Source organism: Chiroxiphia lanceolata, chromosome 5, assembly GCF_009829145.1.
Source record: "Chiroxiphia lanceolata isolate bChiLan1 chromosome 5, bChiLan1.pri, whole genome shotgun sequence".
Lineage (NCBI taxonomy): Eukaryota > Metazoa > Chordata > Aves > Passeriformes > Pipridae > Chiroxiphia > Chiroxiphia lanceolata.
Genome location: NC_045641.1, coordinates 55,162,750 through 55,234,838, shown reverse-complemented (window position 1 = coordinate 55,234,838; position 72,089 = coordinate 55,162,750). Strand labels below are relative to the sequence as shown.

At 41.4% G+C, this 72,089-nt stretch overlaps 1 long non-coding RNA gene across 1 annotated transcript; it reads right to left on the bottom strand.

Moving 5' to 3' along the window:
* Positions 1-37,964: 37,964 nt before the first annotated feature.
* LOC116787411 lies at positions 37,965-42,255 on the bottom strand. Its single transcript, XR_004357282.1, has 3 exons — positions 42,244-42,255; positions 40,408-40,411; positions 37,965-38,126 (listed from the first exon to the last, which is right to left on the bottom strand). It is a non-coding gene; the product is annotated as an uncharacterized LOC116787411 (long non-coding RNA).
* Between the last annotated feature and the right edge of the window lie 29,834 nt (positions 42,256-72,089).

Below are 72,089 nucleotides of genomic sequence, written 5' to 3'. Positions count from 1 at the left end.
TTCAAGCCTCTCCCCCAGGTAGGTCTCAGCCTGAACTGGCCTGGTTAGCTGTATTTTATTAGAAAATACTATGTTTCTGAGGCTGACATCCTGAGGCTTTATATACTGGGCTTCATACAGCCCTTCTCCAGGGGCATAAAGGAGGCTTAAAATGTAAAATTGAGACTTGGCATTTCTGTTTTGTTGATTTCGGTGAAGAATTTGTCTTAAAAATGGGGTTTGTAAGAAACTTCTAAGGCCTTGTTTGTTTGTAGGTATAATGGTAGTTCAGGGACAGATGATGGGCTACACAAGCCAGCAGGTGTGGACCACACACATGAAGTACCATCGCTGCCTGCATCAGCTTCTCCTGGTACAGGGATGCACAAAAAGGATGAAGCAGCATCCACGGGCTGGCCGGGTTTCCTATATCTGGAGGCAGAAGAGGGATGTAGAGGAGAGAAATAACTGTCTTCTGTCTCTGTGTTAAACAAACCGCTGTAAGAGAGTCAGAGCACACTGTCAGAGGTGGCATTTGGACTGTCAGGCATAGGTTTGATACTGTGATTTTTTCTCTCCAAGTGAAGAGCAAAAGCAGGTAGCAGGGTGCTGTGGCTCCAAGCCACTGCTTGCTGCTCAGTGTCTCCTTGAACACTGCAATGCTGAGGGCTTCAGGCAAAGCTGTGCCAGCTTGTTTGCTCTTTAGTTTCATGAGATCTTCACAAGAATCACATCAGATGATGTTCTCTGCAGATCTGTTGCTGCTTTGTCTTTTTGCATGGTAACCTGTAATGTTTGAACAAAAAGTCTTAAAGAAAATGGGTAGTTTTCTTTTATAAAACCTCAAATAATAGGTTCCGCATATTTCTGAATGATTAAGAAAGTTTCTGCTGTATTGTAAGGACAGGAATAGTGTGAAGCATTTTACAGTACAAAGCAAAACCAAGGTCCCAGCCTTGTAGCTGGGGTTACAACACTCATGTGGCCCTGTGGGCTCACAAAGAGGCTGACTGGCTCCAGACCAGACTCTGGGCGGGCGGTGGATATCTGTCCCTTGGGCACTCCATAGCTGGGGCCCAAGTACACCCAGCCCTAGGCATGGCCTCTGCCTGGCTGCCTGGCCATCCATGCTAGCACAGATGGGGATAAATACTCAAAGAAAACAGGGTGACAGGGCAGGCAGCTTCCTACCTTAACAGCCTGCTGCTCTGGTGATAAGGAAGAATTTAAGGTAAAAAGGGGCAACACACATTGTTCCCATGACAGATGCAATTTACCAGTGCTGCCACAAAGCTTGTGATCGGCCCTGAGCCTACAAATCCAAGTTTAGATCCTACTCATCCAGCTGCAGCCAAACTGTAGGCACAGCAGCTGTATTTCTTGTACCAGGGCAAAATTTGGCTTAATTTCTCTGCCTTAAGAAGGCTAGAAGGAAAGCCAGGTTGAAGCTAATGTAAAGCAAGGTGAAGCCACAAGCTATGTTGATTAAGGCCCTGGGATTGAGAGCAAAGGAAGTGTCTGATGGGAGTGGGAAGATGAGCAATGGGAAGAATAAATAACCTAATCACACCAAGGCTGGGATCTGCAATCTACACCCAGCTGCCAAAGCCATATTAGCCATTCATTCAATCTTTTGTGTAAAAGGGTAATTTCCATCTGTGTTTTCTGAACCCAAATCTCACCAAGGCTGGTCATCAGCAGAATCTTGAGGGGGCACATGTGTCACAGGCAGGGGCGTCGGAAGGGCTTGGTTCCCACACAAGGCCAGCAGCACCAAGGGAGTCTGACCCCACTCCTCAGCCTTACCTGTTTTAAAATTCCACTTAATTTCTCAGACTGCATCTTGAAAAGAAACCCATCAAAAGGTTTAGTGCTGTTGTCATCCAGCTTTCCAGCTGTTTACTTTTCTGAAATTATTGCGTGAGGAAGGGGGAGATTAGGTACTGGCAGTCAACCCTCCCCTCACCCTGACACAAAAATGTTGTTATCTGTGCTTTTAAGCAGGCTAATTGATCACTTGTTAACAGTGGCCCTGACCATCAAGGTCTGGGAGGGGTAAACTTGTTAAAATGACGGCTGCTATTTGATATTTTAAATTTTGGGTAGATAAAGCCAATTTGACCATGACACAGGGTTTAACATCATATTGTTTTGAGAAGCGCTGGGGGATTATTGGTGACCCCTAGGGGTCACACCATAGTCATTTTTCCATGTCATCTGACAGGGACAGACCTCATTAACACACAGTACAGGCAGCTTCTACCAGGATGTTAAATTAATGATGATATGGAGGCAAGAGTGCTATCTACAAAAGGCATGCTGTCATTTCCTCTGACTTGTAGAGTTTCCTTTGCCATCTCCTTCTCAATTTTCTTTAGCCTGCACACATATATCAGTATCTGCAGAGGATTTTTTTAAAGTTGGGTTTGCACCCTTGTGCTGTCTGTTCGTGAAGTTGAAGGAGGATTGACAGTTGGGGGATTGCAATGACTGGTGTTTTTTCTTTCTCCTCTTCCCTCACCACTTCTAATTATCTGAATTGTCAAGTTTGGGATCCTTCAGTCTGACAGAAGTGATACTCAGAGGGGAGAAGCTTAACAACTTGCTTACATTCAACTCTCCAGGCATAATCAAATGTTGGGTTTGCTGTATCTTTTACATGTTATTGTTTGACCCAAAACAGCAGTCATTCAAGTTGCAAGCAGTGGCTTGAAAACAAATAGAAAATAAGAGCTGTAAACTGACCTAAATTCCTCCTCTTGACTCCTGGGTCATCCCACCAGCCTCCAGGTGCCGTGGGCTGTTTACATTAGACTTAAAAAATGAAGGAGAGAACTTGCAGGTCCCTATCTTTGCATCTACAGGAGTATTTGACCCAGTCTGTAGCCTCTGTTCCCTGGGTCAGAGAAAGGAGGGTGCTTAATAATGCTAGTAGCTAGCTTATGCTGTTGTGCCTGTGTGAAGAAGTGTCTGAAAGACACTAAAAGCTTGACAGTATCAAACTTAGATGAATCTTCTGATAGAAGAGGCCAAGTCATCCTTCTCCTGCAGTCACTACTGTGAGTTGTATACAGAGTTTGACTTTTATACTAGAAGCAGGAAGGTGAGAGGCATGGGGCAGGGATGAATATGCAAAGGTCTATCCAGTGGTTTCAGGAGCTGGTGAGAAGTGCACAGTGGCCCTCCTTCTCAGCTGCTGCTGTGATATAATAAAAATCACCCCTCTGATTTAGCCTCATGGCGTCTAAATCAAAAAGGAAAGTAAATCACACAATTACAGAAATGGTAAAAGACTCAACTGTGGAGCAGGAAGAGAAGGGAAATGCAAACCAGTTGTCATACAGGTGAGGGGAGAGGAGGAGGGTGTGGCTGGTGTTGGGGGCCAGGATACAGCAAGGAGGAAGGTGGAGGTAAGACAGGGACAGGAGGTGAGATGGAGAAGGAGCAGAGTAAAGAAGAAATCAGGCTTAGGTGGACCAGAAGCAGAAAAGTCAGCATCTGTGGGCCTCGTTCTCTCTTGCAGCTTATCCACCAAAGGAAAAGAGCCTCTGTAGCTCTCTGCAGCTCCCTGCTGCTTCATGGCAAAGGGCAGCATAATGAATCTGGCTGCTCTCCTGTTGATGACTCACTTAAAGGTCACAGTGATTCCACCTCAAAATGTAATAGGCCTGAGAGGTTATCTGTACCATCCCTCTTGTGCTCTGGCTGGAATTCATTGGTATGCCTGTTTTTTCAGATAGTGGTTTAAAAGCTAAGTTAAATGCACACCAAAAATCCATTAGAGGAATGTCGTGTTTGCCAAGCCCTGCTCTTGCAAATTAGCCAGTTATTACCAATCTGCAGCCTGAGTGCAGATCATGGGGAGGCATTCTGATGCCAGTCTACACCTAAAAGATTATAGGGGTGCGGGGGTGTTTTGGTTTTTTTTTGTGTTGTTAAACAATTCTTGATTGCAAATGCAGGGCCATAGCCAGAAAGTCAAGCCATTTCCCAAAACACAAATACTTTAAAGCTAGTTCCATTTACATGGTACAAAAAGGTACACAAAAAATATTAATAAACAGAATAAATAAATGCACTTCCCTCTGCCAGGCTGATCATGTGTATCATGTCTCTCAGATCAGTACATAAACAGTCCTGCATGGAAACATGGGCTCCTTTTTCAATAGGGGATTTCCCACCAGAGCTCTGCAAGAATGTGTGTCCTTGTAATGCTCTTTCTGAACAAGGACTGGCAACAACAGTTGCTAGCAAGCTTGGATAGCTTTGTTAAGAGCAGATATTTATGTTGCTCCCCTTAAAAAGAAAAACGTTACAGCAATGAAGGGAGAAAAAAGTCGCAATTATCTGTCAAACTTGTGCACACGCAATGGACCATAGCAGTGAACTAAGAACCAGGCTATATTCCTGCACCATGTCCCAGCTTGATCTCTTCTATGTGCCTGGTCCCAATAAAAAATGGTGCCTCTGTCAGATGTAATAACAGCCTATGCCTTCCAAGCTTGCTGGGTAATTATTGCAGCAGCAAGACTGAGCCTCTTGGAAACCCACAATAAAGCTTTGCAGTATCCCCTTTTTCCTGCTTCTCTGAAAGGTTAACTCTGGATTGCCAAACTGTGGAGAAAGCAGAGGGGAAGTGCTGTCACCCTTCTGAGATCTTGAAATGGTTTGCCATGGACTAAAGCACAATTTTAGGGTACCTCATCTCAGGAGAGGTGCCAGTGACAACCCACTCAAAAGTGAAGGCTGACTTATAAGCAAGTCTGTCACTAAGTGTCAAATATCTGGGACATGAAATGTCAGGCCTTAAAAAACCCAACCAAGCCGGGAGTGTTTAATAAGATATGCTTGCTGCTAAGATAGGTGGGATAGATGAAACCCACATTGAAACTTTCATCCAAGGCCAGTGTTTTGAGCAACTTGGTCCAGTGAAAGGTGTCTCTGCCCATGGCAGTGGGGGTGTAACTAGATTATCTCAAAGGTGACTTTCAACACAAACCATCCTATGATTCTGTGATTGAAACTGCAGTGTGTTTTAAGATGTAATAACTGTCTGTTTCCTTGCTTCTGGAAGACTGGTTGTAAAATTCTTTTTAGTTCATCATGTTAAACACAGATATTATATAGACCAAACATAGAGAAATGAAAACAAACTCTAGTGACCAGGAAACATCCCACTCACTAACCTACCGGTAAGAAATACAGATGGTAACTACAATATCTTTGCTGAATACATGTTCATTATAGTCCACTAAGTGATTTCTCTGTCTCACTGGGCTTCATGAAAAGTGCTGGATATTTGAAATCTTTTGGAAGCTCACAAATCAGTTAGTGTTGTATTGTACTTTCTCTGATTCAACTTTTATCATTTCCCCCCCCCAGCCCATCATCTTGCTTTCAGAAATACAGGTTCTTCCTTCCAAAGTCATGTACATAAACTTTTGTTTAGCATTTCCAAACACTTCAGCCTCATGGTGTTTTTACATTTTGGGAAGGGTTATTTATAGCTCTCCAAACTGGGCAAATCTTTCCCTGTCTGACAGCTAATATTTGTATTTATTTTCTTTAAGGAAACATGCTCACAACTATCTGAATGATATATGAACAGCAAAGACCTTCCCTACATGTGCATAAAAGACAAGCTCAGATCTGCTAGTGCAGCTTTCTTCTCTGGACAGACAGTTCAGTCTAACCACACATATTGTTAAAATAGCCCAGACATCAGAATTAGTAACAATAGATGGAAAATAAAAAGATCTGTATATGTTAAAGGTGAGGGTTGGGGTTCCAGTGAGGAGACTCTGTTCTGCATCCTAGAACAAACTTCTTATGGGGTAATAACAAGTCCCTTCACCTCAGAACAGCCCTTCTCAATCCACCTCCCTCTTGCTTGAGCTTTTCTGAGCTCTGTCTCCTGCTTAAAGCAAATGGCCTTTGTACCACTTGAGGGAATAAAGCTGCTGCCTCTCATCCTTCTGAAAACAGATGATGAGTTTGTAGATAAAGAGGAGGATGTGGCTGGAGGCAGAGGGAGGTGGTAATGCTGAACCTCCTACCTCCTTATTTGACTACTGCAGTCACTCATAGAGTCGTAGAATCACTGAGGTTGGAGAAGACCTTTAAGATCACTGAATCCAATCCTAAACTTAAGATGACAAAGTCCATGACTAAACCATGTCCCTAAACACCACATCTACATGTCTTTTAAATACTTCCAGGGACAGTGACTCAACCACACATGGTCTCAGTGTGACAGAAGAAGGCATACATTCTATTCTCTTTTGTATGTCCTTAATTTTATGAAGATGAGATTATGATTCCTACCCTACCCGAAGGTATCACGAGGGGGATATTTGCAGCTAACTTCACATAGGCCTCCTTCAAACTAACCTCTAATCTCTTGCAGAGGGCAGTATTCTGTTGCAACGAGGACAATTATGCAGCCAGTGAAGCCACTTGGAGAGGTGGGTGGAAAGCTCTGCTATCCTTGCTACAATCTGCTACTCAGGAATGACCTAAATAGGGATGTTGCAGGGATTAAAACATGAAAGGATAGCTGTAATTGAGACACTAATAGAAGCAGACAACACATATGAAGGGGTGACAGAGAGACAGAAGGTTAGGCAATGGAGCAGAGGTTTAGGAGAATTCTTATTAAGGTTAGGAGGACGTTGCAATTTAAAGTGAGGAATATTGTAGTGATGCAGCTGGCAGCTGAAACTAAGTCTGGTGTGGTGATCAGGATGGCTCTATCTGTAAATCTGTCATGGCTCAGGGTAAGGAACTCTGCTGTAAGAGTGAGAAAGTAATGTAGTGTCTTGAGAAAAAATGGAGATAGAAGAAATCATCTGTGTGAAGATATTTCTTCTCATCCAGGAAGTCCCTTCTGAGTCTGAGAGACTTTTCTGGTCAAAGTCATTGGCCTACTAGTGAAAACCTGATGAAAAGGTTAAAAAACAGTAATGGATCAATGAGAATTAGAGTGGATCAAGAATAGCATCCCAAAGAAGATTGAGGGCAGGATGTATTTAAAGGGAATTCCAGCAAAATGTCTCATATGAGCCTAGAGGTTAACTGTATGCTTCATCCTTAAGGGAGATTCAGGTGGATCTTTCATGACTGAAGAGTCCAGTTTCGTTCCACTGTCTGGTGTTTCTTAAGACATCTTTAAACTCTGAATTTATGGAATTCATGGCAATGGAAGTGAGCCTTTCAATTAGAGTGTGGAACATTTCTAACACCCTCTCAGACAGGGCTTCATCCCCAGCTGCTGCAGCTCTGCTGGCTGGGGAATTGCTCTATAGGTGGGATAGCTGGAGAAGTGACCTGTGGAGTTTCTTACGATTTACGGTGGAGGTCATATGACAGGTTTTCAGTACATCGCCCAAACCCTCCATATGACTGAAAGGTCTTTGTTTTCAGAATAGCTAAACAGAGAAATAGGGAGTGAAAACTATAGTTTTGAGTTGCCTCTGGTGAAGTGTCACGCGCAAAACATCAATGAGGGTTTTTGGAGGGGCACACACCCCCTTGTTTCAGCTTCAGATGAGGCTATGACAGCAGTTGCTCAGATGAAAAACAGGCAGTAGAGCAAAATTTTCACTGAATTATATATGAAATCTCAGTAAAGATTATTCTGTCTTTCCAATTTTTGGCATTTTAGGCAGATTTGCAGTGCTCTTATCCGTCTGAGCATGGCTATATACCTTCTCCAGCAGACCAGCTTACACACAGCAGCCTGTCCTCTAACCCTGCAAGGTTCTCAAAGGCCTGCTAAGAGAGAAGAGGACTTGTTACTACTTTTGCTCACACCTTCCAGTGCACAGTTAGAGTTACAAAGCTGCAAAAACAACCCTCTTCCTGGGATGGTCCTGAACTCAGTGACATTTGTGGACGGCAATTTGACAGAGATCAGCTGAGTTACTGCAGACTTCTTGTGACTGTCAACAAGATCAGCATCTCCCACTTAACTGATAATCTGTTGTGCTTTGCCTTACTTGTAATTTTCTGTTATCTGTACCCACAAGTGATGAGAGCGCACAAAGAGCTTGTTTTGCAAACTGATAGTGTATCTCAGAGGAAGCATTTGCAAAATGTTGGTATCCCAGTAGAGATCCTGGGATTACAGTTCCAGTAAAAGAAATATATTCCCCTCCTTGACATCAAGCAATATTTGGCAGGCCTGGGCTTTGCCCGTTACTTTCATTAGGTGCCATGCAAGACTTCAGGTTAAATTCCGGGTTTTGTTCTTGTGGTGATTCAGCCAGTGGATTGCAATTTGAGGGTCTTGCAGAGGTGGAAAAGTCTGCCACTAACACAAAGCAGTCAGACAGACAGTGGCTCTGTGCATTTCCCAGGTAAGACTGAAGGGGCCAGTCTATGCCTCATTCAAGGCTGGCAGAGTTAACATACTCACAGGGAAGAAACAGTCCTAAATTGAGTATCTTTATATAAAAAACCGCCCCATCTCATTTAGCTGTCAAAAGTTTTTACAATCATCCTCGAGTGCGAACCACAAGAGCCAGTTCTTGTCTATCAGTTGGCTAGTCAAAGGAAGCGGCGTGTATTTTAGAGATTCCATTGTCCCTTCATTCCCATGTTTATCTGTCTTCCTCTGCAGAGCTCTGAAAGTGATGGATAGCTTGTTGACTTCTGAACTTGAAGATAACTTTTTGAGTTGCATCTCATGTTGGAGGGAAAGAAGGTGAAGGAGAGCAGAAAAGATTTCAATGATTTTGTGCAGCTGAGGTTAGCACCAAGCCATTAATTATGTGCAAAAGAATAATAACAGATAGATAGGCTTTTTATTGTATTTTTTTGGCAAGTCGAACTGTTCATATGAAATGAATAGCTGCTGCAGAATGATTGAAACCCACGTAACCAACTAGGATTTTACAGTCTTTGTGTAAAGATACTTAAAAATATTAACATAGCTTTGGTAGAATACATTAGTATGCTGGGATAAGAAGGCTTTTTGGAAAGCTTTGGAAAATTCTTCCCAACCCACCATCAAATTACCTCCAAATTCTTATTTATTATTACTTAGAGAGCACATTAAGTGCACACTGTGCACTGTAACAAAGCCATGGTCCCTGCCCTGAAGATTTTACAGTCTGAGACTTTGATCTAATACCTACTTAAATCTGTGGGAGTCTTTGCCTTGATTTCAGTGTGGGTTGGATCAGATCCTCCTAGGGCATTTAAAGAGACTTAGCAACAGTTTTTCTTACACTTTAGTCAGCTCACAGCAAATTCATGGCTGAGCAGTTCCTTGCAATGGTCCCATTAAATGCAATGAGGACCTTCACTCTGAGAGTGAGTAAGCACTTACTAACCTGGGCAAATGGAGCCCTGATGGGAGAGAGGAGAGAGAATGGAAGGATGGAGGTAACTGTGCTGGTTTGCTACTGGCTTCTTTGCACCAGGAGCAGCACGATTGCCTGAAAAATACACCGGGCTAAAATTCCTTACCCATTCCCACTGCCTGAGCATGAGTTGTGCAAGCACTGCCTGTGTGGAAATTTCTGGAGATTCCCTCCACATTCTGCCACAGCCACCTTCTGAGTGAAAGCTGTGCATACACAGCCTTTGCCCCAAGTTATTTAACTGCTTTGACTCACTCCAGCTTGCCAGGGTGAAGGGAATTTACAACCCCTCCTCAGCTACCACAGCACCATCTCTGCCCACGTTCATCCTGTGTGGGTGCTTGTGTGGAAAGGCTGTTTGTGTGTAATTTCGCTTCAATACAAACACTTTAGGCCTCAGTGCAACGAAGTAATTAAGTATATGCTTGACTTTAAGTCCATGAATGATCTCTGAATCTGCGTCTTTGTACTCAGAACAAAACCCCTTAAATAAAGGAATAGCTCGAATGCCAGCAGCCCAGCTGTTTTTGAGCAACCCTCCAATAACAAACCCGAGAGTATTTGCATTGGTAGAAACAAAAGTTGGATAAGGAGGCTGATTCACTGTCTGGCTTCTGGAGACATTTTATAAATAGCTGCAAGAAAAACACAGGAGGTTTTTTTATTATTATTATTAGTTGATAAAACATGTTGACAGAATCCTTTTCAGGATTGTAACTTGGGGGCAGCATGTCTTTTTGGACAGCAGACACATGGCAAACAGTTTATTTGCTGAAGAAAGCCAGATGCTCTGTGTCCTTGGCAGGCGACTTGTAAGATTAGGGAAAATCAAGCTTGTGACTAGAGTGTGGTAAATAGGTAAAATAAATAAATAACGCAGTCATACCACCCGCAAGAAACTCCTTTGTCCTTTTTGGCAGGACAGCTGGTTTTCAGCTACTTTTCCCCCACAGTGTGTGACTGACAAGGAAGAGCAGACCACCTGACGGGAGAAGTACTCCTTTTTTGTCAGCCACTGCCCTCTCATCACAGTGCTGCTGCATGAGTGAGCTCAGATGCCTCTGTGGACTCTCAGAGTGTCCCAGGGAAGATTTATGGGCACGGTGATGATCAGTTGAGAGGGGGAAAGATGCACGTGAAAGTGAATACAAGGCCAAGGAACATATGTGTTAAATGTCCTCCATCAAGCAGTTGCCCAGCCTGACTTTGAAGCTGTTATGTGGCAAGTAGACACTTCTGGCAAAATATGATGGATAATAACCCAGAGATCAAGGGCCAGAAAACAGGAAATACAGTATGTCTCCTACACATAGGGCTTGATCCATAGCTGGCGCAGATCGACATCATGCCGTTGGAAGAAGACACTTTGTATAGACTGAGTCCAGCTGAACACCAGAATTTCCAATAAAATAAAATAGTTCTGTGAATAAACAAAATATCAGTGGAGGAAAAAACAGCGATGATAAAGTTAGTGTTGTTTATCCTTTACACAGCTGGTCTTTCCTTAATTTTTCTTCAGCAGATGTCTGAGCTGGCACAGCTTAGAGATCAAAATATTATACTGCCTTCAAGCCAAATTGGGGAGGGGGCAGGAGTGCTGTAAAATATTCCCTGGACCATCAGATTTTATGAACCAATGAATTAGATAGACCATGTAGTAGATTTTTGAATATCTGTCTGAAGCCTTTGAGTTCCATATGCTCTTACCCCTACCGTCCCTCCAGGTGTAACGTTACTCTTTCTTTGATCAGGCTTCCTTCTCAGTCAAAATATTGACAAAGCTTCAAATACCATTGGGATAATTCCTCTGTTGCCCATCCCCATAAAGAGCAATATGGGAGGATTCCCCCACTTGCTCTTCTCTCCTGCGTAGGCTTTATATGTGACAGTATCCAAACATCTTCCGGTAATGCACTGTTATGGTGACAGAATCTGTTATTCAGTGTTATTCTCTTTCCTTCGCTCCTGTAAGAGACTGGTGAGTGCAATGAAGGTGTCAAAGGAAGTGAGAGGACTCAAGGAAATTGTCCTCTATCATGGGGGCCATGCTTATTCATAGTAGTCTTCTTTCCCTTTTGTGCTAGTGCAGGTAGGAAGAAGTGAATCACCTTAGTGTCATCACACAAAGGTAAACGAGAAATATTTTTAATTGGGTTTGTTATTTGAATAGCATGAAGGGAACCCTGAAAATTATGAGCATTTTCAATTTAAACAAAGAATTCCCTTCCCTGCCTGGAGAATTAAAGCTGTTATGGACAAAAGAGAGAGAGCAACATTATGGACGATGCTGCTCACATGGTGAGCAGCAGAGTTGCTCGATGCTGCCTAAATCTCCCTAAAGCATAGGAATTTGGAAAAAAAAAGTAGGTGGCAATGCCAATGATTTGAGCTTCTTTCTCAGGAAGCTCAGACTCCCTCCACCTCCCAAAATAAGAGATCTGATCTGTGTGTGGGCAGAGACCTCCCTGTACCTCTTCTGGTCTGGGAGGATCATCATGTGACCTCTTGCAGCTTGAGGAAGACAAGAGATAAGTAAAGGCAATGAGCACTATGAGTGTGTCAGAGACAGATGCTGGTGGCTGAAGATCTTGTAAAGGCCTTGATTTTTTGAAAGGTCTATTTTTAATGACTGTAATATTCTATTAATATTTGGGGGAGATATAATTAAGACATTGTTTCTATTCTGAAATTGTTTTTGTCTGAGTATTGGTTTGGACTGGAAACCAGTGCTTTGGCAAACTCCTGCTTTTGTGTGTTATGGGAGAGCAGTCCTTGGCTGCACCTAATGGGATTGGAGTCAGCATTGACTGGACACACTCACCCAGTCAGCTCCAACAGGGCATTTGGTGGGATGTTGGTGAGGCAGACACCATTTCATCTGAGGCTCAAGTGCTTTCAGTTGCTGGAACCTAAGGGTAGAGGTTGCATAGCATCAGATAAAAGAATACAAATAGTCAGATGTTAGGATTTTGAAGTGTGTTTAATGCAACACTTTAAAAAATGTGCATGCTCTTTCATAGTTTTCTCTGATTTGTCCAAGTCTAATCTGGTGTGGGCAGTGTTTTCTTTAACTGTCTCCCTATAAAACCATCCTGCATAATCATGCACTAGACTATTTATTCCTGGGGATGACTTGCATCACACATGAAAGAATTTAATAATGACACTTGGATGGAGTACTGTTATTTATGGAGGGAAAGGTCGTGTTCCGTGCCTGCACCAGCAGTGGGTGGCTGCAGCCTTGGGTAGCACAGTGTTGGATCACTGTGCTGCCAGTAGATAGGGGACTTGCCTGACAGCCAGCCACACTGCTTTTGTCATTACTGCAGAGCCAGGGCATCGTGTTCCTCCTTTCAGGCTTTGTTATTTATATCACTTTGTAAACAAAACTCCTGCCTTTTCCTTCTGATAAATATTGAAGAAGCCAGTGCAAACTAACATGAATGGGGGAGTGAGTGAGCATATTATACTGTTGATATATATTGGTATCCCCATGTCTCCTGTTACGCAAGGCAGAAATTCATGGCTGGCTTTTGTTTTTATTTCTGGAAAGTGATCATTTTTAATCCACAGTCTTTCTCCCTTTGCATACAGTTCCTCTATTACTTGCCAAATTTTCCTTTCAGATGTTCTAGGAACACCCTCACGGCTGCAGGAAAACTGCAGGGCTGCCAGCCATGCTGTGCCTTGTGCCCAGATGGGAACTCAAATCCCCCCACCCTGCTCAACTGGGTGCTCCCTGGCTCTGCAAAGCAAAACAGTGTCTTTACTTCTCCCCCTGTCTTTGCATCTCTTTATAACAAATGTTTTCTCATTTAGGGAAATGTAACTGGCACCATGATTCCGTTTCCTTTGTCATGGGCCTCTAAATTGAACTTTCCCCTTTTCATTTAACTGTCCAATGCATGTAAATTTATAACATAGGATTTCTTGAACAAATAACCTTGTAGAGACACACCATCTCTTTCCTCTTGGTTATTTTTTTTTAATGGAAACAAGAAAACAAATCAAAGGAGATATTATGCATCTTAATCTTTAGGAGAAGTATGTGTAGGAAGAAGAAAACAGTGCTTAGTCCTAAAAAAAAAAAGGAGAAAATGTACACCCTTCTAGAAGTGCTATATATGTCTGTTGTGTTGTGCTGTGGACAGAACAACAGGTCTTTTGGAAAAAAAAAACCCAGCTATGTGGAGTTCTGTGTTGACTGGGCATTGCCAAGCCTGGATTAAATGTGGTAAATGGAGAAGGCTGGAGGATTTCTGTTTCATTCCTTACACTTAACTGCTGTCACTGCCAGTCGTGTTGGTGAAGCGCTGCCACCAACAGTAAGGAGTATGCTGGTCACAGTATTTTCTTGGTTGCAAATCCCTTTTTTTTTGCATTTTGGAATTGCCTATCATGACTCCATTGGCTGTTCATTGTTAACAACAGCAAAAATTAATGCACATATGGTTACTGGAGTAAGGTACTGAATACTCAGAGAAAGTAGATATTTTACAAAGTCACTCTTCTAAGTAAAAATTAACTTCTGGAGAAGAATTGATCCTCTCAGCTATCATTTGTGAGGATTAAAAAATCCATACTTGGTCTTCAGCTCTGAAATGGCTTATGTATTTTGTGTGTGCGTGTGTGTGGTCTAGACTCCTGTTCAATTTAATCATAGCCTAGCCCTGATTTTCCCATTGTTTTACAGTTAAGGCATGCTCAGAGCTTTCCAATCTTTTTGTCTTTCCTCAGTAATGTTTATAACTTACCACCTAAAAGATGGTAAGGGTTTTAGAGTCAGTTTTCATCTCTATCTCACTGCTAGGTGACCTGATGAAATACAGTCTTGCCATCACCTTATAAATCAACTGTTTCATAAGGGAAAAAGGGACTGTGCAGTTAATTACTGTGAAAAACTTGAAATGATCTATGCCTGAAGCAGCTGGGAAGACTGCTAATATGTAGTAGAAAGTTTTGTGTAAGAGAAGAAGTGAAGGGTTACGTATGTCCTTCCTCCTCTTCCCAAACACTTGCAGATGATTGTCAATACAGAAATGACATCTTGGAGCTGTTGTGCATTCACATGGGGCCACTGACTGCTGACAAGTCCTCTGAAGTGAGAAAGCCCTTCAGAAGCCCTAGTCAGGGGAGGGGCTCCCCTTTGGTTCCTGTGGTTATAGCTTTTTAAGGTAACAAACCCCGTCTGGCCCGTGCCCCATGTGGGAGTGGTGGGACAGCAGTCTGTGTCTGCCTGGCACTCCATCCCTGTGCCCAGCTCCATGTGCTGCCCCACTGTTCTACTTTGAACTTCGATCTCCCTTTCTCTTTATTTTCTCAGTGATTGAGTTAAGGGCGAGGATTTAAGTTAGTTGGTTTAAATTCAAGCCATATGAGACAGAAGTGATTTTCTTGGACAGGAAAAATAATCTTGGGGAGTTTATAGGACTTACAATTGCTCTGTATTTTCATGGAGTATGAGCACAATTTGTCTCTTTACTTCTCAATCTCAATGTCTTATTGGATCTTATTGGATTAGCTTGTTGTTCTTGGAATTTCCATGTACTGGCATGGGCTCAGCAAGCCTTTTTTCACATTTGGTTAGCCTGGAGATTGCAGCCTTTCTTTTACAATGTGAAATTGCTTGTACAGATGATCCCTGCTCATCATTTTCTCCTAATTGTATTCAATACAAGTCCATTTCTCTCCATCCAGCCCTCCTTGGATCCAGGTTGACCTAAGCTAAAATCTGGGACAAACCAGACACAACTAGCAAGAGATAGATGCTATTAATGCTCCTGTCACTAGCTTACAAGCAGCAATTCCACAAAGAACTGGACATTGGTAAGTGAGGAATTCACCAAAATCAAGAATGGTCTGGTAGTGCATGGGTTTGGGATTTTTATGAATAATTAGGGAGAAGGCTTTAAAGAACCTTTCTGCTTTCCAAGTATCATGGGGCAGAAGCATCTGATCATCTTTCTAGAAAACTCCATATCCTTATATTGCTTACCTTGAATGAAACACCAGTCTGATGCAGCGTGCCTGCAGCGCCGTCCTTCTCCCATGGTGCCTACACAGCAGAGTGTCTGTAATTCTTTACACAGAAGTCAGACCCTACTAAAACCCAGACATTCATATTCCCATCAAAATCTGAACCATGGGGTTTTTCCATCAACAGTTTCAGGCTATCAGCCTCAGCTGTGAATGAAAAATTCATCAGGCAAAGGCTAAAGAAGTCACACCTGTCAACCTGACACACTGTTTATCTCGAAGACTTTACTTCAGAAAGTATAAACAGTAGAATATTTATTTTCCTTCCTGCCATCCATGAGGCCATTCAGCAATTTGAAAACTCACGCACAGCTTTCATGGGCCAACCTTAATTGCACAGCAATGTACCATAAAAACAAAGATTAGGCACTATTATCTAAGAACCAATTTTACATTTTTCTCCTCTGACTTGAACTGTTTAAAATATAGGGCACTATCTCATTTTGGCTGTACATAAATATCTTAGTTGTCAAACTGCCCTTACTCAACCAGCCAACTTTTCTTGGTGGTTGAAAATCATAGCGTTTAATTGTGTCAGCCAAGGTGAAAAATGTTATTGGTTCACCACCTGGCTGCACCATACAGTAAAAAAAAAAAAAAAAAGTTAAGAAGCAGAATGTGGAATTCCAGGGACTGCAAATATATTTTACCCATTAAGAAATTAATATGATGCAAGAACAGAAGGAAGAAAATGAACAGATTGTGTGTTTCTTTATCCAGGTGCATTCTTGCTTTCTCCTTACTAGCTGGCTTTGAAACTTCCAAATAGCATGCGTTTAAATAAGGTGTAGTAGGGGCTCAAGGCATCAGGAAGACACTTCTGACAGATCTCTACAGGCTTTCAAGTAGTCTGTGACTTCACAGTCTTCAAATTGTTCAATAGTCACTGTCATCCACAAGAGCAGAAGTGACAAGCAAAAAGCATGATGGAGCAACATGAAATTCAGTTTTTCTGGGCTCAGTATTTACTGTAATTCTGGTGACCTCATCTGTCTTACAACAGAGAGGAAAGCTGTTCAGTGCAGAAATTCATAGCAAACTCCTTGGGTGCAGAAAAAAATCACGTATTAAGTTTTAGCACCAGCTGAATGCTCTCCATGCTGGACAAAAGTTTTGGCAAGCAGTGTAAGCCATCTGCTCCTAGGAATAGGTTCCAAGGAGGTGGCTTATGGTTTATGGTTCATGGTATTTGAAATCCCTTTTGTGTAACTCTTCATCAATGAAGAGTGCAACCGTGGCATTAGCTCCCTGATAGGAATCTCCCTGAGAAAAAGCTTTGGGGACCAGACAAAGGACAATACATTGTCCTATATCAACTTTAATTTACAAAAAAATCAATAACCTCTTGTGTCATGCACATATAATGCTGTGGTATTTTTATCAGGAGAAATGTTAATGAGGATTTTTATGGTAGCTGAACTACCTGATATCTCTCTCCTTTGTTCCACACAGATATAATCAGATGTGCAAGATCTAGCAAATTTAAGGTGAAATGAGAGAATTAGATAGATCCATTAGGCTCTTTTTCTGCATACTGTAGGCTATGATGTTTTCACTCAGTGACTCACACTCTAAACCAAACACTTGCCTTGAACAAAAGCATTTACATGTTCAGCCAAAACCCCTCATTTATGTGGGAGGTAAATGGTGGGACAGAGTGAGCTAAGTACAACTTGCATTAACATGGATATAGATGGATGAAGTGCATTCACATCTTCTTCACAGTCTCTTCTGTTAAGTTGGGAACATTGCTGGGTCCTTACAAAAGTTTCAAATGTGGACCGAGAAGGCAGTTATCAGGAGGCAAGGCAAGGAAGGAGAGCTGTGATATGCAGTCCTTTGGTCAAGAAAGGAGGTGTAAGGAGCAAGCATTAATTCCTGGTCCCCATCAAAAGTTAGCAGTGAGGCTCAGTGGATCTGGGAAGAAGGTGAGACACCAGGCATAAGAGAAATGCTTACAGCATGGCTGCTTGGATGCACATAGCTCGCTGTTCCAAGCTAAATAGGCTCTACAGACACTGTTTTACTTGGGGCCAGTAGAGAAACAGGATGTGGATACTATGAATTGCAATGAGGGTGGCAATCTCTTTCTCCTGACCTTTATTTTTCTTTAGGATCCACTCAGACACACTCCCTGTGATGGCGTTCTGAGAGTCCTGGCCATACTTTGTGCATCCAGGCTTCTAGTGAGCACCAGTCTGTGTACTTGTGCTCACAGCTGCCCTCTCCTACAAGGAGCTTGTCTGTGGGAGGGGGCTGCTGTGGTGGTCCAGAAGGGCTTGACTGTGCCAGGAGATAGCCCAGTGATGTGCAGGGGCAGAGTTATTGTCCCAACTCTTTTCTTTTGCAAAAAGAAAGATGCTTTAATTTATATTCCCCTGTCCTCTCATTTGTAAATTCCTCTTCATTTCCTGACTGTGTCTTACGCTGTGTACCAGCCCAGTGGAACAGAAATCTTGTTTTCCAGTCCTAAGGCAAATTTTGCTGTGAAATAAAAGGACATGGCCCAGCTTTAATTTTAGCATACTGTGCTAGTAACAATTCACTGAGCATTCTGCTTGGTCAAAGGGCATTTCCTCCCCTCCCTCCTTTCCTCCTTCTCTGCCTCCCTCCCTCCCTCACTGCATCCTCACTAGTCTCTTCTGAAATTAATAAACATAGGGTGTCTGTTGACTGGGTGGAGAAATTGCATTCAGATCACATAATGTCTGAGACCTGGCAAGTGAATCTATTCTGGTCTTTGCTAAATGAAGCAGGGTGCCCTCCAGTCTAGCAGCAAATATCTTAGGGGGAAAGAAAAAGGCAAAAAAAAAAAAATCCACTTTGTGTTGCTATCAGAGAACCAGGTCAGTATGATTTGCAGCCCCTTGACCCTTCTCATTTATTTATTTATTTCAGATAAGAGATCGTGGTCCTCATTATGGTGGAAAAATGAAGTCTGTGGTTGGAACTGCATTACATAGTACTCACCAAAAACTGGCACTTCTACAGGTCATTGTAATGTGATAAATATGTCTGGGCCAGGGATTTTCTAGGGTCTTTTGGGTATGCACACATCACCCAGTTCCCTTCTCAAAGAGAGATTAATGTATCTGAACACAGATGGGCTCTCAGGCCAAAAGATAGAAGCTGTAACAGTTCCAAATATGCATCTCTCAGGCAATATGACAACTTGTAACCTTCTACTTCTCCTGTTAAGAGATCTCGAGCTGTTTGATTTGTCTGGGATCTCTCCCCAGGCCTTGTCCCCTACATTTGTTGCAGAGGCAGTTCTGTGCTGCTGTGCCAGATCCAGTTTCTCTAGGACTTGTCTGTCAGAGTGCTATCCTCGGTAGGCCTGACAGGTTATGTATAAGCGGATGCCTTGTTTGCTTCTTCTACCAAATTACACCGTTTCCCTTGGGCTGCTCTCAAAGACTTCAGCAGCACATGCCTTCCTGTTTTTTATTTGTATGTGTGTGTGTGTGGCTCTTCTAAACACTGAGAGGAATTTCCTTTCCTGAGTCTAGACATCAGCCACTCACTATTTCTGTAGCTTGCTAACAGTCTGTCTGCTGCCCTGGGCCCTTTGATTTTTCCCATGAGAGCAGCAAATTCGCACTGGGCTGATAGAGAGGGCCTTGTATGATACTCTGGGCATGCAGCCTGTTTTTCGCTGGTGGTGTTTTAACTGCTCTAACGATCCCTGCAAAGCAAACCTGGCATCTAGTGGGAGTTGTTTCCCTGAGTCCTGCTGCAGGGTCTGTTCTTGCTACCTGGTGTTGCCAGAGCACTTCTGCGCCAGGGAGAAAGAGAGATGGTGTGATCCCAACCCAAACTGGTGTGACCGTGAAATGCTTGGCCAGATCCACAGCCTGGAGAGCTACACTGGCCAGGCAGCCATCTGGGAGCAGGAAAGCCAAGGTGAAGCTCTTCCCAAGCTGACATAGCTGTCCCTTTCCTACTGAGTGGGATCCCCTCAGTGGCACCCTGGGGCTTCCTGCACTGATTTTAGGTTGGCTGCAGCAACTCTGAGGCTCTGCTTAGTGTAGCGTACTCCCAGATAAAGCTCTTGGGATACTTCCTGGGTTTCCAAACTCACAGGGCGTGGGCTGCTTCAGATGAATCTCACAGATTTCAGTGGTCTTTCAGAGCGAATTAAGCCTGCCAGTACTTTCCTGGGACTTGCTGAGAGCAACAGATGGAGCCTGGGTACACTAAATAGTCATTTTTTACAGCTTTTCTCAGTGGCTCCTGTTTTATGAATTTCCCAGGAAAAGAAATCTTCCTAGGCAAGTGATTGCCAGAGGGATAAAAAAGCTCGTAAGATTTGTCTCAGTGTACATCAAGGGTGAGCAACCAGTGACTGCACAGCAGAGATCGTAAAGTGAAGTAGAAAAGATTGGTAAGGTGATTGAGAATGACTTCCCACAACACAAATGATTTATCTCCCTCCTGCCTTTGTAGCCTGTGACCGTCCATCTGCATGAGTGTCTGTCTGCCTGCAGGTCATTCCTCCTTCCCTCAGAAACTTTTGAAGTGGTTGACTTGTTTCAGCCAAAGCAGCTGAAGGATGAAGACCTCAGCATTGCTAAGGTCCTGGGATTTTCTGGAAAGTAGGCATCTGGCTTGGAGCAAGACTCCGCCAGTGCTCTTCAGCTGGAGGAGAGGGTGCAGGACTAGCTGAATCCCTATGACATTTTGTGGGATTGCCGTGTGTCCACAGGCAGGCAGGATGGCAGAAAACCAGACTTTTCACAGACATGCTTATTTGTGCATTCCCAGAAGCCTGCAACAAATACAGGTTATGCAACACTGCAGGATGAATGAGAAGTAAATGTCCAGATGTGAATACGGTCACTGCTGAAAGTGCTATAGCTTTGGCACAGACATCCCTGTGCCTCCCCTGTGAAACATGACTGTGAAGGTCACATCCCAATGACTGTGGAGCCAGTCAGTATGGACTTTTTGAGAAGTCTGCCTTTGGACTCCATTTTGCAGCTGGAGCCTCTCAAAGGACACAAGGAAGTTGACAGAAATAAGAATTCATTCCTGTAACCTTTCTTTCGTAACAGAGAAAATACAAAATTTCCAGGTGACGTGGCATTTCCTGGGGAAATAAATAGCCAAAGGCATACTCAGAGTGACATAAACAGTGCTGTCCAGGAAGGCCAGTGGTGCAAAAACATGCTTTTTAAGAGGAGGAATGAGAGATTAGGCGGATGAGGAATAAACAGTGCAGATCCGGTGAGGAAGTAGTGTGTCCTGGGTAGTGGGGACAAAGTGCCATTGGGCAGGTGAGTGAGCAACAGTGGCCCAAGTTGGTAGGGAGGCTGGGGCAGGGAGGAAAGGCTGGGCTGTGTCCAAGTACTGCTCAGGAGCAATATGTCCCACCCTGCCTGGTTCTGCTGCCTCCCACACTGGTCCCTGCCCTCAGACCAAATGCTGAGAACGTGTAGAGAAGTCAGAGAGGAATTATCAGAGAGAATTTGGTGTTAAATCCACTTCTGTCAGCCGAAGATGTGAAAAGCTCCAGGTGGTGTGTTTATCTGAGTAGGAGAAGAGAGGCCCCCTGGGTCTCAGCCTGAAATCTTTGCATGGGGTGGAGGACAGGATACCAAACAGACCTCATTGTGTCTTTAGCACAGCAGGATGTAAGACTTGAAAATGAAAAATCAGAAAAATCCAAATTGGAAATGTCCTAACCATGAAGGCAACGTATGTCTGGAATGGATAACCAAAGATGTGGTAAATTCTCCAGCACTTGAAGTCAAAATCAGAATACCTTGGAATCCCCACAAGGTATAAGGCTTGATTCAGAGATCAGAAAGTGAAATGCTGTGGTGTATGTTTTGCAAGAGGCTAGACCAGATGATCAGTCTGGTTTGCTCTGGCCTTCAGAAATATGAACCATTGTTGTAGCAAGGATCTAGGAGAATTACCATGAGACAAGAAACAGAATAATTAAATAACCACAGTATTTACGAGGGCTCACATCAAAGAATGGACCATTTTTTTTTAACAAGCAGCAGAGATTGGAGAAAGATCTTGGGCAGTAAGAAGGTTGCTTTGTTTTCCTATTTGGAAACTTGCCCACTGAATGACTTCGACCCCAGAGATAAAGTTGGTCTTCATACTAGAAGTTCATGAGCTCATTCATGGACAACATTTATTGGAAGATTACTCGAGTTTCAATGTGGGCTTATCCTAAAATATTGCTGGCTTCCAAAATGCATTCATCAGTCTTCAGGGTGCAGTAAGGCATGGTCTTGCGCAGAACAGATTTACACAAATGGTTTATTAACAAAATCAGGATTAGGGCCAAACAGATGTCAGTATGACTGATTAGCTCAAAATAAACACTGTTGTGAGATAAGAAATAGTTGTGTTTTTGCTTCATCTTCTTGTGGTTGCATACTCAATAGATGATGGGAAATGACATGTTAGGTATGAGGTAAAATGACTCATCCACTGCTGCAACTCACAGAAGGCAGAGCAGAAGAATTCAGGAATTTTCAGTCCATGGGTATAAAATAAGCAATGGCCCTGATCCAGGAAACTCTACCATGGAGACAGATCCCCCCAAGGGGTGCAGACTCACTTTCCTAGGATTGTGCAGGTGTAGGTTTTTATTTTGGCAGCTGAAACTCCCTAAGCACTGAAATTACTATAATTTTCATTATGCCACATGCATTAAAGTTCTAATAGGTAGAAGTATTAGGAAAAAAGTAACAGTTGTTCTCTCATGAGACTTTAAATATTAATTGATTTGGCCAAATGAAGAATACAAAACCTTTTAATGGTTTCTCAGTGAGACGAGAGATCTGTATTACCTTGCTTGATCCATGTCATCAGCATGTGAAATAGTAGCAGATGTACAGACTAAATCTAGTGCTAGAGGTCAGAGAATTATATTAAACATGAATTGGCCACGTTCATTGGTGTACATTGAAAACCATAGATCAAGTTCATTTGCTACATTGCTTTACAGAGAAAGTGCAAGTCATACTGAAGGCAAGGAGATGAAAATGGCAAGAAGAATTATTTTTTGGCACTCCCTTTTGTACAAAACATAATTGCTTGGTCAAACATGGTAGAAATTCCCTATTTTTTTAAGGTTCTAAATGAAAAACTGGGATTTGCATTACGAGATTCTCTGCTTTGATAACTGTAGAGATCTATGAAGCCAATTTCTAGTCAGTCAAACAATTGCATTCATGTTACCATTTTCTAAGCAAAGCATTTGGATTTTTGACTTTAATTTTCAGTGCTAATTTTTCACTTCAGTAATTTAAGAAATTAACTATCCAAATCATTGCTAAACAAACTATTGTAGTTAACCTAAGCAAAGTCATTCCCTTCCTCAACTTCCACTTTTCATTGTGAAAGTGAACCAGATAAGGAGAAGGAAGAACTGTTTCAGATCATTTTGAAGTGAAACTATTCTTGATTAATATTTCTTACAATTTCTGTGAACAGTAAGCAAAGACACCAACACAGCAGAAGCCCTACATGGGGGTTTCCTTGAAAACATTATGTTGTTTGGTGTGGATTGCACTCTGCATGATTTAGTTAGCCTTTCAAAACTCTGTCTGGATCACTTTCTGTCTTATTGAGTTCCAGGCTGAAGATGACTATTCATTTGCACTACAGGAGCATTATGAGAATAAAATTCTCAAAAGGAAAAGATTTTCCATTTTGATTACATCCCTCATCTAACTCTTGTGTCTAGTTGTGCCATTCCTCATGTTATCTAGGCAAAGACATGTGCAGTCATAATCTTCCTCTTGTCCTGTGCTCTGCCTCTGATACTAACTGATCTCCAAAATCAAGGGAAAAGTTTTATGTATTTTTTGCTCCTCTCTGTCCTGTTCTCTGTCCTTTTACCACTGTACAGCGTTTGCTTTCCCTCTCTGCTTTTAACCAATAGCAAGTGTTAAGATAAAAATTCATTAATTAGCATACTCCCACTGCTGGTTCTCCCTGGGACCTCTAAATCCTTTCTTATCATATGGGTGTTACTGAGAAGCATTAAAATCTGGATTCCCAGAAATGCATGGGGTTGTTTTTACATATTTACATTGCTTTTTAAAAAAGTCTTTCCTAAGAGTTTGATCTTTGAATTGGGGAAGATCTGCTTTCTTAGCAAGAATAGAAGTAGTCTTGAGGGGATGGGAAGAGAGGATTTAGTATGATTAGGTTGTAATTATCTCATCCCCTCTTTAGATATCAAGTGCTTAAGAGATTTGTTGCTCCAAAGTCTTATTGAATTGAGTAGAATGAGAACAGCACACTCAACAGGTAGTTCAGTTCGTACCTTGACCCAACATCATCATTTTAAAAAGTAACTTGTAATACACCTCCTTAGACGGGTCTCCAGCTGATGGAAATGGTCAGTACCTCAAGGGGAGTGGAATTGTATCAACTTGTTGGAACTCAGGCCCTGTCCTTCCGAACTCTGCTGTGGATAAGACTGGTACTCCTCATTTTTACTCTCCTCAGTCAGAACATTTTTGCCACACTGATCCAATTTTCTCTATAATGCGTGACATTGCACACTGTGATATTCCAAATTTCCAAGTATCCCCAAACCTGACAAAAGCCTACAGTGACTGCTGTCCTTCATGTGCTGTGATCAGATTTCATACACCTGCTGGAAGGGGCTGAGGCAAACAGCAGCTCATGGGCAGCAGGGTCTTTTTTTAGCCCATGAAGGTGGAGGGTTCTTTGGGTGCAGTGAGGGCTATGACTCAGTCTTAAGCTTTTCCTTCACAGGGTGCTGTCAGAGAGGAGATAAAAGTCCCTACGTGCAGAGCAGAAAAAAATTGAAATGCCCCTCAAAAGAATTGGTCACAACTTTGCAACCAGCAGTGGTAATGGTTTTTGGTCAGGGATTGTCCTGATAGTTTTGTGTGTGAAGGCAAATTTTCCATTCAAGGCACTGTATATTCAGTTATTTAATCAAGCTAAATTATTCCTTCTCTCCTCACCCACAGTTAGATCATGGCATGAAATTAAGCACAGCCTTTCATTCCACCTCTTCTTGCCTCTCTGTTTGACCTAGACTTTGGGGAGCCAATAAGTTGTCTGAGATATTGATTTAATAAGGGTAGGAGAATTAAAAAGGACAAAGAGACACCTGACTAATTGGCATTTCCAAGAGTTTTTTGTAATCAGCCAATAGGGATTTTATAAGGTATGAAGTATTTACTTTCACATAAATTTCTTCCACATTCTTTCTCTCATTTTTGCTCAGTAAACCTTCTGGAATAAAGTTCACATCTTCTTCTTTGTAAGCTTTATACTTGGGAGGTAATTGAGTTGGCTCTTGGTTATGAGAGCATGTACTCATTTAATTGCACATATGTGTCTGTGAACACACTATCCCTGCTTCTCTCCTAAATTTGATTTGGAATGAATCCCACAAAAGGCTGTTTTCCAGTATTAATGGATAGAAGGTCTTTACCAAGGGGAAAAGTATTCAAACACTAAATTTAATAAAGTTTAAAAGTTGTTTCTTTGCAGGAACTCTCATTGAAAACACACAGTTCTGAAAGTAATTCTTTTCTCTCCATTGCAATTTAATAGCAAGTATCTTCTACTGATTTTGTGATTTGTAACCAATCAGCTTTTGCTTTGGAAATATGGCATAGTAACATGACAATTGAATGGCATGACAGTAACACATTTACATTTTTGTCAGAGTTACTTGTTACATCCTGCCCTGACCTGCTGAGCAGTAATGCAAAACTTTGGGAAGATAAAATCCCTACAGAAGATGAAAATAAACACTGTGGTAACCTTTATCCCATTTCTGGACTTAAGGTGCTGACCTCAATGTAGTGATGCAAGCAAATATTCATCTTCAACATGCTGCTCTCAGGAATAGCAGAACAAAGTGCAAGGAGGGAGGTGATCTGAAGGCCTGGAGATCTGTCCCTTAGGCTGAGAAATCACATTACTCAAGCCATGTTAAGCAGCACAGATAAGGTGAACTATACTTTGCAATGCAGCGTGTCAGTTTGATAGATGACTGTCCTGTGGGCTTTTTATCATTTGCCATTAATTTGGATTTTATTGTATGCCAAGACTTAGCAACTTATTGTTATGAGCTGACAACCTGATCTTTTTATTCAATTTTTACTTAGCATTTGTTTCACACTAGGTCAGATAAAATTGCCAAGAACTGAGTTCTGCTTGACAGAGAACATCAAGATTAGGGTCAGCTGATTTCTTGGCCATCCCCTGGCTTTTAAAAAATGCATTGTTCCCTTTTCTGTCTCTTCTGGAGAATTTAGAAACGTTTAGGTCTTGGGATTTTGGTCTATCCCTAGAGTAAGACTATGTAAGTTTTCAGACACCAGTATTTTCCAAGCAAAATGCTTACTCCAGGTTCATAGGGTGTTTGTAACAGAATACTTGATGTTCAGCTGGGTGGTTAGGAACAAGTAGGAGATATGAAAACAGTACTGAGTGTTTCATAGGGCATAGCAAGGAATTAGAGTCTGGTGGAGCAGAGACATTTATAACATGATCTCAGCAAAATTATGCTTCTGATTTCAAAATTTATTCAAGTGGTAGTATGAATTTCCAGACTTCACTTGGGCACTGGTTCATTCTTTATCCTGATGCAAATACTCAAACACTGGTAGACAGTTGTTGTACAACCAACCAGTTGTGGTGTCATTAGGTCAAGGACTAGTCTCTTCAAGAGCAACATATTTCCCTATCTTCTATATCTCAGGTCACCAATAAACTGGATGCTAGTTGGAATTAATTGATTAAAGAATTGGAAAGCGGTATTTTCTGAAGAAGATGAGGAGCATCTTTTGTTGTAGTCTGTTCTGACCGAAGCTGTGGTTATAACTATGGGTTAGGCCAGAAGAAGAAAAATGTTTATTCAGGTCTCTTTCAAGGTGTTGGGATTTATGGCCAAGTTCAGAGCTAGACTAGATTCATGCCTCCTTTGAATCCTGGCTTAAATCTGAATTCTGTATCCATGGTCATAAAATGGCTACTGCTGAGGTATGAGTAAGAAAGCAAAGGCACAGATTTCTTTTTTTAAGGTTTATCCAGGTGGACTCTGTCTAAATTTTGCTTGACAACTTTCAGCTTTGACAGAGAATTGGAATTCCTGCGGTATTTTAGCACCTGCAAAGTGCCTACTGTATATGGAAGTGTTTCAATATTTTTTTTTTTTGCTAAGAAATAAACTGAAACCTGATTTTTTAGTCAAAGACAATACCTGGAAATGTTCAGGTGCTCTGAACTGTATCATAAAACAGATTTGGGTTTTTTCTTAATTATTTTCTATGAGCCCATTTTTGTTCACAATTATCACAAATTATCACAATTTGCTGTAAATTTTTGATATGCGTAACAAAAAGCAATATTGGCCAACTGACCTACATGGACCTTGCACGATGTCGGCCTTGTACGAGAAGGCAACCACTGTCTTGCCTAGACAGAGAAGAAAATATAACTGTGATTTTTCTCTCTGTCTGAGCAGCCCTGGGATGACACAGCCTCGGGAGAACAGCAGATGTAATAGAGCCCTCCAGAACTCATCTCAAGGCTACAGGGACTGGGTCTTCTCTTTCTCCTGGACTCATTTTCATAAGCTTGACCAAGCTGTTAATATATATCTTGTGTCAAGTGGCCACAGTTCTGTTTCATCAGAAGAGATGAACAAGAACATCCAAAGAACAAGGTTTGTTCTTCCTGTCTACAGCAACTGCAGAAGCATAGCAAGGGCTAAGACAATCCCAACCAACACTGTCAGCTTAATTACAGAGAATATCAGAACTTCAATTCCTGCAACCCAATAGTTTTCATCCAGAGAGTTTTAAAGATGGGCTAGATGCTTAGCAAGAGCAAATCCACGTTGCACCAGTGATTTGACAGGTCGATGCCAATTTACACCAGTAAAGAATCTAGATTTTGTTCAGTGCTATCAGTACAAATGTGGAGGTACAGTCAGGAATGACAATGTAGAACCACAGAGCATAACAGAGGGCCTGCTTATCTGCTAGTCAGTGTACACCTTGTAATTTATGCAGTGCAAAGCCCAGTAACAGAGCTGGGGAGCCAAGTACTTCCTGATAACCGCACCTCCTGGAATTGTACAGTGCATTGGCTAATAAATCTTAGTGATGGCACAAAGCTAAGTGGGAAAAAAATTAAATTCGCCACTCAGGCAGCTGAACAGTCATCTCAGCTGTGCTGATTCACCCAGAATGATGCACTCCAAGGGGCTTTCACCGCCTAAACAGATGTTCCCCTAGCACAGGATGCTTTCCATTTTTATATTGTTCATGCTGGATTTGTGTGTTGCAGATCAGATCTTCAGCTGCTGTAACCAGACCTGTCTAGTCAAAGGCTGTCAGGACAAGACTGATGCTCTCAGGCCCTGTCTCCCACTTCCGTCTGTGGTGCAGGCTCCCCTCCTGCTGCAGGCTGTGCCAGCTGCGTGGTGCAGCCGTCCCGGGCTGGAAGGAAGCCACGGTGATGTGCTGCATGTGACACTGCGTCTCCAGAAAAGCTTTGCTGCAAGGCTTGTTTCCCAGCCATCAGGAACATTTCCGCAGCTGCTGGTCCCCATCCCTGGTGAGGGTGGGTTAGCATAGGTGAATCCAAGTGGCCTGTGGGCTCTGCAGGTCAGTGTAGCACTGGGGGGTAAGACAGCAAGAAATACCACCTTTGCAGATGCAGATATGTGCTAGTTTTATTACTTTGGCTCTGCAACATCCAAGTTGATCATGCCCAGACAGTATTTCACCCTGCTTAGCTCTGCAAGGAAGACATAGCCTGTTTGGTTTTTTCTTGAGGAAGTGGGTGTGACATGCTGAAACAGAAGAGAATGATAAAGGCGGGCAATAAAAATATACTGGCCCGGTAGTATTGCTATGTCTTGTTGAATTTATCATACATAATCTTCAATTTTCACTTTGTTCCATCTTATGAGAATGATTTTATATTTCAGAATTTCACAGAACAGTCTGATATTTGCCCTCCACAGATGCTGCACTGGGTCATTACTGAGAGACGAAAGGAGCAGAAGAGGGTCACACAGTTTAATTATTAAGGCAAGTACGAGACTGTACAATACCGAGAACGCTGAAGTGCCAATCACCCTGTGAGACCACTGTGCAATACAATAAATAGCATTATTTTTCACACAGTAGCAATTCCAGATTTCTGTCCATTAATGAGCAATGCCCTTTAAGACAACTGTATAGCAGTCTCTTCTTGCCTTGGACTGTGCTGCTTCTTGGATATTAGGGAGCTCTAGTCTGCTAGATTAGAGCTAGTTAGGTCCACCTTATCCCTATGCAGAGCAAGTGGACCAATACAACCTAGTGTTAGTAGAAAGTGCCAGGCACAAATCTGAACAAAATGTGAAAGTGCTGTTCTTAAACTTATCAAAACATACTGGAAATTGTTTTTATGTGTGAATCCAAATGAAAATCTGTGTGCTTAATCTTGGAAGTGAGCTGAAAGGCAAGCAGAAGACTTACCCGAGTTCCAGTGTCATGAGAGGGATATACTATCTATATCATATATAACAAAGACAGAAGTCTACATAGAAGTGACACTTTTAATAGTGTTTAGTAGTGGCTATCATACAGTGGGAGATACTGGGATTTTCCCTTGCCTAGACATGGGTGCTAGGAGGGCTTAAGAGAGGAATAAGTGGTACTCTTGTTTATAAGAGCACCGCGATCACTGGCAGATGCTGACTCAGCTGGCTGCCACTGTAGCACTAAATGCAAGCTGTTAGTGTCCTGTACAAAGGATTGATGTGCTGGCATGGCATCTGTTGCAAGGCCAAAGTTTTTACTAATGAGATCAAAGCATTATATTTCTATAAGACAAGGATTATACCACTGACACCTTTACTTCTGCTTTGCCTATTAGTCCATAGGGAGGGGAATCATGGGGGAATTTTCACTGGACCATCTCTTTTCCCTCCTACTGCATTAGATACCTTTTTGGTTTCAATGAACCCTAAAAAATCAAAGGAAGACTTGACTGCAACTGCAAGGGCACATCTGCTCTATATTGGAAGCCAAGAAAAGCCATTAATCATTCAAGATTTACTGAAGTGTTAGTCAACTGAACACTATTGAACCAGAACAGAATTCCTAGAGAAACACGAGCCCAGGTATGTTTTCTTTTGTTGCTTTTTTAAAATGGAAGTTATTTTGCACCAACATCCATTTCCAGTAAGTTCTTGCTGCTCAACCTTTTAGTAAGTAGCCATTCTCCTACAGAGAATGGAACCTACTCCTACTGTGCAGTCACAGAAGGGTAACATTTGATTGTACCTACAAGACTGGTGAAATGAACAGTGAATAACAGTATCTTTGAGTCTCCTTGAATCTCATCTGACCTATTGATGTGACTTTTGCCATATAAAATGTTTGGGGGCATATTGGTCTTTATAAAAATCAGCTTTTTCCTGTGCTAGTTCTTATAGGTTCCTCTTGGTTTAAAGGAAAACAGAAAACTTCTTTATTAGTTGAGGAGAAAATCAAAATCAGTAGAGTCTACTCAAGTGAATATTCTGGAGACCCAAAGTCTCCATGTTATTACAAGAAGATAAGCAATGTCTTTCTACAGTGTGCAGCAGGACTCCTATTTAACTTACAATAAGAGAGCTAAAGCACCTTAGAAGTTATTTTTAGCAGTGGATATTTAGCAAGGTTCTTCTTACATAATTATAGACCCAAGCCGTCCAATACTGACAGATGCTGACACTTAGAAAATTATATAGTAAAGCCAGTGACCATCTTCCATTAGAGGTAAAATGAGACAGTTATAGCCACGCATTCAGAGAATTTTAAACCCAGGATAGGTTACAGTTGTCCTCTAGTCTGACCTCCTGTATGACACATCCACAAATTTCATTGCAGCACCTCTTGAATTTTCCTGTCCATAACAACAGACAGCTTTTAGCCTTTCCTTAGAGACTGTGAGATTCAATTAATCATATTCAATCCCTATGCCATTCATAGTTTAAAGAAAATATTTGCCACAAACTTGAAGTTTGTCCAGTTTTTGCTTCTACCTAGTGGATTTCATTATGCCTTTCACACTAGATATGACACAGTTAAAAATTTCTTTCTCATAGTTGTAATAGTTACTCTACCATCTGGGTGTCTGCGAGCTGTGATCATATTACTTCTTAAACTTCTCTGGGATAAATCAGATTAAACTTCTTTAGTCTCAGTCTGATTTCCAGACCACAGGTCATTCTTGTAGCTCTTTTCTGAATCCTTTCCAATTTTTGAATGCATTTTGAAAGTTTGGATACCAGAACTGCATGTGGTATTTCAGCAAAATTCTCACTAGAGCTATACACTGACTCTTTAAAATTCCCCTGCTTATTTATCTAAGGATCAGAATTGCTCTGGAGGGTCATGCTCAGCTGATTATCTAGTGTGACCATGAAGTTTGTGCAAAGTTAATTATATCTGAATTGCTGGTTCATAGCCTAAAGTGTGACATAAAGCTTCTGTTGCAAGATGTATGACTTGCATTTAGTTCTGAAAATGCAAGTAATAGAAATGAGAAGGAATTAATCCTTATAACAAACTTGTTCCCCTGTCACTTTTATTATCCTGTAATCCCTTTGGTGTTGTCTCAAACTTCAACCCCAGTAGTTTTTGTCTACATTGTTGGTATAGATGCCACTGACAGGAGTAGCTGGCACATCCCCTCTAAAATCCAGATGGAACACTTCGCTGAATGACAGTGATTCTGCTCAAATTACTTCTAGAAATACACTCATTAGACAGCTTTTAAGCCATTTAGCACTAATGGATTGTTGTGTGGGAGCGAGCTAAACACTTTATAAGATCTAAATATTTTTTCTTTTTGCATCTACTTCTGTCAACCAAGCTGGCAGTATTCACCAAGACTGTAATCAAGTCCTGCAGGTTTACAAATGTTGTTATTAATGACTGCTGTATAACATCTTTGCTAATTGCCAGTGGAACAGTAACTATCAAGTTAGGTTCTGAATGTATGATTCTGCTTCCTTCTGAATCTGAAACAGAAACATTTGTCAAGTACTTCTCCATTTCCCACATTATGATTGATAATTTTGCTGTCCTTTGATAGTATTGGATCCATCCCATATGATCCAAGACCAGCTTTTCCACCTGGAAATGATGCTTCTCTGGAACTTGTTGAGAGAATGTATGTTTCAGCTATAATATTAGCAGAAAACCTTCCTAGTTTGGTAGGGGAATTGCGGGAAAATGAGTCCTATACTGGAGATGCCTGATGTCAGCTTCTCAGCTTCCTCAAATTCTGGTGGGAGACTGTCTGTGTGGGGGCCTACATGATGGGGCTGAGGGGTACAGACATGCTTGTACATCGGTTCACATGATTATTCTAGCACACTGGCTGGATATGTGCCTTCCAACGGGTTTCCTTTCAGAGCAAAGGCCCCAGAAGAGGCAGCTCCCCCAGAACTGGCTGAGTGCTTCAGCCTTCCTCCCACGCCTGCTTCACGTGTGAGAGCTGATTGATCTGCCAGTGGTTAGGAGGTTTCCCTGGGAAGTGCATCCCCAAGTTCAAGTCCATGCATTGATTTGGAGTGGTTCCCTGACCGCCAAGCTACACTGGCCGTTTCTCTTTCTTCCAGTGAATACTTAATTGGAATCAGCTTCAAATCAGACTGAGCAAGAACTTGAATCTACAGCTCCCTTTTATCTCCCGGGAACTTCCAAACCACTGGACTGCATACTCTCATTCTCTGTAGCTCAGTTCATATGTAATTATTTACATGAAGTGGAGAGGTTCCAAGGAGAGGGGGGCAGAAGGTGAGAGAGTTAACTAAAGGAGTGTGTGGGGCAGGGAGAAAACCTGGCCATCCCTGGCCTTCTGGTGGGGGAGTCCAAGTTGCTGTTCCTCTCCTGTCTGGCAGTGCTTGGGAGCTGGGAGCCAGGCTTTCCTCTCCAGAGGGGAATCACTTAGGAACTTGCCTATTTGTTGCTTGGTCTCCCATTCTCTTTCCTTTCTGGGCCTTACATGTGAAGGTTTTGGAAATATAGTGGTTTTGTTCTGATGCATAATGAAAACAGATTTGAAAAACTTAAATTAGAAAACCTCTTTTTTTATTCCTTCTGAATTGTGAAACAAAATTCTTGTTTCGTGGCCAGCCCTGAGTATCAAATCTGAGAAGCAGAACTTGCAGCAGAAAGATTGATGAAGTCAAACCTGACTAAACCTGATTGTGCATTCCTTTCCCGTTCATCAGCAGGCTTCTCAGTGTAATAGATGAAGACTTTTTGGACTAGTTGCTCCTGCTTAGGTTGAGGTATATTCTTTCATTCATCCCCTTTAGGCATGCTGTGGAAGCATGGCTTCTATTACTTCAGCCCCGTCCATTTCCCCACCTCCATCTTCCCTGCCTCATGCCAGGTCTCCTGTCGATGGATAGAGCAGAATATGTCACAGAGGGTTATTTCATGTAACACAAATCAAATATGGCCTTTCTGTATCTCCGTTGCAGAAATACACTTTCTATTCTGAAGTGCTAGCTTTTAGGAATCTCTCTGTAAATTCATTGTGGGTAAAAGTGCTGCAGGAAGAGACACAAAATGTGGAAGAGAAACAGCTTGAGAGGACCATAGTCTTCCCATTGATGGGTATTCAGAGCACATGTGCCAGGCCAGACCTGTAGTGCATATTTGCAACTTTGATCCACTGATCTACATCAGGTCAGCCCAAAGGTGAGGCATCAACCTCACAACCACTGACTATGATGCTGAGTAAGCACCAGTGTTACAGCACTTTTTACACCACAGTTGCAGCTCTTAATGTAATGAAGTGGGATTAGCACAATAGAGAATGAGAGCCTATTGCCAGTAACTTGAAACGGTATATTTGTGGGTCTCTCAAAGCAACCCAAACCATCCTATTTTGCTGACTTTGGGGACTTTTCTTTGTAGGTTACAACTTCCATGTTTCACACTGCAACCATTAGGGTTGCAAGCCTATTCCTGTCCCTCTGTATTTTGAAGAATAATACCTAAGGTGTTCAAAGGTATTCCAAGTGCTGACAGCACTGCTCTACCTTGACTACAGCAGAGATCGAAAGTGCTGTGCTGGAAAATTTATTGTACATAGTTGCCCACCAGCAAATATCTGCAATAGGGGATGTGTCAGTTCTTTCATTTTGATTTTGCCTTTCTTTCCCCACTTTATTCCTTCCCCAGGGTCTCCATACTGTTCACAAATGTGTTCTTCTTGTTTATCCCTGTTCTATTAAATTGACTTGTACTAATCTCTTTATACTGAATTGTCAGTACCAAGCATACCTTTTGAACGTTTCTTTTTAAATGTGTCAAGAAGATATTTTTCTCACAGAAATATTTTTTCTTTAATTTGGTTGGTAAAGGATATAGAAATAAAATTGCTGAGTCAAACTTGGCAAGATGAATTGAGTGGACCTTTCTGAGTCTTCTGTGAAGAAGTTGCATTCCAAAGGAAAAGATGCAAGATCAGTTTTCTTAACTGCAGAGCCACTTTTATGCACTAGAAAAACTAGGTGGAGTTTTCAGTTTGTACTAGATAAAGATTGCTACAGTGAATTCCCCATAACTCAGGGACGTAGAGTAGGGAGTTCGTCACAGATGGCCTAGACAGTTAATCTTGATTGTTTTTCCTTCACAGTTATTGCAGCAATGCCATAAATCTGGCATTGCTTTTGAATAAATGCTGGTTTCATGCTCTGGGCATAGTAAGTGGTGTGCATGATCCTTGGTGACAGGGGTGATGTTACTGTGAAATCCGTCTTGTCTGGTTCTATCTCGCATCCCTAAACGTTCAGGACTGGCAGCAGGCATTGCCTGGAAACATAGTTATTTTAGCAGCAACCTAGAAGAGCTGCCTTGTGAAAGCTGCCCTTATTCTAAACGTCTCCATGCACCTTCAGTATAATGAATTATGCTGCATCCACTGCAGAATGACTGGAAATCAACCCAAACAGAACAACTCGAACCTCGAGATTGATGATTTGGTTTCAGGCATTGTTTTGTTACAGAGAAAGAAGCAAATGAGAATGTCAGTTTTGTGCTGAAGGCATCCCCACAGCCCGGTTAGTAGAAACCTTCAGTGCATAAATCAAAACTTAGCTCAAGTCTCAGGTTAGCTTTGCTATTGATCTTTAAGGCTTATAAATAAATGCCTTTTGCAGCTTAAATTATGTCAGCCTCAAAGTTCATGAAACTGTGAAAGTGCTGAGTCAAAAACATTCACATTAATAAGGAAGAGCTGGGAACCACTGGGGTGATGCCAATGTGCCAAACAGTGTTAATAAGCTAAGAAGTTCTTTGGCATGGCTGAGCTAGAGAAAATCATAGCAAATTTATCTCTTGTGAGTAGTCATTTGATTCATGCCTTCTGATTCATGGCTTTGTCTTGGACTGACACTACAAACTTTCTTATCAACCAGCTAAGAAAAATTGATTTTTTAGAAAGGTTTGACCATATTTTCACACTAATCAGAGAAGGGCCACTCATTTATCAGGAACGTACCTTATCAGCAGCCAGTGCCTTACTGATCCACTACTGTATTGCATCTCACTGGACACACCGCCTCTGGCTGGTGTGAGTTTAAATAGTGAAATTTAATTCGCTGAGGCCCTGCACAGATTAGTTCAGCATTATAGCCGCTCTCTTGTACCAAGAGGTACCTGGTAGAGACTGAGTGCTCATAGCTCACAACTGCCTTTTTTCCGTATGGTGCTGCTGGGAAGATTTGGGATCCTGGGCAAATATTCTTTGCTTTGGTGTTGTCCTCAGGTGCTGCACTATGAGAAAGATAAGTCTCTCATGTATCTTTGGAGTTTCCTTATGAGAAAAATCTAAGAACATGACAAAAAGAAGTGTTTTCATCAGTGTAGTTTCATGTAAAATAAAACTTTTAAGGTATGAAGTCACTGGTTTTCATCTCGTTGCCGGTAACTAATATGTTTTTTTTGTTCCTTGGAATGGAAGATGTCTATTTATTAGGGTTGCTAATAAGCAGCTGCAGTTTCTGGATGGCAGGCAACTTACAGCCCTTTGTCTCTGCTCCCTTCTGGATGCATCTCCATCATTGCCCACATGTGTTTTTCAGCAGTCACAAAGCTTTGTGGTAAGATGCAGTAGGAAGGTATTATTATTGCAATTTCATAATGCAGCTATGGTCACACATGACTCTGGGGCAGATGGAAGCTCTCTGAGGTTTTTCTATTTGTGTTTTGAAGGTGGTGCACTCCCTAACCTAAGGTACTCTGCATGCCTCAGCCAGAAACAACCAAATGAGAAATTAGGAATATCAGTTTCACCTATCAAAGCTGACTGAACAACCATTTAAAGCAAGTCTTATTGGTCACACCATAACTATGTCTAGAAAGCCACTTTCATAAGAAGGCCCACAAAGGCTCAGGAGTTTGTGTTTGGTTTTGGTTTTTTTCCCCCAGTGGTGCATACCATTTGGCTGAAGAAGCTTGAAAACACTGTGGGTTTGGGCCTTCTTTATGTTTAATCCGTCCTCAGGTCCCTCCACCCTGACAGGAGGTTCCTAGGCAAATAGACTGTGTGTCAGATGAGCGAGGAAAGTGTAGAAGCTTTATTGTTATGACTTTTAAGCAAAGATTTGTTTGGAAAGGGAGGGAACCCAGTATTCTAGGGAGAACAAAAGAGAGGGTTTGGTGAAGTGATATTTACCACAATTACAAGGGAAGACTTTTGGGGTTGGATTCAGCTCTTGTGTGAATGGGTGCAAGTACCGGCTAACTGCTGATTACAGCAGAGTCACGCCAGATGTGCAACAGCCTATAAGAGTGTGCAATTTCTCTTACAGCCTTTCTATTCCTGTTCCTATCAGGCTGCTTTTTCTCCTCTTTCAGCCTTCTCTTGCTAACGTTTATGATGAACAATTGTCTGCTCCTTGTAATTGGACGGGCATTACAAGCCATGAATGCCATTGTTGCGGTAAACCACTTCCTTTTCGTGTCTCTTATGTCCTTGCTTTGTAAGAGCAGAATAAGCTCAGTTTGGCATCTGAAAATAGGATAACATCAAGTTTCTGCTTCTGTCCAACTGAGCATCTGCAGGGTCTATTGTGCCAGATGCATTTAACCTGGCCTGGCACCAGAAACATTATCTCTGTTCCTGGAATGGCCTGGGATGTAATTGGATGTCAAATCCCCATACATTACATAGACATTGCACAGACTCAAGTAGACTACTGCAGTTTGCCTCAAGCTTGGATTGTCTACTCACTCGAAAAATAAAAGCTAATATTTTGCTTTCTGAAACTTATCACATCCCTTACAGTGCAAATCATACAATAGAAACATAGAATGGCCTGGGTTGGAAGGGACCTTAAAGATGATCTAGATCCACCCCCCACCATGGTCAGGGACACCTTCCAATAGACCAGACTGAACAAAGCCCCATTCAACCAGGCCTTGAACACTTCCAGGGATGAGGCATTCACAACTTCTCTGGGCAACCTGTTCCAGTGCTTCACCACCCTCACAGTGGAGTTTCTTCTTTATATGTAATCTGATTCTACTTACTTTCACGCCTCCTACTCCATGCCCTTGTAAAAGGTCCCTCTCCAGCTGTCCTGTAGCTCCCTTTAAGTACTGGAAGGTGATATAAGGTCTCTTGGGAGCCTTCTCTTCTCCAGACTGAAGAACCTCAAATCTCTCAGCCTGTTTTCATAAGAGAGATGCTCCAGCCCTCTGTTCATCTTCGTGGTTCTCCTCTGGACTTGCTCCAGCAGGTCCTCATCCTTCTTATGTTGGGTGCTCCAGAGCTGGATGCAGCACTTTAGGTGGGGTCTCACCAGAGTGGAGCAGAGGGACAAATACCTGGGCAGATACCTTTGTCCTAGGACTAGAACTTTTTAATACATCAGTTTACACTGCCTTTCTATTTAAGTAACTGCAAATCACCTTATGTATAGTTTATATATGTCTTATATTTGCTATGCAAATCTTACTGAGATAGTGCCTGTTCCTTCAGACAAGCACATTCAAATGTCCTTCTGCTCCTAGAGGAAACGACACTATACAGCCCCTTAAGTCAAGCAGGCATGGTACCTGAATGCAGGGCACTGACATCTGCAGTGTGATGGTGGTAAGAAGCAGCTCAGTGACTTGTGAGAAAGGTAGTTTCAGGCTGTATGTTGGCTGTGCAGACTGCATGGGGCAAAACCCCTGTCCTTAAATTGTAAGTACCCGTAACCTCCCCGCCAGTAAAGTTTCTTGCTCGACATCAAATACGTGAACCTTGCTTTCCTCACCTATAAAATCATAGAATAATTTTTGTTGGAAAAGACCTTTAATATCATCAAGTCCAGCTGTTAACACAACACTGCCAAGTCTGCCACTAAACCATGTTCTTAAGTGCCACATCTCATAATCATGGCTGGGCTTCACGAATGAAGATTTGAGGAGGGCTCTACCCACGTTTGTTAGAAGCATGCTGGTGGCTAAAAAGGCCAATGCAAGACAGGCATGTCGGGTTGCAAAAGGCACAGCAGAAAGACTCCTTATGTGGTATATTCTGCAAGGCACAATCCTTTATGTGTTGTCTTTTCTCCTCAAGAGTGATCCTGCATGCGATCTCAAAGGAAGCAGCAGCGTTATAGATGGTGTGTCTCCAGACCTCCCGATTGGAGGCCGGAGTAGACTGGTTATGTTGATCAATACAGCCAAGGCTGAGATGTTGTTTCAGGGAGTCGTTGTATCTTCTCTTTGGGGCAGCCAGTGGCAAGTTCACCATAAAGCAGGATCTTAGGGAGGCGGTGGTCCTTCATCCTTGAGACGTGCCCTGCCCAGCGCAGCTGTGTTCTCAGCAACATGGCCTCAATACTTGTGACTGCTGCTTGTTCTAGAACAGATGTATTGGTCACATAATCTGACCAGTGGATGTTTAGGATTGGTTGGAGGCAGCACTGATGGAAGCATTCGAAGAGTCGCAGGCGGTGGCGGTAGATGACCCAAGATTCAGATCCATATAAGAGAGTAGACAGCACTATGGCTCTGTAAACACTGATCTTTGTACTTTTCTTCAAGTGTTTATTTTGCCAAACTCTTTTATGAAGCTTTCTGAAGGCACTATATGCCTTTACTAACCTGTTGTCTATCTCTCCGTCAATCTTACCATCCAAGGAGATGAGGCTGCCTAGGTAATTAAACTGCTGGACTGATTTGAGCTCTGATTGGCCAATGGTGATATGGGGATGATGGAAGACTTCCTGAGGTGCCGGTTGATAGAGAATCTAAGTGCCACATCTATCCATTTTCTGGATAGCCTGGACAGCCTGTTGCAATGCTTAACAATCCTTTTGGTGAAGAAATTTTCTTTTCCTAATATCCAACCTAAATCTCCCCTGGTGCAACTTGAGGCCATTTTCTCTTGTCCTATTGCTTATTACTTGGGAGAAGAGACCAAACCTCACCTCACTAAAACCTCTTTTCAGGTATTTGTAGGGGAGCAATGCTGTGTGAACTCTGAGTTGACAACCAAATGACCCTGTACAACACATGCAGTGGGAGAGCATCTGTAGGGCATCTACTCTGTTGCTGTTAGTTCTCCCTGAGCCCATTAGCTCCCTGGCCCTTCAAAACAAGGGCAAAAGCCCTAGGCCAGAGTTTTCAGTTACATAGGGACACTCTTCTGGAGATTATAGGTCCATTGTATTGACTTGCTCAATAGAGCTTCAAAACATTTAACTGTCTTCTAAAGACTCTTTACAAGAAATTACAAGTTGCTTATGTGGTCCATAGATCACAGCACAAAAGCTGTGGTGCTGAGATAATATTCCAGCTCCCCAAAAAAACAAGTGACAGGGATTCATCAACCTGCTGAAGACTAGCCAAGACTTGAGACCATTCAAGTGAAATTAAATAACACTAAGGCTTTATTTTGATTTGTGGCAGCGTTGTATGAGTAAGGAAATAAGGCTAACATAAATGGAAGATCTGTCCCTTGGTCCACGCCATCGTTAACTGCATTGCCCACACTTGAGTTTCTCTCTTTCAGCTCATCCATCTTGAGTTCCACCTTAGGCCAGGCAGTGAGGTGTCCCTGCCCTTCATTACATGTGCCCTGGCACCCCCGTGGCTCCCCCTCTTTTTCTAAATCCTGGAAAAACTGAATCTCACTATTGATTCCAGCCCTGTAGAGTGTGGAAGAGTGTTTCTATTAGTGCTGGACACACATGGAGAGCCATGGGAAGACATCAAAGGGCTGCTAGCATTGGAATGGCACTTGCCTGCATGCACCCTCTAACAAGGATATATTGTAAGCTGATGAGGGATCCTTAGATGAGAGGGCCCTGGACTAGTCAGCCATAGCTAAAATACAACTGATTGTAACTCACAGGATTTGGTGTAGAGGTAGCACTTAATTTAATGGCACGTGCTAATTGTTAGTCATGTTGATTTTGCAGTGAAGGCAAAAATTTTAGAGCACCAATGCTCTAAAAAGGAAGGGTAAATAGAAGCAAGCATAAAGCCCAGTGTAGCAAGACTAATTCGGCAGAATGAATGCTTGCTTTTTCATTGCACTAGTTGAAGTTTCTAAAATAAACAGAACAACCAATTTAAAGCAGATGCATGGAACAACAGTCAGGTTTCATCTCTGGTTTTAATTTTTTTAAACCACAGTATTTAGTTCTCAGAGCTCAAAGGAATTGCAGACTGAATCAGGAGTTTGCTGTAAGTTAGCAGCTTGGAGGAAGCAGATTTGTGGCTGTATAACAGGGAGAGATGAAAAAGCCCTGTTCAAATAACTAAATTATAACAAAATACACAAGTGATGGAATTTGGAGACAAATGAACATCCAGAGCTCCTGCCTGTGAACTGTTATCAGCTCCAACTTGGGAACAATAGAGCTAAGCAATAAATGGCCAACTCAAGCACTGCTTCTTAAGTGATGAAACAGTCAACTCACAAGTTTTATTGGTAGTTGTTATCCTGTGTGCTCCAAAAAAATGAAATGTGGGGTGAATCTATGCTGTGTGAAAACAGAGCTTATTAATGAGGAGTAGTACGATCCCATTTTTACTTCCCTTAGTGACTTTTGGGAGGGACTACTTAACAAAGCAAAAAATATGAAAAAGCCCTCAGGAAAGCCACATGGGTCTGATTTCCCACTTCCCTGCTCACTGTGTCATCATTTACCTCAGAGGCTTTGCATAACTGTGTGTGACTACCCACAGCTTCTGATCTCGTGAGGCTGAAGTCATTCTTCATACAGCCTTCGGCTTTTAAGGACTTGGTGGAGGGGGAGATGATGTTGGGCAGGACAGCTAAGCTAAGACAAAGAAATGTTTTTCAGACAGGGGAGCAAGTTCTGGAAATTCCCAAGGACCAGTCTTGTGACACAGTTATAGCACTGCAGAGAAGTTTTCAAAGCTGTGGGTGAGGTGGGTGCCTGTTGCCAGCCTGGCTTAGACAAGCTGTACAAAGCAGCAACGCTCAGCTGTGTGTGTTTGCACAGTATTACCAGGACACTTGCTGAGAGCAGAAAAAACCCAAAATGGCACTGGAAGAAAATTTCACAAACTTATTGGAACCTCAGCAGGGTTGTCTGTTTCGTTTTGGTTTTCTTTCATGAAGTTTGAAGGGATAATTTAGACATTTTAACACTGGTAACTGTGAGCTCCTAAATTTTTATCTTTAAGACCAAACGACCCTTGGTAACAAGATCCATTGAAGAAGGGCTGTGGCACCACACTGCTTGGTGTGCAGGCAACCAGCCATTTGTGCTGGCGAGAGCACCATGGGCGGAGAGGAGACGGGAGGTCAGACTGTGCCCATAGCTGTTGCACTCAGCTCAGTGCCTGTATGGATTTGGAACAGCAAGTTATTTTGCCTCTCTCTGCCATGTTTTGCGTTGCTGATGCAAAATCTCCCAGAGACAGGGGTAGAAAGGTAGGAAAGAGAGAGGTGATGTGTCTGCAGCAGGTGGGGAGGGATGCAGCTCAAGGGAACATGCTTAATGCAGTGGTAAGGAGTGGAGCGGTGTGCATTAGGGTAGAGTCTAATCCATTCCTTAGCAAATGTTTTCTCTCATTTTGCAGTCTTTATTGTGCTTCTGCTTCTTTCTTTGCCTTTTTCTTCCATTGTGAGTTATTTATCTTTAAGTGATTTATCTTTAAGGGCCCATGTAAGCAGACATTAAGTAGCAGCAAAAATCTGGAGGCATATGTGACGGTGCCTGATGAACCACCACTTGCCTGCAGTAAAGACATCTACCTTGTCATGCTCACTGAAGGCTCATATCCTGATCCAAACTGTGATCTACTGATCTTTTTTTTCTTCTTGGATTGACAAATCTGGACTGGGAGATCACAGGACAGCCTGATATTTGTTATCATTTCCAAATGTGGAGAGAGTGACTCTCTCCTTTTGCTACTCACATATGTGTAATTCATTTGTGTTCACAGCCTCCCATTCTGATCTCCAATCTCCAGCCTTTTTTTAAAATAACTGTCCTCTTCCCCCTTCTCCACTGTTTACGTGTAGTTTCAGAATGCTTTGTTCTATTTCTGTGTAAAAACACTCACAAAACAGCAACAGAAATTATGAAACCACTTAAGCCTTCAGACAAAAAAAATCTGAAACTGTTTATATTCACAAATGGTACCTATTTAAACAGTCTTTGCAACTGTTGCTTCCTCTGGTAGCAAGTTTAATAAAAAAAATTTGAATTTAATTCCAAAAGGATAAATATGACAGCAGATATTTACAGAAGAATTGGATTGTTTTTATGAAAAGAGCATTTTCTCCACAGCCTTGCAAAAGGGATCTAAACAACCGGTCTTACAAAAGATTAAAACACAATCTATCAGTCCAGCACAGAAAGAATATAACTCCAAGCATTCTTGTAATAACAAAACATTACTGACAAACAGAGTAGAGACTGCAGGGCCATTTTTCTACTCTCTATTTCTCTTCTGTCCCATGAAACTCTTTCTGCACCACAATGAGATTCAGTGTTATATGAAATGAGTGACTAAATTCTACGTAATAGTTTTTAAATGTATTAATAAAGAAAATACATGTTCTCTGCTTGTAGAAAAGTATCTTGGTCCCTAAGAAGCATAGAAAAAAGTTGAAAGTGTAGGATGATGAACAAGTTTTCCAACCCAGAGCTTGCATGCTGCAACCCTGTCCCCATAGTTGCAATTTGAAATAGGAGAAAATACTCCAGGGCATGGCAGAAGACAAATAGCCATGTGGATGTTTGCATATTTTGATGGAAATGATGACAGCCTTGGCAAATGATAGGAGCTTTACCGTGAGGCCTGCTGAGAAATGCCAGTGATGCAGGACTACAGTATTCAGATGCTACATGAACACATTTCTCCTCTTCTTGAGAAAAAAATAATGCAATTAGGGACAAGTCTGTCTTTCTGGTTAGGTAAGATAGGAAGGAGAGTAGAAGTCATCACAATTTTCAAACCAGTAGGATATGAAAGCAGTTTTCACCTTTTCATGGATACAGCAGGTTGCTGGGTTTCTCCCATCTGTCTAAGAAAGGTATGGCCAGCATGGTGAATGCCTCCCTACACCCCTGGGAAGCCAAGTGGAGACCACAGCCCAAAGGAAATGATTCTGAATTGTGCTGACTGTGTAGCCTAGGCTTGTGGGTTTCTAGAGAAGAGCAGTACCCCTCCTTGGGGCACCTGAGTTCTCAATCTCAGGTGTTTAGGGACTCTGTGAAGTGCAGTGCGTGCTCACCACATATTCAAAATACAGCCATGGAGAGTCATGACTCCAACAATACCTCCCTTAAGTACTGAGATTGATGGGACCAGCCTGAAATTGCTGAAGCTTCAGAACAAAGACACTGCATTCCTAGGACAGTTTCTCCAGTGCTCCTCGTAGGGAAAAACTTATTAAAGGAATTATATGCAAATAAAGGAGAGCTGAATCAAGATGTATTTGGTTTGGGGTTTTTTTTAAATCCTAAAGTGATAATGTATCAGCATTTAACATTTAACATAAATAAAATAGTGCATTTTATTTACTTCCCTTAGATATGTTTTTCTATGCCTTTTGAATATTTAGCCTCTGAACTTCCTCTGAGTGTTAAACATAGTTTGCTGCCTGTTTTTCTTCTGTAAGAGCTGAAGTATCAGACTGCTTAGAATATGAGAAAATATAGAAGAGGTGTTTTATTTAGGTAGCATTTCTATCAGTAGAGAATTAAATGAGAGAGAAAAACAGTAAAAAGTCTGACAATTTTTCATCATACAACTGCAAGCATGATGATAACAAAAACAGTTTAACAGAAATTAAAATAGCCTTTTATCAGTGGTGATTTTGACCACTCGCAAAATCTTTAGGCACCCATAAAGTGTGGCCTTGTCATTAACCCAATATGCCTTTGACAGAGAAGAGTGTCTTCATTGTAAAGGCATTCAGCCATCTTATACTCAGGGCTGATCTTCCTTGTACCTCATGACATCATTCCAAATGCTTTAGTGGTTACCAACTGTTTTGCTGGACAGTAAAGGAAACTGATCAAAGCTCAGCTCCAAAGATATGTTGATGATATATTTTTTTGCAGTGCTTCCCCCTGACCAAGCCCTGCATTCTCCTCCAGAATCAACACAGGCGTATGCACCACAGGTCTGCAAAGGCTTGAGATTATTTTTTTTTTTCCCAAGGAACCATTTTGCTCTGAATATACCTTTGTCCTAAGCACGAGAAGAACAAAGTGCTAAATATTGCATCATGATACAGGGTTTCTGCTGGAAGAGTCTGCACAGAGGGAACAGAGGACCTTGGCATTCTGCGCATTCCTTGCTTGCAGTCAGGTCAGCTTAAAAAGATAAAGTGCAATCTTCTGCTTGCTACTCGTCATGAAAAATGAAGCCTGATAATTTTGGAGTAATGTTTAGCTTGTCATTCTTGGGCCATTACACTGAGTTAGTAGTGCTAGAAGAAAGGATTTATTTCCTTCTCTCTCTTACTGTAATAAGTCTCAGATTAATAATGTTGTAGGCTTCAAAGTCTGTTTGTTCACAGCTGCTGGCGGGGAAAAGGCAAAAACAAAGATCAGATTTGCAATGATCTGGGCATTAAATCCCTTCAAAAAGTGTCTTTTGGCACCATGGTGAAGAGCTATTAAAAACATTCCTGGGTGACTGTAGAAAAATAACAAGTTTTTATAAATGGCTATAACATCTTGGATTAGCTACCTGACAAATAGGTGTTTTCAGTTGATTTAAGGCCCAGGTCTTCTTTCTGCTGAGGCCTTTTTTCATTACTCCTTTATATGAGTTAAAAAGGGAGTCAGGAGCCAGTTGAAATGGGAATCGGGCTTTTGGGATGCAGCCACAGGAACAATGTCAGCAAACAGAGCAGTGTGAATCAACTATGCCCAGAAATGAATGGGGATCAGCAGCTGCAATATTTGATTGCATCTGCAAGTACAGTATATTAAAAAAAAAAAAACAACACCAAACCCAGCACAGAAAGTAAAACACTCTAAAAAAAAAAATAACGGATAAAGCTGGGGACTCCAGCAACAAACCTGACTTGGCTCAGAGTAACAAATATCTCTCAGGTGTGAGTATCCAAAGTTTATGAGCTGACTGCTGTGTTAACCTCACCACTTGCTAATGGCTGACCTTCCTGGAAGAGGACCACTGGCTGCTCTTCTTGTCAGGTAGAACTTTAAAATCATCCTAGAGGTTTCATTTTCAAACTTGCTTGAGTTCTCTTAGCTTTCGAGACATGATTCTTTCTGTCTAAATATAGGGAAGTGTGTCACAATGTCAAAAATCTTCTGCTGAATATTTTCCTGTGACTCACACAGTGTGCTGTTTAGGTTATTACATTCACTGCGAGTGCCTGCTCCATGCAGAAGTGGGAGCAAGAATTGCTTAAACCAATTCAAAGTTTTCAACTTTGTAGAACAGCAGCCAAGGAATTGCAGATGTGTTAGGTGTTGACTGTGGGAGGCATCGCTCTCTACTCACAGGGCAGTGAACACTTGTGGTAGGTATGCTGGTAGTAGTTGTCTGACTACTGTGGATGTTGAGAGCAAGCAAGAGAAATGTGCAGGGAGTGGGCTGACTCAAAATTTAAAGCTTTCATTTTACATTTTTTTGCACCCAGAGAGTTCAAAGTCCTCAGGGAGAAGCAAAAAATAAGTCCTTTTTTTTCTTTTAAATTCCTGAAGGATGCTGACCGGGTAGAGCCACCACCAGCAACCTCTTCATTAAAGGAAAAACTGAACTTTTGAATGCAATCAGTGTGTGTGCAGTGAAACAATTTATTCGAAAAAGTTCATGCACATGTGGTCCAATGAGCCAATTTTTTTTTAGAAGAGGACACATAGCAGACCAGGGTAGTCACGGGAATTAGGACACAGTTCAGAGGGGAAGTTCTGGTATTGCCCATAGATGAGTGACAGCAAGTGGGAAGAGCACCATAAGGTCACATAGTGGTCAGTTTTTTAAAGAGGAACATGCCAGAAGCATAGAGCCAGGTAGAACATATTGATTGCAACCTTAAAAGATTCTCTGCTGCAAGAATTCTTAGTGGGGGGTACGAAATTTCTTGCCTCATCTTACTGGAAGAGGTGGGAAGCATGGATGTGGGAGTATAATGCGCTGCCTTGATCTGATCATTCCCTAATGTCACTTGTGGGTCCTGTCTAATCCTTCTCTCTGGCAATGGTGTTGTCCATCTGTGTTTATCTCTACTCTGAGTGTCCCATCAGCTTTTAAATTCGTGGATGTGCTCCAGATTCAGTGATGAATTTGGACTTTATGATATTTATATCTCCACCCTTCCCTGACTGTTGCACAAGATTACATGATGGAATTTTTAACGCCAGGTTTTTAAACAGTTCTCATTGATTTAAGGGAGGGGAGGAAAGAAGAGCATTTTCTTCTTTAAAAAATGGAGAGAGGAATAAAGCTTAGGAGGAGGTGGTTAACTTTTAACTGTGTTCTAGAGAGCTTGAGCCTCAGCAGATTTAGAGATCTGTGAAGTACGTCAGGATAAAAACACATTCCCTAGAAAGTGTTTGGTTGCACTTGGGAAAAGAAGTGAGGAACAAACCCCAAAGGACACAATCCTGAATTGGGGAAGCAAGGCTTTGGCCCATTCCTAGCAAACAAAAATGCTGCAGTTGGTCTGCTGATTGTATACTAGGCAGCAGAAGAGAAGAGATAATGAATGGAGATGGTGTTTTCCAGATGAAGTATGTCCCACGTGCAAGAACAGTTTCTCCTCTGACCCCAGCTACCCTGGAAGGGGACAAGCAGTCCCAAACAATCTGTGCTACTGCCTCATGGCCCTTGGCAGCTTACCCAGAGATACCAGTGTAGTGGGGCTGCCCAAAAGGACTCTATCTGCCTTCTCTTTGCAGCTACCACTGCACCCTCTGTGCTCCTGGTCTTTTGATGATGTCCTGCAGCCCTGGAGTACCAGTTGCACATGCCTCTTGCTACCAACCACTCCAGGGCTACCATCCACATTCTCCTCCTTGGGCAGTCAGAGCTTTCACTCCTGCAGGACCAGAGGGATTGCAGCAGGATATTGAGGAGTATTCTCTAGCATTCTTACTGAGCATATGATCAGTAGACTTCTTAAACACCATGCCAAGAAGTCCAAATATACTGGGAACAGTATAAGGAAAGGTTGACTACTTCTGTATTAGGAGATAATGTGGCCAAGGAGCAGCAGATCTGCAGGGTGAGACCTTTGGTGCCATGGACCTGATGGGTCTCACTGCGCATGAGCTTGTTTGGCCTTGTGATGGCAGAAGGTTGGAAGGCCAGACTGGCTGGGACTTTAAGCAACCTGGTCTAGTGGAAAATGTCCCTGCCCATGGATCTGTAAGGTCCCTTCCAATCCAACACATCCTGTGTTTCTATGGTGGAAATGCAGTAAGTCAACATGTAGCAAGAGCAGCAAGTCAATATGCTCTCCTGTAGAAGAGCATGCCCAGTTCAAAAGTAGATTAAATATAATAAATCATGATCTTTATATGCCTGCAAAAATGCAATTACCATGTTAGATATTTAGTATAGAGATTTTACTAAACCAGAAATATACACCTACTGAAGCTGTCTGTAATATATCCTCATAGTTCTCCAAAACTTTGTTTTGGGGATTGCTTTTGCATTAATAATTTCTTGCACGGAAGACAGATTTAAGAGATCAAACTATGACTAACAGTTATAAGCTTCCAACTGAATATTTTCATTCTTAGCTTGTCACAGACCTCTATTTTTAGTCAGCTGGAACAGTATTATTAGTATCAGTACTTTCTGGTGTTTGTGATGCATTTTCAGAATCTTACCCAAGAGGAAGTATTCCAAAATATTATACTTCATCTATTCAAAATATTTAGTGAATTTGAACTTTTATTTTTAACTTCTATTACATTAGATTGCCAAAGTGGAAGACCACCAGCAAGTTTGGTTTGGTTGGTTTTGGATTTTTTTGCTATAGTAGAATATTACAAAAATCAGACTGATCAACAGAAAAGAATAGGACTTCCTTTTAACAGAACTGAGCACGTTGCACATCTGGCATCTTTAAAGGGACTGAGCACACTTCATCTATTCACGAAATTACTAAAGTTTAGAGTTTATCAGTATTTTCGTGGATCAGACCTTGTATCTCTGCTTCAGTTTCATTTAAGTTAATTGCATGTTCATTAAACTTCAGGGTTTATTTCACTTGACTACATCCTAGGATTGTTACACGAATTAATCCGGGACTAAAAACACCTGTATGTTTTTCACTGAACAGGGAGCGACGAGGAGCAAAATAAGCACCTGCACATGGCATCAGCTTTCCTACACAAGGTCATCTGGTGATTACTCACAGCACATGGTGCTTTACAGATGGTGAGCATTCTGCAAGAAATAGATTTTTGTTGTCCCTATAAAGGCAGAAAGAGAAAAATGACTACATAAGTGAGAATTAAAGATACTGAATTATTACATCCAGAATTAATGCAAATTCAGGTCTCCATTCTTAAACATATGATTTAGTTGGATTTAATTCTTAGATCCAGGTGGATCAGACTGTCTTTCCTCTATGAAGCTTCACATGAATTTAAACTCCAGCATAATCATACCATTTTTTGAACATTTGAGGGTCTGACCCAGTGAAGAGTCAATTGAAAACTCCCATTGAACCTTAAGAAATCTTGAACAGATGGTAAGATTTGCAGTGATTAATTGACATCCCTGTCAGGTAACTTGTTACTTACTAGAAAAATAACTTAATTAAAAGAGGAAAAATGGGAGAGCATGAGAGTGAACATGTGGACATGAGTCTGCACTTGATACTGGAGTGTTTGTAGCTTGCTCATCATTTTTCATGTGATTTCTAAAGCAGTATAATTATACTTAGTGAACTAGGCACAGTGAAAACATGATGCAAAACACAACAAGTAATTAGTTTAAGTTAAAACTGCTTTTGTTGATCTCTCATTTTGCTCTCTGTATGGCAAAGTGTTAGAGAAAGCAGCTGTCAGTAACAAAATCTTTGCTGATAAAATGGACTGTTTTCCCTCTGACTGATGTGTATTCCACTGCCATTAAAATACCTTCTCACTTGTGTTTAGGTTTTTGGCTATCTATTTTTTTCTTGTAGCTATTTTATAGTGCTGGAATCTCTGCAGATTTCAGCTGCAAAGACAAAATGTAATTGTTGTGTACGCTTCTCTGCGGCCTGTTATAGGTGCAGAGTGTTCCTCCAGTAACTTGTAAGTAAGCACATATTTATTACAAAGCAGGACGAAGTTATTAAAGGAACTCCAGTAAAAACACTAGTGACTAGGGCACAACCACTTGAAAAGCATGAATACGAGTAGTTGCCTTTTCTGCAACCACAACTTCAAGAAGAGTTTTGACATAACTTGTGCCACGTGGCAGCATTTACTACAGGCAGAAGGTACTAGAGGCATCCTACTATTTCAGGAAACAATATTCTTGAAGATAAACCCAGCAGTTCTTTCTGAAGAGTCCCCTTACCACCCCACTGAGTTGGGTGGATAATTCTCACAGAGCACTGTTCACTGACACACTACACAGCTGCTTTCATTTAGATGTGCAACCAGCTCTTTTCATCAACTGTATTTCTGCAAAGTGCTGTGCTGGGAATGGCAGAAGTAAAAACCCAGCAAATTTGGAGAAGGAGCCAGGCTGTTGGAGAGTGTGGTCTAATGTCAAAATAATTTTCTATGCCTGCCCTTCCTTCATGCTTTAAGAGAAATATGAAGTACTAGCGCTAAAATGGAAAGAATCAGCAACAACACATAGATGCATGCCAGCAACATGGGTAATTGTCTATACATCAGATGTTTCAAATACCACAGGAGATAATGCAGAAAACAATGTAGAGGGCTCACTGTTAATCTGGACTGTGGCTTCTTCACTGTTCTTTGGCACTGAAAAGAGCAGCAGAAATGCTGAGGAAAATGTTGTCCACTAGAATCACAGCTTCTGTTTCACAGCCTACAGTTTATGGGTTGCAAAACAGGCACAAAATTTCTAAGAGCAATTCAAATCACTTAGAAGTTATTACAACATCCATACCAAAAATAATATGGGCTGGTCTGCTTGGAATTTAGTTAAGTGAAATAGAGTTTTCATTCCAAAAGCACAGGTTTTTAGCAGTTGTTTCAGAAGCCTTTCATCAGGCAGGTCCACCCCACAAAGCAGGGCACAGTGCCCTGGTCAACCTCTGAACAGGCTGGTCTATCTTCATGGCACAACACGGGGACACATGAAGGCACTGGCTCGTGTCCCAGCTGCAATATAGATGGCTTTGTCTGGGGCTGCACCCTTTTTTTGAAGCAAGGCCAGTTAGTAATTGAATAGCATTCAGCTCTGGAAATAGGTGTTTCAGGGCTCTTTGACTCAATACTCCCTGCTGGGTGTACACATGCCTTAAATCACAGCAGAGTGCTGAAGAGGCACTGTGTTGTTTTCTTAAAGTTACCTTTGAAATCATTACGGGGGGGGGGGGGGGGGCGTATCCTTCAGTTTATTTTGTTTTCCACTGAAATGTACTGCTTGAGGTCCTTCAGCTTGTCATGTCGTCCTTGTCCAACACATGAGTCATCAAGGCTTCCTGTCAAGGAAGCAGATGGAGCTCTTCTGATTTACAGGCATCCTGATGTTGCAGGTAGGCACACAGGTATGTCAGCCATCGCAGCAGCGAATCCAAGAAGAAGCAAGGCCACGCAGGCAGGAGAGGAAAAGCAGGGTATTTTGCTCCCGGTTCCCTCTTTTCAAGCTTAGAAAAGGAACCAGCTCATTTTATTGCAAACCACCCTGATGTAAAATATGATCCAGTTTCAGCTTTTACTCTGGGCCTCTACACTCTTTTCTTCCCTATATGTTTCCCTCTTTTTATTTTTGGGGTTTCTTCCCCGATTTCCCCTGGCCAGCTGCACGCCCGCCCCAAGCAGGAGGTCTGGCCGCTGGCTGAGAGCAGCAGTGCTTGTTGCCAGTGCTGTGAAAAGCCCTACTGCAGGGCTAGGGAGGGTCCTGCTTCAGCTCCCAAAGGCTGGGCAGTTGGCTCAGTTGTTGACATCTGTTCCTTTTCCACGGTAACGACTGGGAGTGGCCTTTGGTTGTCAGGTCCCCAGTTACTGCTTGCAGTTTTGCACAGTGTTCCCACACATATAAGCCGAGGCGTCTGATTGTTTTAAGTTCATTCACACATGCAGTTCCTACATTGTCTTTTCTACTGTGAACTTTTGTTCTAAGGGAATAATCTGTCGAAAATTGCTCTCAGCTTTTTACCAGTGGAACTGAAAATACTCATTGCATAATTGACTGAAAGATGCTATGTTTTCCACCATTGCATTTTGCTCTCATTGGTAAAACGACAAAATTATCTCGATTCTAGTATCACAGTTACTGCTGACACAACACTGGCTTTGCTTCACTGATTTTAATTATTTACTCCTATGCCAATTATTATTTAGGGATTGTCTTCAGTCAACAGATTTTTGATACTGAATTTCCGATTGTTTCTGGATGATTTACTACTAAGGGTTCTTCACTAGCTGCTTTTGAAATTCCTGTTTCTATTGTTGAAGCTGTTGAGATGGGAGTTTTCTCCTTCCCAGCCAGGGTTCTCCCTTAGCTCATCGATGCAGGGAACTCCTAATCCCGTGTCTCTGACATCACTGTCCATTGCCGTGGCAGTGTCTGAGACCTGTGCAGCCAACAGCCTGGTGTTCTGCAGAAACTATATAGGTGAAAGGATGAAATCAGAGGGAGGATTGACATTTGTATGCTGTGCACCTATACAAATGTATGCAAAAAAAAAAGAGCTGAGGAAGAATGCAAAAGCCAGAAATGCAGAAGTTATTTGGGTTTTGTGTTTAAGATGTGGGCTTGAAGCAGAGAAAAATTCTTCCTGTGTATTTCCTAAATTGCTGGCTGTTGGTTTTGTGCTATACCTAGGCAGCATGACTTCAGCCAGCCAGCATACTGCCAGTGCCTTTTTTCATGGATATTAAGTTGTGGTTGACTTGGTTGGAGGTTGTTGTTGTTCATGACATTTCCATGTTTTTCCCAAATTTAGATAGTTGAAAGGCGGAAGAACAAGGCTCAGAACAAGGCTCCTTGTCTTTCCCCCCTAAATGTTCTGTGACCTTAATTTTCCAGCAGGCAGAAGAAATCCCTTGTCTCTCTAATGATTAATTCAAATTATATTGCACTTTGCCTTTCTTTAAGTAACACTTAGGTTCCACTAAATTGAAAAGATTCACTAATGTACCCCGATTTTTAAGACAATTTCTTTTGTCCTGCACTTAATTGTCCACCTCTGGAAGTCTCTACCTGCCATCTAAGGAAAAATGCTTGTGCTGAAACCTGTGCTGTTAGAACAGAATTTCCCTTGTTAAACTGCACTGACTTAATTGACTGTGCTTAAATGAAATCTGCTGCAACTACTCGCATCTTATCCATAGTTAATTTATAGAAGGAAAGTGTTTTGTCATATCTCATTTGGACACACATGATAGTGGAGCTGATTATGAGTTAGTTTCCTGGTTCACAATACAAAGTAATGTACAATCTTTGAAAAAATTTTACTTTATTGTCACACTTGCGAAGAAGTCTTTGCCTGTGGGAACCTGTGGAATACACACTCTATACTTGCGTTGCAACACTTGCAACTCTCTTATGACCAATGTGATCCTATTTGACACTGATAGTTGGGCTGAATCTGCTGAAAATGAAGGGCTGGAGTACATGGCCTGATGTAAGCCAGCTGCATAAAATATGCCTGGACCTGGCAAAACTAACTCCTCCTTAAATGAGAAGCCAACCTGCAAAATATGCTTTCATTTGGTAGGGCAGCCTACTCTGCTGCAGGAAATAAATGCACAACTTCCTTGATGACAACATTTTGTTTAAGAAGGTGAATTACTCTCTGCCTTGCCAATTTATGACATTGTTTCCCTCTGGGTATCCCTTTTGGCTTATCTGTTTCTGCCAAGATAAGTGAACTGAATCATCTGGTAGTACTTCAGCTGCACATCTCACCCCTGTAACTGGCCAATGGTCAAGCTGACTCAGCTGCTGCTCTATTTTATACCCCTAAGCTTGTTACATTTACTTAATTAATTCATTCCTGCTTTCAGACTTTGGAAGCTGATAAGGCAAGGTTGCCCTTAGCTCAGTTCCTATTACTTAACTTAAACATTTGATTAAATGTAATAATAAAATTACATTAGTCCTTTGAACTCCTATCTACCCATGATTCTATAGATTAGAAGAAGTTAATCCAATCTTCTACGGAGGTTTTTGAAGTTTTGAGAGTGTCTTTTATCTCAGGGACATACATTGTTGTGTTAGCCCCCTTTCTTTGTCATTTTCTGAAGGTCACCTCTAACTTTGCAAGGCTTGAGGGAACTGCTGCAGTCACCTCATCTGCCAGCTGCCTGTCTCTGGCCCTCAAACTGAGCTTGCCCATGGGTTCCCACACTGGTAGGGCTCGTTCTGCCTTTCTTCTTAATAAGTCCCCAAACAAGGCCCCTGAAAAATAGATGTGCTGTGGAAGACAAATATATCATATGCTTCTTCCTCATGCCCTCTTTCACTTCAGAGGACTGACAACCATCAATAAGCCCTGTATCTCCATCCAGTTCACAGATGCCATGGAGGTCATATTTTATTTTTGTGTTTACACAAAAGGTTTAGTATTCCTAAATTCCTCAGATGCCTGATGAATTACCACAGACAATGACAAAAGAGAGACCTTTCCCTCCTCCCACCAAAAGTCACTTCAAAACCTGCACCTGGTCTAATCTTTTCTACTTGAACTAATTGCTATCTGCAGTGGCATATGGAAAAAGGCTCCTTTGCCTAAAAGTGATATTTCAGACTACAAAGACATTTCATAATATTGCTTGTTCATTTTGGAGACTGCCTACACATTGCAATGATTTTCCTTTGCAAAGAAAAAAAAAAAGAAAAAAGAAAGAAAAGAGAACAAATAGCAAGGGAATTTTCATATTTAAAGCTTCCTGAGAGAAGGATGAGAGAACATCATAATGTGTTCATCTTCTTGAATAATTCATATATACTTACACAAAAATCTGAAGGAGTTTCTAGTCTATGTGGGCACTGTGTAGAAGTGGAAGCTTTATTTATTTTTAAGTAGACTTGTCAAACTGAATTTCCTTTTGAGACACAAGGTATGTGATGTTGTTAATATTTTACCAATAAGATTTCAGAAGACAGTTGATGGCTGTTAGGGCCAAAAGGCAGGAATGCAATCAGCCACTCAGAAGCTTGGTGTGGCATGAGCTGTGAATCTGGAAAATTCTGCAGAAGAGGGAAGTACTGTTTGCAAGTATGTTTAGTATGGTGGCTTAATTATGTCTTTGAAAGCTTACGAAAGCATTCAGTCTTACCAGGTAAGAAGATGCCACGTAACAATGAATTAATCTTTATAATACCCTAAAAAGTGTGATTTGTGGCTGTTGTAACATAAAACCTTACCCTATGATCCACTTACTTTTTTGAGAGGAGCAGATTTCTCTCCTTTTTCATCAACAGCCCAGAGATATTGAGTCTCACATCCAAGTCTGGCCAGGCAGTAATTGACCCTGCATCTCTCATCTCCTTGAGAGAGGCTCTAATCTGCCTTTGAGCTGGAGCCATCACAATGTCTTTTGTGGATGCATGCCTTTGTGGGACATAAAAGTTTCACTTTGTGTAGAGAAATTCAGGTTTTAATGGATTTAGGGCAGTCTCTCCTCCTCTCTCCTGTGGCTTTGTTGTTTTTTCAGGCATTGACTTGGGTGTGAAAATCCCTCTTTTCCCTATCTGTTGGACCTATAACACCACGGGGATATATGGACCCTCCTCCTGTGCCCAACCAGTGTTGAAATAGTTAAGTAAAATAAGACAGGTCCAAGAAGAGGGATTGGCAGAGCCTTGCATAAAATGATTTCATGATGGGAGTGTTCACCTGGGGAGGTGGGTAGCATGCACACAAATGTCCCTAGGAAGATACTGGAACTGTACCTGTTTCCTAGATGAACAGAGATTAAATATCTGCCAGGCTTGTGGCTAAAAAGCAAGCAGCTTTTTTCCCTATGTTTTGAAAGACATAAAACCAACTTTGTTTTGTGAAATAAAAGAATTACGACTCAGGCTTCAGTGGAAAACTTAAAATTATGAATCACTAGCAAAGATGGGCACTTCCCTGCAATTTGTTTGGGAGTTGGGCAAGCACAAGAAGTAGGCTTGCTTGCAGGTCTTCATTCCTCACAGACAAGAGAGGCAAGCACCATATACTGCAGTTTCTATAAATGCCACTATGGGTGTATTACTATAGGGGCGTCTGTTGGAGTCAGTGATTATGGTTTCTTCAGTGCAGAACTCTGTACTTTTTCTGCCTATGGATGTCTATCTACTTCAGGGAGAAAATATCAATTTGTGAAAAGCAACCACACTTACATTGCTCACACGAATTGCCAGTGACCAAAAGGTGAGAGCTTGCTTTGTTTCAGCTCTGCTCCTGAGCCATCTGGGATTACAGCCAGGGCACGTCTCCTTCTCAAAGAAGTGTTGGTGGCAGTCACCAAGACACTGTTATTCCCAAGGATTCTCCCAGGAGGGGTTCCCAGGCGGTTTTCATGGCTTAGGATAAAGTTTACACTGAGGTACCTTAGGTGCAGTTGACTGTGCAAGGTATGTTTAAGATAGCACAAGCAAGAATCCTGGTTAGAGGAGGGACATGCATTTGGTTCTGAACTCTTCTCTGTGCCCTGCATAGGGAACCCATGTATTCCCCTGACTGTGCACTGTAAGTTTTTCTAGTGGCACCATACCCTGCTGAGTGATACACTCTGCCACAGGCTCACCCAGGAGAGGCAGTGGCATGAAGGAACACAACAAACCATGCATAACCCATTTTTTCCTGGATTATGTGATGTATAAAGCCTCTTTCAACTCAAATTTCTATGAACAAACATGCACACAACAAAATGCTGCTCTTCATCCAGGGTGCATACCTCTCCCCTACAGAGCACTGAACATCCATCTCATGGCATCCCACCAGATTGCCTTCTCTTATCTACCTCAAATAAATTTAGACTGGTAAACTCTCTAAGGCCTTTTTATACTGAGATAAGAAGGGAGAAAAGGGCAGAAAGTTTATCCTTCCAGCTTTGCCCTGGATTCCCTCACAGGCAGGATGGCTACCCCATCTCCACATTGGAACAATTTGAGTTTAAAAGGCTTGAAGTATCCCTTGTTGCAGGGCTAGTGTCAGAGCTGACATTACATACAGTACAGGGATTATCTTGGTGTTTCCTATCGACTAATGTGCCTTTTTGATGTAAAACAGATTAGTCTGATTTCATTTCCCACCTTCATTACAAAGGCTGTCCGACTAGCACAACAGCAGTCCTGCATGGCGTCTGAAATCCTTGCTGTAGTAATTACATACAGCAGTGACTGGATTGAATTTGCTATTCCTATGATTCACCTGTAACAATGATCTTTGCCAGCATTTTCTCTTTTAGTAGCTAGATCACTTGAAGCATTACCTAGGCCATTTGACCTACAGAAAAAGAATACTTGTCATCACTAAGTAACTATCAAAAGGCGAGGGCTGTTAATAAAAAGATTATAGATGTATCTTTGTGGATTAGGGTTTAATATAAAAAAGCTCACAGAATTCCTCATTTGTTCCATCCCCAGTCATGCAAGGCTCTTAGCAAAACTGTATCTTGCTGAAATTGCTCTGCACAAGCAAAGAGAGAAGATGATTTAGAAAGCCTTGGCACACAGCTCAGTTCAGTGTCATTGACTGAAAGGGAATGGAATATATTTAGAGGGACTAAAGAAGAAGCAGCAGAAGAGCTCGGGCAGGATCACAGTCCACAAATAGATGGGGAATTAACATGTTTTAGAGGTAGGATTTTTCTAATAGGCTTTTTATATCCCATTTGAGCATTCCTAGTTGGGTGCTGTTCTTGTTCAATGCCCAATGGATCAAAAGGAAAGGTTATTACTGACTTCACTGGGCCTTTAATGAGGTATAAAACCATTAGATATCTTTGATGGCTTCCTTCTCTGCCTACAAACTATAGTTATTAATGACAGCTTCTTTTGCTCTCTTTAGAGGTGGTGGTTTGTAAATATAAATGTGATGATTGAAATAGGTTTGTATATAATGGTGAACCCAGAGGCCAAAAACTGACAAAGACAAAAAAAGAAAAAAAAGAGGTCACTGTGAATCTTGCTACAAACCTGTTTTCTGAATGAATTATGGATCTTGTGACAGCTGTGGAAAGCTAAGACAATGTTAGAAACTCTGGTTTGATAAAGCATTTGCATGAAGAATAGTTCTTACAGTGTTTGTAGAAGATTGTCATGGCTTAAAAATGCTGTGGCAGCCCAAGAAGTGGCTTAACATGAGAATCCTTCTGTTTATGACACCAATGGCTGTGCATGAAGAACAAGGCCAAAAAAAGCATTCAAAATAGCCATTTGAATAGCAGCAGGTTAGAAATGAGATTAGATTAGAGATAAGAAGGAAATAAACACAGGGCAAAGAGGAAAAGCAGAGGAATTCAGAGGAGGCATCCAGCAAAAGAAACTTTATTTTAACAGGATGTCACTTTTTGGTCTGAGGGTTATCTGACGTGAGTACAACCACTATGCATGCACTGTGGTTGCAGGCATATAACTTTCTACACACTGTCAAAATATTTCTTTACATGTTTCTTTCTTAATCTATTTCACTGAAAAAGTATTGTTTGCTATTTAAAAAAAAAGTATGGGTGAGGACAGCAGTTTTATGTTGGAAGTTTAGCTTTGTGTCACTGAGTAGCTACATGCATCCTTCTGTGGATCTTGGCAGTATCAGACTGAAATAAGTAACAAGAGTACACAGCAGATAATGTGCAGGCAGACACCCAAAGGCCTTGGTCTCTATAGCATCCACAGATGTGTTGGTCTTGTCTTTCCTTCCAACTCAACAGCATTTCAAAATCACATTTCTGTCTGGTCAGTTCCCTTTGAGATACCAGTCTGGAATTCCTTTAAAATATCTCACTGAACATTAAGCTCCATGCAAAGACAAAAGATACTGCTTCTTGAAGGAAACAGTTTTTCCCCTGGAGATTATATGACTGCTGTTATTACCTCTCCTCCTACACCTCTTTCCCAACATCGTATTTCTTGTAATGTTTTAAGAGGCATGAAATGCTAGTTTCCACTTTAACGTATTTGGAAAAAAAAATTGATGCTATAAATCTTTGTTCATGCATAATGAAATCATGAGACCTAGGGAGGCACTCATATGAAAATGTCAGATAAGATCAAGGAGGTCTAAGAGACCTGATTTTGGAACATTTTTCTTCCTCTTTTTTGACAAGGCTAAAACCAACAGAAGTTAAAATTTATCACAAACTGTGAGGAGTTAGTGTAAGACATCAACTGGTAGTAAAAAAAAAAATCTTTTCTCTCTCTGGAGAAGACCTGATATATACAAATTGGGTGAAATCAGCAGACAATTAAACCCAAACGTGTTGTACATAGTTTCTACTGAGCTTTTATGAGTGAACGAGCGGCACAGGTGAGTTTGGAAGTTAAAAAACTTGGAAAACTTCTAATATCTACCCTCACAGATTCTTTTTAAAAGACATTGTGTCAGCATCACAATCTTCTATAGCATCTTTGTGAAAGAATTGTCAATGGAGTTTGGAAAGAATTACCTGGCAAAATATTGCTGCAAAATAATATCATTACACTCACTACGAAAAGGAGACCTGTATGTTCCACTAGAAAGTTCATGTTCTCTACTGAACATGTTAGCTGGATCCTTTTTATTTTCACTGTCATCATGGTGCCTACAGAGCACCAGACTTTACCTCGGACCTACTCAAAGACCTTCTGCAGTCAGTTTCAGTGTTACCTGAACACAAAAATCTGTATTTCAACATTTCAGCGTGATGCTTTGCTTACGGCAGGGAAGCGCTGCAAACCTGTTGACATATTGCTGGTGAGAGATGGGATGGTTTTTTGCCACCACAGTGGGGCTGTGCTTTCAAAAGGAAACGTCATTCTGTCAAGCAGTTCATTTTTCGGTGTTCTTTTAACAGATTTAATGGGAATTGAACATCACACCCTTTTTGACAGAAAGATAAATGGACCAACAGCTCTTGGCTACTGTCATAGCTGCAGTTCGTGTGGGAGTGAGCGTACGCAAGGCAGACATTTACAAATGACATTTATAAAAGTTATTACATGGGAAAAAGTTTTTTCTTCTTAGTCCTAGACTGGTCTGTGTTGCTTCCTTCCTCTCAACAAGGAGTTGAGTTCAAACACAGACAACGTGTGCGTGTCCCTTTGGTCACCTATCTTTTTGTGTAAATTAGCAACGCTTTGAGTCAGATCATATAGTTACACAGCTGGGCTTTTTTACTCCAAAATAGTTATTCCTGAAAAAGCATTTCTCTTTTTCAAATCATAGAAACCGAGAACTGTCATAAATCAGAGGCATCAGCTTTTATCTGAAATCGCCTCTACTCTGAAAAGCTGTGATACTTTATTCTAAATGTAGGCTTGTCACCATAGAGATAAGATGAATTCAAGGATTTAAGACTTGTCAGAAAATATTATGTACCATGCTTAAGATAAAGCTTCGCTTGCTTAAATCAGCAGTGGAAGCTGAAACTGTAAACCAGCATCTAACAAAGACTGGCCAAAACAAAGAAAGGATTCACATTCTTTAAATAAAAGCTATCTGGTTTTGACTAAGAAGAGTGTAAGTACCAAAGCTATGTTTGTCCTCAGACCTCTTTAACAGCTATAGTTACTGTGTATTTTAGTGACTGAGACATGTAAGTATTCAATTTTCTGGGCATTTCATTCTCCCTTTTTCTCTGCCTTCAAAAATAAATGTTCATCTTTATTTTATTTTAATTTATCCCTTAACATTTTAAAATCCATCTGGGTTTTTTTTTTTTTTAAGGACCAAAAGAAATCTAATCAGTTCTTTTTGGTTATATATAAGGTGTTGTTAGAGATGGTTTTTGTGCATAACAGTCCCTCTGTTCCTAAATATTATTTTACTGCACCCAGATTTGAGCTAAGTATTCCCAAACACCGATATACTTCTCTCTCCTATTACCCATGAAAGAACAGACAGAATTTTCAGATGTGCCTTGGGAACTGAGACACTTCTGTAACTGACTCATGTTATTGAAGCCTATTCATGGCTAAGACATTTTTGAAAATGAGCTTTCTTTTGAAAATGGTGCTTCTGAGGAATTTCAGTGCTCTGGAAAATGTTATGCCATATTGTCATGAGGCACACTGCCCCTCGAAGTTCAGAAGAAGCTTTAATGTAAAGCTCTCAAGGAGGATCTGGGAGAAGTGGAGACAGCAGCATCTGTCCACCACAAGAAACATGTGGTACCCTCAAAAAAGCCACTGTGTTCAGTGTCTCCCCATCTTCCTTGTGGGATTAGGGGTTGCTGCAGGGTGAGAAAAGATGAGCTGCCCTTGCAGGCACTGCCTGTGGCTAGACCAGTTGCTGCTGAGGGATGTAGTCACCTCTCAGTTGCACACAGAAGACAATTAGGGGATCCTAGGGACAGTCCCTGCTGTCCTGGGCTCTTGTCACAGTATTTGGTCAGATTGGTGGGGAATGCCCAACATGCCAACATTCCCAGCACCAGCTGCTTGGCCAGGGATACGGAGGAGGGCTACAAAGTGAGTGGGCACACAAAAGGGTGTCTGGGCTCACAGGGTTTGTTTGGTTGGTGTTAGTTAATAACAACAGTAGCAAAGGAATTCAAATTTCTATCTTTTTAGTTTCCCATACAGTGCCATGGATGCTATAACACATAACAGTCAATATGATGAAGTCCCCACATCAGAACTAGGGGGTCCCTTTTTAATCACAGTAAAGCCATTTTAACAACCTTTGGCAAGCTCAACAGCAATGCAAATATTCCAAGTGGTGCAATATGTGTTTAGAAGAGGGGAGAAAGGGCTTAAAATTCATTTAAATTGAAAAACAGCAGTCATGCATTTCTCTAAATGATTGTTTTCAGTACCATAAGCCACATCCTTTCAAATTTCCTCTGCTTGGCCACATCATTGGAATGAAGTGTCATAGTTGGTTAAGTCACTTTGACATCATCCTGATGATGTGTCAAGCACAGGAAATTTGAAAGGACAGGGCTCAGTGAGGTCTTACTCTAACTTGCCTCCTTTTGACAATTCCTCTCTCCAGCCCCACACCCTCCCCGCCCCTTTTTTCAGCTTCAGTGTTTCTGAGCTCAGTTAACTCTTAAAATCCCTATGATGAGGCTTATACTGTCAAAAGCGTGGAAACAGCACCCTGCCAGGTCTCCTACCTTTCTTTTAAAGCTCGCATTTTCAAAGTGTCCAAATATTTATGATGATGTGTCATAAGTAAAATCACTTATATTGAAATTGCCAGAGAAAAAACGCAAGTGAACCTCAGCTGTGAAGTTGCACGTGGCTGCAGCTTTGGAGTGTAGGACTGGAAGAGCTCCTGCAGAGTATGAGCCTTCAGCCTAGATACATCGGGCAACTGGTGAAAGTAGAGCCAATTGCATAAACTGATTCATAATGAACTAGTGACGCTTTTTCCTTCAAATATTGCTAGTGGGAAACTTCCAAAAATTTACAGCTCTGGGTAGGAAGCAGTGTACACAATTTTTGTGCCAGAGCTGTCCATCAGCTTAAATAACTCTTTTTCTTTCATCTCCTTTCTACATCCACGATGTACTTAGAGAAAGCAATCCTACCTCTTCTTAAGCTTCACCTTGAGTACCTAAACAAGCCTTGTTATATTTGCTCGGGAATTAGACTCTCCATTCTTTTGAGAAGTCCATCATTGAATAATCTTCAGTTTCAGTACTTCTTTCTTGATAATAGATGAATTGGAAAGAAAACAGTATTTCCTGTTCCACAGATTCTCATGCAATCTTACTGTTTTACTGTTGGAAGTACCTCCTCTACATACTCACCAGGATAGCTTCTGGGTTTGTCCATGAATGCATCCTGTTCATGGCCCATACCCATTCATTCATATGCAGATGTTATTTTCCAGTAGAAATTCATGGTTCAGAGGCAGATGGCCTACATCCAACCTGTATCCAAGTGCTTAACACAAGTTAGCTATTTCTGAAGGTTGCCAGACAGATGGAGGCAGACCTGCGTCTTTGCTCCCTCTGTGCAAGGGTGTTGCTCTCGGTTCTGTTACACATGATCTCACTTCTAGTGCACCAATCCCCAAGGTTATCCATTTCTCTCTTTCCAATGCTTTTAATGCTTTCCAGTTTTATGTCATCAGTAAATATCTCTCATTTGCTACTTTTTTCCGTGCCAAGGTCATTAATGAAACTATTAAGTAAATAGGTCCTAAGGTCAATCCACCACACAATAGATTTCCTCCCACCTGATAGTTTCTCTTTCAGTAGAACCTGTTGTGAAGTGCCCTTTAGGCAGTTGCCTATTGACCTTATAGTTATTATACTAATTCTCAGCTTCTGCACATAATGTAACCTTTTCCCCTATGGCTTCATATCAAATGTTTACCTGAAATTCAGACAAAATGCTGCATTTCCTTTGCCTATGAAGGCATTTTTATAATCAGAGAAATATACTTGCTTATTCTTTTATGATTCAGTTTTGTTAAAGCCATACTCCATTTTATATTGCTTTTTATTTCTGTCAACTTATACTTTCTTTCAAAATCTTTACCTATATTTTGCATACTGTTAAGGTCAGGTTACCCCTTGTTGTCAATGGGCTGTTTCCATCTTTTCACAAACATTACATTAGCTGTGTTCAACTGCAATCCACTATGCCAATTCAATGTAACCAGTACAAAAATTATTACCCAGTCCTCAGTTTCTTGTGCCACCTCTTCCACAGTTCCAGGAAGGAGATTGTCTGGTTCAGAGATTTCTGTTTCAGCTCCAGCTGTGTGTATTTTCAATTTGAGGCTCTCGCTTTCATTACCCACCCTACTCTATTTCATTGTTTTTATTAAAAACAAGGCAGAGTTTTGAAACTTTACCTGAATTACCTATGATTTCTATACCATCTTCACTCCAGTGGGCTTTACTTTTTCTTCAGTATTATACATATGGTTAAACAGCTTTTTCCTTATTGTCTCAATTTTTTTTCCCAAGATGTAATTCAGCTAGAATGTCACTGATTCTCACTTTACCTGTGTGTTTCCTGATATCTAGTGTAGCTCATTTTGCTGATCATTCAATTTTTCCCTCCTGAGAAGACTTCTTCGAAAATCTTAATATATTCTTCGAGGTAGTTATTTACCACTTTCTGTCCACAGTGCTTCCCCACAAGTTTGCAAAGATTTTTTCCTTTGCTTGTGATACAGATTCCAGATAGGGTTCACCCCTTTGACTTTAAGTGATTCTACGTTTCCTCTGCACTCAGGTCCTTGATTTCTTTTGTATAGCTCACTAATTAGATACCTTCATTTTTCAGTCTTTATCCATTTGAAATCTAAAACCTTAATTACAAAACTGCCTTTGTTTATAGTTAAATTGTATTTAAACTGAATTAACCCATGATCCACTTGAAACAAGTTTTTATTTCTTATCACTTATAAAAACAAAATGTAATTAAGGGTGCCCTCTTGTTCAGTGAACTTTATCTTAGTTGATAAAGAAAATTGTCTGCTATCATACTCAGGAAAACCTGGACCTTATCCTTAATATTAATATTTATTTTTCATCCTGTATTTTAGCATAGCATAATAGACTGTACATGTACTCCAAATAGCTTTATCCATGATGTGAGATTACCTTCTCTTTTATGGTCTCTTACAGTGTAGCATACAATGTTACTCTATCTCGTGTTTATCTAAAAATACATTTTTTCATTGTAAACACTTCAGTATCCTTGTTCTCTCATCCTTGACAAAGCATCTTATATTTTTGTTGAAACATGATTTAAGACCCTCAGCTACATATTCTATTTTCCTTTTTTTTTTGCAGGGGAGGATAACCTGGACGTTTCAGTTGTCCCTTAGTTTTCACTGGTCTAGTGACTGGACTAGAAGCTGTCCTTTTGCTAACAGTGCCATCACTTGTATGATTGCTTTCAGTATTAACTTTCCAATTTTCCCTCTTTCCATTTCTTCTTTTGGAGGCCGGGGAAGGTTACTGAGTATATTTCTATTTTATAACCATAGTCTTTAGGCCTGGGTGCTCAGAAACAATGGGCCTGTAGCACATACAGCATTTTGTCCCTCTTATCAGCACTTCTCAGCTCAACTCTCTTGCCAGTTCAGGGTTTCAAACCAAGTGACTCCCTTGAGGCTTCTCTTCATCCTGCACTGATACGCTGCCTGTGTTTTGCTCCAGACTGGCATTCACCAAGTGTATAATCCTGTCCTTCTGCTTTTATATTCATGTCTCAGCTAGCTTTTCTTCAGTGGTTGACTGCCTCTACCATCAGCCAGCAAAGTACCCAAAACAGCCCTGGGCTGAGGACCTTTCCAGAGATGACCAAGTGGAAGATATCACCTACACAACCTTCAACACAAGAGATCAACAATGGGCAAAAAGATCACTTTATTTTTATATTATTATGGGTTAACACTTGTAATTTTCATCAGTGTGAGAGGTTAGTATTTTCAGACCTGATTAAAGATACTAGTTTTTCTAAAATGTAATATTCTATGCAGTCTGTGCAGACTCTGGTTATGGGTAAGAGATACTGCTAGTGTAGCTTCCCTCTCTTTCTCTAATTATTACTAATTATGTTATTAAAGAATTTTGTTAAGCAGGCTACATCCAGCCTCTATATTCAAAGTGCCCTTTGCCTGAACCCTTCAAACCTGGCACAGAAATTTCTAGTAAAGTTTACAATACAAATGGTTTATGGAAATAAAGTGGCACTAGGAATGTTTTGACTAGCTGTGCCAGTTCAAACCCACATAAGTCATACAATGAATTGTTATGGTTTGAAAAGAGCTGTTTGCATGTTATTTTTTTAAAGCATTAATTAAATGATATATAAAGCTACTAACATCTTAGGTCAAGGAGAGTGCCAAAATGGACATTATAAAAATGTTCACTTTGGTATTAATTCCGTGTTTATGGGGCGTCTCATGTCTCTAAAATCTCCCTAGACCACTATTAATCATAACATATCAAGTACATTCATCACATATTTTTCCTGTCATACACCAAAGAATGTCTTATTAATTAAAGGGGTGAAAAATTGGAAAGGTTCCTTTTCTTCCCTATTGTTCTGTAGAAGAGGAAATGATAAAGTTCAAACAGCAAATCCACTCCTTTCCAGAAAAATGTACTTATTGGGAAAGCAGACTTCTGTCACATTAAAAGCAAAACTGTTTTGCAAAGTTTGGCCAAAATCTAGCTTTGGGCTGCTTGTTCATCTACTTCTTCTGAACTCAATTCACTGCAAAGGCAGGATTTGGCCTTTTAGCACTTGTGCTGCAAAATCCATGACTGTTATTAAAGGCATTTTAATTAAACCCAGCATTAAAACTACATTTTTCTTTCAAACCATCTATAACCAATAATTAGCAGCAAGGGTTTTTTCAAACCTCAAAAGAAATTGTTTGGGTGATATGCTATATGTGGTTTACAGATTTAAAATCCCTGGGGTTCTGTTTTCTGGGAAAGAGAAGACAAATCTCCATTTTAAAGTTAAATGGGTTGAATTTTCTGTTCATTCCCTACTGGACAGTCGTCCACATCTCAAAAGCTGAATGCAGCCTTGATTCATCACAGCTGTTTTCTTTACAATAGAATTGAATTTTATATAGCTCCATTCATATTTGAGGTGTCCCAAAGCATTTAACAATAAGGAGTCATTGCCAGCTTTCCTGGCCGCTACAGCACACCAGAGTTTTGCTTGAGGAAGGTCCCTGGGATTTGGGTCCTTGGCTGTTGGTGATGCTCTGGGCATGGGGACCACCAGAGTAGATGTTTTGCACTCAGTAGCCCCTTTCCCAGCCACAGGAGGCAATAGTGACAGGACCCTGGGGTTAAGTTCATACTAATTCAGAAAGTACAGCAAAATCCCCTTTCCCTTGATATCTCTGAGCAATGGCGTCCTTGGCCAGTTCTATAAGCATCGCTCTGCTAAATTTCTGTATTTTGTATGCTTTTTGTCCAAAATGTGAGCCAACAATACTGTGCCTTTTATCTGCTGCAAAGACTGTCTTGTATTAGTCTGATTGCATCACATCTTTATACCATATAGCAGGGCAGGTAGGATCCTTCCACCCTGAGCAGTGGTGGTGTCATCGTATCACAGAGAAATCCTGAGTTAGTCACTGCTTGCTTATCAGAGTCAGTCCATGAGTATCTGCTAAGCATATCTGAGTCTCTCAGATGAATCATCCATCTTAATCCTTGTCCGTAGATAACAACTTGAAAGTTGCTATTCTACATCTTGCATGCTCCCTTTGAACCACTGCCTTAGAATGGCAATAGCAGAAACATGTATTAGTGTTAAGGTTTGAAGTCATAACAACTCAGACCAAGAAAGAAGTGTCTCAGGTGTACGTTTACTTCTAATTAAGAGTTCGGTGTAATACCATAGTTCTGTGGTCACAGAAAGGAGCATTCCATGACAGAAATACCTGAGAACATAGGTAATGAGCTGCTTCTGAGCTCACCATCAGGTGCTTGCTATTGCAAACAGCCACGCTGTAAATCAGTGAGGGAGACAAGTCAGCAGTGAATACCTTTAGAAAGAATAAACCCACCCACCTGTCACCTACATTCACACAGCTTACTAAAACAGAGGGTTGCCCAAAACCAGCTCTGGTAGCTTTCAGCTGGATGGTTTATTCAAACCATAATGATAAAAATGAATTACTCTAGAAAGACTTTTTCCCATGAAAATGTCACTAATGAGTTTTGCCTTTGAAACAAAGAGTTCTTCTGGAGAGCCAGGGTGGGATAGAGCATAGTCTTTCAAGATAAATTCATAAAATACAGGTTCACAAATTACATCAGAGGTTTGAAACCAACAAATAAGTTATACCAAGCTGGGCTATGGAGTAAACCGAGTCCCAGCTGTGATTCTGTGCAAAGCCTTAGTTACACTAGGGCTTTGAAATACCAGTTTTATTGCATAGGAATAGACTCGTCTTCTTTAGAGAACACAGATGGACTCAAGCTATCACGAAACAAGTAATTTTTGAGAATGGATATCCAAAGGGAATTTTGTACAAAAGAGCTGAAGAGGAGCTTGCATCACCATTACGTGTGTGCAATAAATCAACATGATAAGGACTGTGATTAAGGATAAGTGGGGTTCTCATGATGCCAAACAAGCTTTGGAGACTGAAGTCACACGAGAGCATGAGATCTTGAGAAGGAGGGAAAAAGAAAAGGAAGGTACAGTGAACAGACACCAAGAAGTTTCATGGTTGGAAGAATCGTTATCTTCCTGCCTGACCTTCAACATAAGACACTGCAAGAACGTAGCAGGGAAAAAAAGAAGTGAGAATGAGCTGGGATAAAAAGAATAATAAAGCATCAAGCTTCTCTGAGTAAATAGGATAAGAAGAAACAAGGTCTGATCAAAGGCACATACCAGGACACCTTCCAAATACACATATTGCCTAAGGCTGATGCTGTTTTCCAAAAACCTTTTTCCCATTTCCCATGTTAAGCTGAAGGGTGCAGAATGCACCATTAATCTTAAGAGAAGCCACTTTTTCTTCCAGGAACAGAGTTTTCCAAGCTTGGCTCAAAGACTGAGAATTCTTTTTACTGGTCCTGTTGTAGGTAGGTTTTAGTGGGTGATGACATTCATCTGTTGTAGCAAAAGATAAGTAAGATTGTCCATTCCTATTTTTCTCACAGGAAGAAATCCAGATGTGCATTCTTAATATTATCTTTATCCTTATTCCGAAAAATTCCCATTCACCTCAAAAGCTTGCTTAGCTAACACAGGGTCTTAGTAACAGCAGTTAAATTCTGCAAACAAGCAAATGAATGGGGAGATAGATGTAAGTGAGCTGTAACTTATTGCAGGGCTCTATTCTCCTTTGCAGTTTCCTACTCACTTTAATCACTGACCAGTTCTTTAGGAAAACTCCTCACGTTTTAGTCTCTTTGGGTGGGGTTTGTCACACTGACTAAAATATGGTCATCTCTGTCTAAGCTCGTCCTTTAAAATCTCTTTATAGAAAGATACAGCCATCTGTGGAGGGTGAGTCACCCCATTCCACTGAAGATAGCTGGGATATAATGCCCTCTGGGGGTGCTTACTTTTCTCTTCTGCTCATAAGGGAAACTTAGATAATTCTTAGATATATGAAGCTGGACAAGACTAATCCCAAACTCTGTAAGCAGATATACTAATACAATCAAGTGAAAAATACATGGGGTTTTTTTGGCAGCTGGGTTATACATGTGTTTCTGTCTTTTTCTGCCCTTTTCTGGGCTTCTCATCTCTTTGGTGCTTAAGCTGTAGATCTCAACAGCTTCTGTGGGAGAAAGGAAAAAATGTTGATTGTCTTCTAAAGAATAATGAAGTGCAAGCATACAAAAATCTCTGTCATTCAGAGCAAAGCACCTAGTTTGTTAAGTATCCATTAAAAATGACAGTTCACTACAACTTCCCTGTTGTATGTGAAAATCTTTTCATGTCGTTTGGGGCCTTATCTATATGCATGAAGTTTTCTAGTCTCCTCAGAGTTGCTCACAGGTTTTAGGCTATTCAAGAACCTTGTGGTAATAACCTTCACCAGCCATTGAATGTGGAAATACCCAGTCCTACAGCTTCATAGCCTTTAAGTTAAGGTCATAACCTTATAAATTAAGAATAATCTTAAACCCCTGGAGGAAATGGCAAAGGGCAAAGCAGAAGTCTCCCTGTTTGCATTTGTCTCTGCCCACACAGCCTGGTCCTTCAATTCCTTGGCATCTAGGCCTCTACATAAATAAGCCTGTCCTTAATTTTAAGTCCCACTGAAACCAGCTGGCAGGGACATCCCCAAGCATCTGCTACCGAGCGCTATCATGAAGATTACCTGGGCTTCTGGTCTGACTCAGCACCTTTCACAGTGTGTAATTAAAGTAAATTCTTCTAGCATAAAACTAAGGTTCTCGATTAAACCCAAGTGGGAGCATCATGTGATGTAATTTAATTATCTTACTGCCAGCTATGCTTTGCTGAGCATCTGGCCTTCGCTTTTTCAAGTTGAAGCTTCAAGTTAGTTACAAATACCATCAGGATTGAGATGTAGCCTGATTGCACTTACCTCCTAAACATTATTTAATCGGTTTGGAAACTCTAATCTACACATCATAAAGTTTATTGGTCATGTTAATTGGCTAAACCTGTCATTGGAAAGATGGAGAGAACTGGCTAATTTAACGAGACCATAGAATTTAAAAATCCAATGGTCAAATAATCCTGTTGTTGATGCCATAACCTTCTACTCTATCCTTTCTCTTTTAAAAACATTTTTACAATTAAGGTTGATTACTGTAAGGCTGATTACTTTCAGTGCTGCAGACAAAACTTTCCTCTCTCTCTCTTCTTCCACTGAAGTGTGGCAGAGGCAACAAGAAATGCATTTGTGGATTCAGAAATGTTTATGGTAGGCAGAGCCTTCAGATTAGCATGACACATGGAATTTGTGAGCTGTTAGATTCAATTTCAAAGCATTAGGCTAGGATTTCACATTTTGTTTTCATAAAATGCAAATAGACTTCAGTTGCTCTGCTATTAAGATGGATTTGAAATGCTATTCAGGGAACAGATATGGAACTCATACCCCTTACACAAGTCTTGCTTCCTGGAATGGATTTTTTTTCTTTTTTTCCTTAGAATTTCTCCCAGATGCTAAGTAAACTGCTACTGTGAGACAGGCCAACCAAAAAGCCATTCCCAAAAAGGAAAAAAAGAGGTAAGGAATGAATGAACCCAGAATGAGGGCACACAAGTTATTTTCCAAGAACACGCATGAAGGAAGAAAAATCCAGTACAAACTGGCCACAGAACAGTCACTGGTGTATGCAGTGCTACTCTGCATTAGAGCTTGAGGTGAATGAGGTGCCCTGTCCAGCAGCAGAGATCTTTACCACTACTAGTGATCACACCATGACTTCTAGAGCTACATGCAGAAGTCACTGCTGGTGTAGGTAAAGATGTAGAATTCCTGTGTTCATGGCATAGGCAATCCAGGGAGCTCCATAGCACTGTGCAAAGCACAGTATTGACTATTCTGAACACTGCTATGAGAAACGGGCCTAATGGTAAGTGTGTATGACATCTGAAGGTCTCCCCAAGGACAGGTTATCTATGTGTCCTGAGAGCAGGCATCCCCATGGGGCTCATGCACTGCAAGAAGGCATTGTCCAGAGGACATTCACTCACAGGAGTGAGCAAATCCAACAGCCCCCTATCCTGCCACATGCATCCAAACAGATTGCCAGAAGTCTACCTTCAAGCAGACGACAGACTGCCAAACAGTTGCAAGGACAAGAGGTGGAGAGGTCCTGGGTACTCCTAGATTGAGCCAGAAGAAGACGGTGGAGTGACCTTTACAGTTGCTTTGTGCTGTCATCATATTTCCAGTCATCAAACTGTGAGCAAGACCTCAAATGTCATTTAAGATTTCAGAATCACAAAATATGCTGAGTTGGAAGGGGCCCACAAGGATCATCAAGCCCAACCCTTTGCCCTGCACAGGACTATTCCCAAGAGTCACACCATGTGCCTGAGAGCATTGTCCAAACACTTGAACTCTCTCAGGTTTGGTGCTGTGACCACTTCCCTGGGGAGCCTGTTCCAGTGCCCAGCTACCCTCTGGGTGAAGAACCTTTCTCTAATATCCAACCTACACCTCCCCTGACACAACTTCAAGCCATTCCCTTGGGTCCCATCACTGGTCACCACAGAGAAAAGATCAGTGTCTGTCCCTTCTCTTCCCCTCACGAGGAAGCTGTGGACTGCAATGAGGTCTCCCCTCAGTCTCATCTTCTCCAGGCTGAACAGACGAGCCCTCAACCACTCCTCATGCGGCTTCCCCTCAAGGCCCTTCACCATCTTCATTGCCCTCCTTTGGACACTCTCTAACACCTTAATATCTTTCTTATGTTGTGGTGCCCAAAACTGCACACAATACTCGAGATGAGGCCACACCAGTGCAGAGCAGAGCGGGACAATCCCCTCCCTCGACCGGCTGGCGATGCTTTGCCTGATGCCCCCCAGGACAGGGTTGGCTTCCTGGCTGCCAGGACACTGCTGACTCATATCAACTCCATCAGCCAGGACCCCCAGGTCCCTTTCTGTGGCACTGCTTTCCAGCATCTCATTCCCCAATCTGTCTGTACATCTGGGGTTGTCCCATCCCAGGTGCAGAATCCAGTTCATATGATTGAACTTCATATGGTTGATGATTGCCCAGCCCTCTAATTTGTTGAGGTCTCTCTGCAGTCTCAGTCTCAATCTGACAAACAATTAAAAAAAATATTTTTTGAACAAAAAAACCCCTAACATCTGCTATAAAGAACATTTCCATGGTTGTAACTTTTAGTCCTAGCTGTAGTCAAATGTTATGGGAATGCATGCACACATCTGTGCATTTCCAGGAATTTCAGACAGCTTTCAGCATCCCAGGTTTTCCATTGTAATACATGATAAACAGGAAAGGTAGAACGATTAATTGAATTTCTTGATAACTGTGCTGATAAATAAGAGAACAAACACTTAGTTTTTTTCTAAATCCTCTCTGCATACCTCAGACATATCACTGGCTAAAAAGGCTGAACCAGCCAGTAAGGCTTGCTGGTCCATGCTTGCAGTGGGTTAGGAAGGAAGCATGACTGAGCGTTTCTATGGAGATTAGAAAGAACAGGTCTTGTTTCCTTGGTATAGCCTTAATTAACAAATACTTAAAGTTAGGAAGATCTGTGTTTTTTACAAGGACATTTTGTTCCAGCAGGGTTGTGTTTTCCTCCCTTTGCTCAGTCTGTAGAAGGCTGAGAGGCCAAAGGAGTCCAGAGTAAACAAGAGCTTACTTTCTTTCACATCTGCAACACCTATCGAAAGGTACCACTCTACAAAGAAACCTGGAGTTTGAGGATCCTGCTTTGTCACAGCAGAATCAGGAGATATTTCCCAGAGCAAAACACATCCATTTTAACTCAAAAGTGTGATT